Raw genomic sequence first — 72089 nt, 5'->3', positions numbered from 1 at the left:
CAATACGCTCAACCTCATCTTTACTAGATGCTGTTCCTCCACTAACCTCATTGCAACTCCCCTCCAAGTCTCCGACCACTACCTTGTATCCTTTTCCCTCTCGCTCTCATCCAACACTTCCCACACTGCCCCTACTCGGATGGTATCGCGCCGTCCCAACCTTCGCTCTCTCTCCCCGCTACTCTCTCCTCTTCCATCCTATCATCTCTTCCCTCTGCTCAAACCTTCTCCAACCTATCTCCTGATTCTGCCTCCTCAACCCTCCTCTCCTCCCTTTCTGCATCCTTTGACTCTCTATGTCCCCTATCCTCCAGGCCGGCTCGGTCCTCCCCTCCCGCTCCGTGGCTCGACGACTCATTGCGAGCTCACAGAACAGGGCTCCGGGCAGCCGAGCGGAAATGGAGGAAAACTCGCCTCCCTGCGGACCTGGCATCCTTTCACTCCCTCCTCTCTACATTTTCCTCCTCTGTCTCTGCTGCTAAAGCCACTTTCTACCACTCTAAATTCCAAGCATCTGCCTCTAACCCTAGGAAGCTCTTTGCCACCTTCTCCTCCCTCTTGAATCCTCCTCCCCCTCCTCCCTCTCTGCAGATGACTTCGTCAACCATTTTGAAAAGAAGGTCGACGACATCCGATCCTCGTTTGCTAAGTCAAACGACACCGCTGGTTCTGCTCACACTGCCCTACCCTGTGCTCTGACCTCTTTCTCCCTCTCTCTCCAGATGACATCTCGCGTCTTGTGACGGCCGGCCGCCCAACAACCTGCCCGCTTGACCCTATCCCCTCCTCTCTTCTCCAGACCATCTCCGGTGACCTTCTCCCTTACCTCACCTCGCTCATCAACTCATCCCTGACCGCTGGCTACGTCCCTCCCGTCTTCAAGAGAGCGAGAGTTGCACCCCTTCTGAAAAAACCTACACTCGATCCCTCCGATGTCAACAACTACAGACCAGTATCCCTTCTTTCTTTTCTCTCCAAAACTCTTGAACGTGCCGTCCTTGGCCAGCTCTCCCGCTATCTCTCTCAGAATGACCTTCTTGATCCAAATCAGTCAGGTTTCAAGACTAGTCATTCAACTGAGACTGCTCTTCTCTGTATCACGGAGGCGCTCCGCACTGCTAAAGCTAACTCTCTCTCCTCTGCTCTCATCCTTCTAGACCTATCGGCTGCCTTCGATACTGTGAACCATCAGATCCTCCTCTCCACCCTCTCCGAGTTGGGCATCTCCGGCGCGGCCCACGCTTGGATTGCGTCCTACCTGACAGGTCGCTCCTACCAGGTGGCGTGGCGAGAATCCATCTCCTCACCACGTGCTCTCACCACTGGTGTCCCCCAGGGCTCTGTTCTAGGCCCTCTCCTATTCTCGCTATACACCAAGTCACTTGGCTCTGTCATAACCTCACATGGTCTCTCCTATCATTGCTATGCAGACGACACACAATTAATCTTCTCCTTTCCCCCTTCTGACGACCAGGTGGCGAATCGCATCTCTGCATGTCTGGCAGACATATCAGTGTGGATGACGGATCATCACGTCAAGCTGAACCTCGGCAAGACGGAGCTGCTCTTCCTCCCGGGGAAGGACTGCCCGTTCCATGATCTCGCCATCACGGTTGACAACTCCATTGTGTCCTCGTCCCAGAGCGCTAAGAACCTTGGCGTGATCCTGGACAACACCCTGTCGTTCTCAAATAACATCAAGGCGGTGGCCCGTTCCTGTAGGTTCATGCTCTACAACATCCGCAGAGTACGACCCTGCCTCACACAGGAAGCGGCGCAGGTCCTAATCCAGGCACTTGTCATCTCCCGTCTGGATTACTGCAACTCGCTGTTGGCTGGGCTCCCTGCCTGTGCCATTAAACCCCTACAACTCATCCAGAACGCCGCAGCCCGTCTGGTGTTCAACCTTCCCAAGTTCTCTCACGTCACCCCGCTCCTCCGCTCTCTCCACTGGCTTCCAGTTGAAGCTCGCATCCGCTACAAGACCATGGTGCTTGCCTACGGAGCTGTGAGGGGAACGGCACCTCAGTACCTCCAGGCTCTGATCAGGCCCTACACCCAAACAAGGGCACTGCGTTCATCCACCTCTGGCCTGCTCGCCTCCCTACCACTGAGGAAGTACAGTTCCCGCTCAGCCCAGTCAAAACTGTTCGCTGCTCTGGCCCCCCAATGGTGGAACAAACTCCCTCACGACGCCAGGACAGCGGAGTCAATCACCACCTTCCGGAGACACCTGAAACCCCACCTCTTTAAGGAATACCTAGGATAGGATAAAGTAATCCTTCTCCCACCCCCCTTAAAAGACCTAGATGCACTATTGTAAAGTGGCTGTTCCACTGGATGTCATAAGGTGAAAGCACCAATTTGTAAGTCGCTCTGGATAAGAGCGTCTGCTAAATGACTTAAATGTAAATGTAATGCTCCCGCACATTGGCTAACCGGGCTATCTGCATTGTGTCCCGTCACCCACCAACCCCTCTTTATGCTGCTGCTACTCTCTGTTAATCATATATGCATAGTCACTTTAACCGTATCTACAAGTACAGACTACCTTAATCAGTCTGACTAAACAGTGTCTGTATGTAGCCTCACTACTTTTATAGCCTCGCTACTGTTATAGCCTCACTACTTTTATAGCCTCACTACTTTTATAGCCTCACTACTGTTATAGCCTCGCTACTGTTATAGCCTCGCTACTTTTATAGTCTCACTACTGTTATAGCCTCGCTACTGTTATAGCCTCGCTACTTTTATAGCCTCGCTACTTTTATAGCCTCGCTACTTTTATAGCCTCGCTACTGTTATAGCCTCGCTACTTTTATAGCCTCGCTACTGTTATAGCCTCACTACTTTTATAGCCTCGCTACTGTTATAGCCTCGCTACTGTTATAGCCTCGCTACTTTTATAGCCTAGCTACTTTTATAGCCTCGCTACTTTTATAGCCTCGCTACTGTTATAGCCTCACTACTTTTATAGCCTCACTGCTTTTATAGCCTCACTACTGTTATAGCCTCACTACTGTTATAGCCTCACTACTTTTATAGCCTCACTGCTTTTATAGCCTCGCTACTGTTATAGGGTCACTACTTTTATAGCCTCACTACTGTTATATCCTCGCTACTTTTATAGCCTCGCTACTTTTATAGCCTCGCTACTTTTATAGCCTCGCTACTTTTATAGGCTCGCTACTTTTATAGCCTCGCTACTTTTATAGCCTCGCTACTTTTATAGCCTCGCTACTTTTATAGCCTCGCTACTGTTATAGCCTCACTACTTTTATAGCCTCGCTACTGTTATAGGGTCACTACTTTTATAGCCTCGCTACTGTTATAGCCTCACTACTTTTATAGCCTCGCTACTTTTATAGCCTCACTACTTTTATAGCCTCGCTATTGTTATAGCCTCACTACTTTTATAGCCTCGCTACTGTTATAGGGTCACTACTTTTATAGCCTCGCTACTTTTATAGCCTCGCTACTGTTATAGCCTCGCTACTTTTATAGCCTCGCTACTTTTATAGCCTCGCTACTTTTATAGCCTCACTACTTTTAAAGCCTCACTACTGTTATAGCCTCACTACTTTTATAGCCTCGCTACTTTTATAGCCTCGCTACTGTTATAGCCTCGCTACTTTTATAGCCTCGCTACTTTTATAGCCTCGCTACTTTTATAGCCTCGCTACTGTTATAGCCTCGCTACTGTTATAGCCTCGCTACTTTTATAGCCTCACTACTTTTATAGCCTCACTACTTTTATAGCCTCGCTACTGTTATAGGGTCACTACTTTTATAGCCTCGCTACTGTTATAGCCTCACTACTTTTATAGCCTCGCTACTTTTATAGCCTCACTACTTTTATAGCCTCGCTATTGTTATAGCCTCACTACTTTTATAGCCTCGCTACTGTTATAGGGTCACTACTTTTATAGCCTCACTACTTTTATAGCCTCGCTACTGTTATACTCTGATGCACCAATTTGTAAGTCGCTCTGGATAAGAGCGTCTGCTAAATGACTTAAATGTTAAATGTTAAAATGTTATAGCCTCACTACTTTTATAGCCTCGCTACTTTTATAGCCTCGCTACTGTTATAGCCTCACTACTTTTATAGCCTCACTACTTTTAAAGCCTCACTACTGTTATAGCCTCGCTACTTTTATAGCCTCGCTACTTTTATAGCCTCGCTACTGTTATAGCCTCACTACTTTTATAGCCTCGCTACTTTTATAGCCTCGCTACTGTTATAGCCTCGCTACTGTTATAGCCTCACTACTTTTATAGCCTCGCTACTTTTATAGCCTCACTACTTTTATAGCCTCGCTACTGTTATAGCCTCGCTACTGTTATAGCCTCGCTACTTTTATAGCCTCGCTACTGTTATAGGGTCACTACTTTTATAGCCTCACTACTTTTATAGCCTCGCTACTACGTATGCATATGAGATGAATAATGTAGGGTAAGTAACATTATATAAGGTAGCATTGTTTAAAGTGCCTAGTGATATATTTACATAATTTCCCATCAATTCCCATTATTAAAGGGCTGGAGTTGGGTCAGTGTTAATGACAGTGCTCTCGATTGTGCATCTGTAGAAGTTTGTGAGTGCTTTTGGTGACAAGCCGAATTTCTTCAGCCTCCTGAGGTTGAAGAGGCGCTGCTGCTCCTTCTTCACGACGCTGTCAGTGTGAGTGGCCCAATTCAGTTTGTCTGTGATGTGTATGCCGAGGAACTTAAAACTTGCTACCCTCTCCACTACTGTTCCATCGATGTGGATAGGGGGGTGTTCCCTCTGCTGTTTCCTGAAGTCCACAATCATCTCCTTAGTTTTGTTGACGTTGAGTGTGAGGTTATTTTCCTGACACCACACTCCGGGGGCCCTCACCTCCTCCCTGTAGGCCGTCTCGTCGTTGTTGGTAATCAAGCCTACCACTGTTGTGTCGTCCGCAAACTTGATGATTGAGTTGGAGGCGTGCGTGGCCACGCAGTCGTGGGTGAACAGGGAGTACAGGAGAGGGCTCAGAACGCACCCTTGTGGGGCCCCCGTGTTGAGGATCAGCGGGGAGGAGATGTTGTTGCCTACCCTCACCACCTGGGGCGGCCCGTCAGGAAGTCCAGTACCCAGTTGCACAGGGCGGGGTCGAGACCCAGGGTCTCGAGCTTGATGACGAGCTTGGAGGGTACTATGGTGTTGAATGCCGAGCTGTAGTCGATGAACAGCATTCTCACATAGGTATTCCTCTTGTCCAGGTGGGTTAGGGCAGTGTGCAGTGTGGTTGAGATTGCATCGTCTGTGGACCTATTTGGGCGGTAAGCAAATTGGAGTGGGTCTAGGGTGTCAGGTAGGGTGGAGGTGATATGGTCCTTGACTAGTCTCTCAAAGCACTTCATGATGACGGAAGTGAGTGCTACGGGGCGGTAGTCGTTTAGCTCAGTTACCTTAGCTTTCTTGGGAACAGGAACAATGGTGGCCCTCTTGAAGCATGTGGGAACAGCAGACTGGTATAGGGATTGATTGAATATGTCCGTAAACACACCGGCCAGCTGGTCTGCGCATGCTCTGAGGGCGCGGCTGGGGATGCCGTCTGGGCCTGCAGCCTTGCGAGGGTTAACACGTTTAAATGTCTTACTCACCTCGGCTGCAGTGAAGGAGAGACCGCATGTTTTCGTTGCAGGCCGTGTCAGTGGCACTGTATTGTCCTCAAAGCGGGCAAAAAAGTTATTTAGTCTGCCTGGGAGCAAGACATCCTGGTCCGTGACTGGGCTGGGTTTCTTCTTGTAGTCCGTGATTGACTGTAGACCCTGCCACATGCCTCTTGTGTCTGAGCCGTTGAATTGAGATTCTACTTTGTCTCTGTACTGACGCTTAGCTTGTTTAATAGCCTTGCGGAGGGAATAGCTGCACTGTTTGTATTCGGTCATGTTGCCAGACACCTTGCCCTGATTAAAAGCAGTGGTTCGCGCTTTCAGTTTCACGCGAATGCTGCCATCAATCCACGGTTTCTGGTTAGGGAATGTTTTTATCGTTGCTATGGGAACGACATCTTCAACGCACGTTCTAATGAACTCGCACACCGAATCAGCGTATTCGTCAATATTTTTATCTGACGCAATACGAAACATGTCCCAGTCCACGTGATGGAAGCAGTCTTGGAGTGTGGAGTCAGCTTGGTCTGACCAGCGTTGGACAGACCTCAGCGTGGGAGCCTCTTGTTTCAGTTTCTGCCTGTAGGCAGGGATCAACAAAATGGAGTCGTGGTCAGCTTTTCCGAAAGGGGGCGGGGCAGGGCCTTATATGCGTCGCGGAAGTTAGAGTAACAGTGATCCAAGGTTTTACCACCCCTGGTTGCGCAATCGATATGCTGATAAAATTTAGGGAGTCTTGTTTTCAGATTAGCTTTGTTAAAATCCCCAGCTACAATGAATGCAGCCTCCGGATAAATGGTTTCCAGTTTGCAAAGAGTTAAATAAAGTTCGTTCAGAGCCATCGACGTGTCTGCTTGGGGGGGGGGATATATACGGCTGTGATTATAATCGAAGAGAATTCTCTTGGAAGATAATGCGGTCTACATTTGATTGTGAGGAATTCTAAATCAGGTGAACAGAAGGATTTGAGTTCCTGTATGTTTCCTTCATCACACCATGTCTCGTTAGTCATGAGGCATACGCCCCCGCCACTCTTCTTACCAGAAAGATGTTTGTTTCTGTCGGCGCAATGCGTGGAGAAACCCATTGGCTGCACCGCATCGGATAGCGTCTTCCCAGTAAGCCATGTTTCCCTACAGTGTGTACTGTAACTCTGATGGGGAGGGACTCTTATGTAACCCTATGTACTGTAACTCTGATGGGGAGGGACTCTTATGTAACCCTACAGTGTGTACTGTAACTCTGATGGGGAGGGACTCTTATGTAACCCTACAGTGTGTACTGTAACTCTGATAGGGAGGGACTCTTATGTAACCCTATGTTCTATAACTCTGATGGGGAGGGACTCTTATGTAACCCTACAGTGTGTACTGTAACTCTGATGGGGAGGGACTCTTATGTAACCCTACAGTGTGTACTGTAACTCTGATGGGGAGGGACTCTTATATAACCCTATGTTCTGTAACTCTGATAGGGAGGGACTCTTATGTAACCCTACAGTGTGTACTGTAACTCTGATGGGGAGGGACTCTTATGTAACCCTACAGTGTGTACTGTAACTCTGATGGGGAGGGACTCTTATATAACCCTATGTTCTGTAACTCTGATGGGGAGGGACTCTTATGTAACACTATGTTCTATAACTCTGATGGGGGAGTGATGCCAGAGAGAGAGGTGGAGAGACGCCCCAATCACTCGGCATGCAGGCAGGCAGGCAGGACAGACAGGCAGGACACACAGGCATACAGACAGGCAGGACAGACAGGCATGCAGGCAGGACAGACAGGCATGACAGACAGGCAGGACAGACAGGCAGGACAGACAGGCATGCAGACAGGACGGACAGACAGGCAGGACAGACAGGCATGCAGGCAGGACAGACAGGCATGCAGGCAGGACAGACAGGCATGCAGGCAGGCAGGACCTGCACAGACTCAGGTTGTACAACACACTTGACACAATGTTTGTAACAACAGTTAATTTTTGGACACAGACAACAGAAGGTTTGTCTGCACAAAATTATTGACACAACCATTGTTCTGTGTCGACTTTCCACTAAGCTTGTGTCATTGTTCACCAAAGTCGTTGTAGCTCAGTTGTACCACTTGAGTGTGTACGGCGCAGCAGTGATGGATGGTTTATGGGAAGTGGACGAGTCACGTGTCACCATTAGCAGTGTTTGTGGTGTAGCACTTAACAGAAAATACCCTTGAGATTAAAATAGCTTTTCCTCAAAAATACCCATGTACATTGTCTTCTGAAACTATTCTGACCCTTTGACTTTTTCAACATTTTGTTACGTTACAGCCTTATTCTAAAATGTATTGAATATAAAACTACACACAATACCCCATAATCACAAAGAAAAAAACAGGTTTTTAGAAATGTTGGTAAATATATCAAAAATAACAAAGAGACACTTTGCTATGAGACTCGAAATTGAGCTCAGTTGCATCCTGTTTCCTTTGATAATCATTGAGAGGTTTCTACTACTTGATTGGAGTCCACCTGTGGTAAATTCAATTGTTTTGACATGATTTGAAAAAGCACACACCTGTCTATATAAGGTCCCACAGTTGACAGTGCATGTCAGAGCTAAAAACAAGCCATGAGGTTAAAGGAATTGCTCGTAGAGTTCTGATATAGGATTGTGTAGAGAAACAGACCTGGGGAAGAGTACAAAAACATTTCTGCAGCATTGAAGGTCCCCAAGAACTCATTGGCCTCCATCATTCTTAAATGGAAGAGGTTTGGAACCACCAAGACTCTTTCTAGAGCTGGCCACCCTGTCAAACTGAGCAATCAGGGGAGATGGGTATTGGTCAGAGAGGTGACCAAGAACCCGGTAATCACTCTGATAGAGCTCCAGAGTTCCTCAGTGGAGATGGGAGAATATTCCAGAAGGACAACAATCTCTACAGCACTCCACCAATCAAGCCTTTATGGTAGAGTAGCCAGACGGAAGCCACTCCTCAGTAAAAGGCACATGACAGCCCACTTGGAGTTTGACAAATGGCACCTAAAGACTCTGACCATGGGAAACAAGATTGTCTGTTGTATTCGGTGCACCTGAAAATAAACTTTGATTTGTTTTGGACCCAAGGTGGAACTCTTTGGCCTGAATGCCAAGCGTCACACCTGGAGGAAACCTGGCATGGTGAAGCATGGTGGTGGCAGCATCAAGCTGTGGGGACTGGGAGACTAGTCAGGATCGAGGGAAAGATCAACAGGCAAAATTACAGTGAGATCCTTGACGATAACTTTCTCCGCTCAGGACCTCAGATTGTGGCGAAGGTTCACCTTCCAACAGAACAACGACCCTAAGCACACAGCCAAAACAACACCAGATTGGCTTGGAGACAAGTCTTTGGATGTCCTTGAGTGGCCCAGCCAGATCCTGGACTTGATTCTGATCGAATATGTCTGGAGAGACCTGAAAATAGCTCTGCGGCAACTCTCCCCATCCAACCTGGCAGAATTTGAGAGTATCTGCAGAGATGTCAACATCCGGCGCCGACAGAGATGGCCGCCTCGCTTCACGTTCCTAGGAAACTAGGCAGTATTTTTTTTTTTACGTGCTATTTCTTAAATTGTTACCCCAGGAAATATTAGGTTTTATAACATACAGTCTGGAAGTACTATTGGATATAAGAGCAATGCCAACATTACGAGCAGGAATACGACTTTCCCGAAGCGGATCCTCTGTTTGGTCCACCACCCAGGACAATGGATCGGATCCCAGCCGGCGACCCTAAACAACGACGCCGCAGAAGGGGCACACAGAGCGGTCTTCTGGTCAAGCTCCGTAGATGGGCACATCGCGCACCACTGCCTACCATACTACTCGCCAATGTCCAGTCTCTTGACAACAAGGTAGACAAAATCCGAAACTTGCCTTCCAGAGAGACACAAACATCTCTCTGGTAAGAAGAAGGGCGGGGGTGTATACCTTATGATTAACGAGAAGTGGTGTGATCATAACAACATACAGGAACTCAAGTCCTTTTGTTCACCTGACCTAGAATTCTTTACAATCAAATGCCACATTATCTACCAAGAGAATTATCTTCAGTCATACTCACAGTCGTGTATATCCCGCCCCAATCAGACACATCGATGGCCCTGAAAGAACTTCATTTGACTCTATGTAAACTGGAAACCACACATCCTGAGGCTGCATTTAACAAGGCTAATCTGAAAACAAGGCTCCAATAATTTTATCAGCATATAGAATGCACAACCCTGGCTGGCAAAACCCTAGATCATTGTTATTCTAACTTCCGCGATGCATATAAAGACCTCCCCACCCAACTTTCAGAAAATCTGACCACAACTCCATTTTGTTACTCCCAGCCTATAGACAGAAACTAAAACAGGAAGCGCCTGTGCTCAGGTCTGTTCAACGCTGGTCCGACCAATCGGACGCTTCAAGATTGCTTTGATAACGTGGACTGGGCAATGTCCCGAATAGCGTCGGACAATAACATTGATTTGGTGAGCGAGTTTATTAGCAAGTGCATCGTTGATGTTGTACCCACAGCGTCTATTAAAACATTCCCCAACCAGAAACCATGGATTGATGGCAGCATTCGCGCAAAACTGAAAGAGAGCGAACCACGGCTTTTAATCAGGGCAAAAGGACCGTAAACATGACCGAATACAAACAGTGTAGCTATTCCCTCCGCTTGGCAATTAAACAAGCTAAGTGTTAGTGTAGAGACGCAATTCAACGGCTCAGACACGAGAGGTATGTGGCAGGGTCTACAGTCAATCACGGACTACAAAAAGGAAAACCAGCCCCGGCGCGGACAACGATGTCTTGCCTCCAGACAAACTAAACAACTTCTTTGCTCGCTTTGAGGACAACACAGGGCCACTGACACGGCCCCCTACCAAAACCTGCAGGTTGTCCTTCACTACAGCCAACGTGATTAAAACATTTCAAAGTGTTAACCCTTGCAAGGCTGCCGGCCCAGAAGGCATCCCCAGCCGAGTCATCAGAGCATGCGCAGCCCCGCTGGCTGGTGTGTTTACGGACATATTCAATCAATCCCTATCCCAGTCAGCTGTTCCCACATGCTTCAAGAGGGCCACCATTGTTCGAGTTCCAAAGAAAGCCAAGGTATCTGAGCTAAATGACTATCGCCCGTAGCACTCACTTCCGTCATCATGAAGTGCTTTGAGAGAACAGTCAAGGACCATATCACCTCCACCCTACCTGACACCCTAGACCCATTCCAATTTGCTTACCGCCCCAATATGTCCACAGACAACGCAATCGCAATCACACTGCACACTGCCCTAACCCATTTGGACAAAAAGAATATCTATGTGAGAATGCTGTTCATCAACAACAGCTCAGCATTTAACACCATAGTACCCTCCAAACTCGTCATTAAGCTCGAGACCCTGGGTCACAACCCGCCCTGTGCAACTGGGTCCTGGACTTCCTGACGGGCCACCCCAGGTGGTGAGGGTAGGTAACAACATCTCGCTGATCCTCAATACTGGGGCCCCATAAGGGTGCGTTCTCAGCCCTCTCCTGTACTCCCTGTTCACCCATGACTGTGTGGCCATGCACGCCTCCAACTAGCTTACCCATTCCATAGCAAGCTACTTTATCCATGCTTATTGGTGGAGTAAATTAATGAGATAAATGTAAGAACTATGTTGATTTCAAGAGGTAAGGAATTAACGCAAAGGAACTATATGAACAGTTAAAAAATGTTGGTTCGAACCGGTTCAGAATTTTATCATGCTGGTCAGAACACTGGAACAAAAATGACAGGGGTTCTGCTCAGGACGGAACGATTGGAAATACTCAGTGTATATTATCATTACACTATAAATAATTAAGCATTAAAAACACAAGACAGTCTAACAAGGTATTTCCAATCTGGTCCTCGTTCGTATAACACAGGTGGTTCTCCACAAGCCCCAGCTGGTGGTTACCAGGAGTGATGGAACCATCATATGAAACACCAGCAACCTGGTCAGTAAAGGGGGCGTGTTAAAATATAACCATGGAAAGATTCCACATCTACTGAACAAGAGCCCCACCTGTTGGTCGTGGTCTCCAAGAGAGGTGCCGGTTTAGACTAGGAAGAATGGGACTGGGGCCTCCGGCTATAAGGCTGAATGACTGATACACTATCTAAGAAAAGAAGACAGATCACTACAAAGAGAGCCAGTGGGGACGTGTGTAAGTATGAGTGACGGAGGTTAGTGTGCTTTCTTAGCTTTGCCACTTCGTCCCGTACAAGCTCACACCGAGACTAGAACCCCGGGACCTCTGGCTGGCAAACCATGTGTGGCGGCCCTCGTTGATGAAACTGTGTTTGTAGGCTATACAATGCAGTACCTTACCTAGGGGGCTATGGTTTGAAGAAGGCTCTGCAAACCAACTTACCTCACACCATCAAGTATTCTCACGGCTTGCTAGAGCATTGTGTACTGCTTTACCAATACTGCTTTACCAATACTCACTTCATAAGAGTATTCTCAAGTATTCTCACGGCTTGCTAGAGCATTGTGTACTGCTTTACCAATACTGCTTTACCAATACTCACTTCATAAGAGTATTCTCAAGTATTCTCACGGCTTGCTAGAGCATTGTGTACTGCTGTAGCGCAGCACTTCATAAGAGTATTCTCAAGTATTCTCACGGCTTACTTCAGATCCGAGCATCACGAGTTCGCTCTCAGTGCTGGGCAATCGTTTTGACACTTTGTATGAATGGAAACATTTACATTACATTTAAGTCATTTAGCAGACGCTCTTATCCAGAGCGACTTACAAATTGGTGCATTCACCTTATGACCTCCAGTGGAACAGTAGTGCATCTAAATCTTTTCAGGGGGAGGGGGGGTGAGAGGGATTACTTTATCCTATCCTAGGTATTCCTTAAAGAGGTGGGGTTTCAGGTGTCTCCGGAAGGTGGTGATTGACTCCGCTGTCCTGGCGTCGTGAGGGAGTTTGTTCCACCATTGGGGGGCCAGAGCAGCGAACAGTTTTGACTGGGCTGAGCGGGAACTGTACTTCCTCAGTGGTAGGGAGGCGAGCAGGCCAGAGGTGGATGAACGCAGTGCCCTTGTTTGGGTGTAGGGCCTGATCAGAGCCTGGAGGTACTGAGGTGCCGTTCCCCTCACAGCTCCGTAGGCAAGCACCATGGTCTTGTAGCGGATGCGAGCTTCAACTGGAAGCCAGTGGAGGGAGCGGAGGAGCGGGGTGACGTGAGAGAACTTGGGAAGGTTGAACACCAGACGGGCTGCGGCGTTCTGGATGAGTTGTAGGGGTTTAATGGCACAGGCAGGGAGCCCAGCCAACAGCGAGTTGCAGTAATCCAGACGGGAGATGACAAGTGCCTGGATTAGGACCTGCGCCGCTTCCTGTGTGAGGCAGGGTCGTACTCTGCGGATGTTGTAGAGCATGAACCTACAGGAACGGGCCACCGCCTTGATGTTAGTTGAGAACGACAGGGTGTTGTCCAGGATCACGCCAAGGTTCTTAGCGCTCTGGGAGGAGGACACAATGGAGTTGTCAACCGTGATGGCGAGATCATGGAACGGGCAGTCCTTCCCGGGAGGAAGAGCAGCTCCGTCTTGCCGAGGTTCAGCTTGAGGTGGTGATCCGTCATCCACACGGATATGTCTGCCAGACATGCAGAGATGCGATTCGCCACCTGGTCATCAGAAGGGGGAAAGGAGAAGATTAATTGTGTGTCGTCTGCATAGCAATGATAGGAGAGACCATGTGAGGTTATGACAGAGCCAAGTGACTTGGTGTATAGCGAGAATAGGAGAGGGCCTAGAACAGAGCCCTGGGGGACACCAGTGGTGAGAGCACGTGGTGTGGAGACGGATTCTCGCCACGCCACCTGGTAGGAGCGACCTGTCAGGTAGGACGCAATCCAAGCGTGGGCCGCGCCGGAGATGCCCAACTCGGAGAGGGTGGAGAGGAGGATCTGATGGTTCACAGTATCGAAGGCAGCCGATAGGTCTAGAAGGATGAGAGCAGAGGAGAGAGAGTTAGCTTTAGCAGTGCGGAGCGCCTCCGTGATACAGAGAAGAGCAGTCTCAGTTGAATGACTAGTCTTGAAACCTGACTGATTTGGATCAAGAAGGTCATTCTGAGAGAGATAGCGGGAGAGCTGGCCAAGGACGGCACGTTCAGGAGTTTTGGAGAGAAAAGAAAGAAGGGATACTGGTCTGTAGTTGTTGACATCGGAGGGATCGAGTGTAGGTTTTTTCAGAAGGGGTGCAACTCTCGCTCTCTTGAAGACGGAAGGGACGTAGCCAGCGGTCAGGGATGAGTTGATGAGCGAGGTGAGGTAAGGGAGGAGGTCTCCGGAAATGGTCTGGAGAAGAGAGGAGGGGATAGGGTCAAGCGGGCAGGTTGTAGGGCGGCCGGCCGTCACAAGACGCGAGATTTCATCTGGAGAGAGAGGGGAGAAAGAGGTCAGAGCACAGGGTAGGGCAGTGTGAGCAGAACCAGCGGTGTCGTTTGACTTAGCAAACGAGGATCGGATGTCGTCGACCTTCTTTTCAAAATGGTTGACGAAGTCATCTGCAGAGAGGGAGGAGGGGGAGGGGGAGGAGGATTCAGGAGGGAGGAGAAGGTTGCAAAGAGCTTCCTAGGGTTAGAGGCAGATGCTTGGAATTTAGAGTGGTAGAAAGTGGCTTTAGCAGCAGAGAGAGAAGAGGAAAATGTAGAGAGGAGGGAGTGAAAGGATGTCAGGTCCGCAGGGAGGCGGTAGTTTTCCTCCATTTCCGCTCGGCTGCCCGGAGCCCTGTTCTGTGAGCTCGCAATGAGTCGTCGAGCCACGGAGCGGGAGGGGAGGACCGAGCCGGCCTGGAGGATAGGGGACATAGAGAGTCAAAGGATGCAGAAAGGGAGGAGAGGAGGGTTGAGGAGGCAGAATCAGGAGATAGGTTGGAGAAGGTTTGAGCAGAGGGAAGAGATGATAGGATGGAAGAGGAGAGAGTAGCGGGGAGAGAGAGCGAAGGTTGGGACGGCGCGATACCATCCGAGTAGGGGCAGTGTGGGAAGTGTTGGATGAGAGCGAGAGGGAAAAGGATACAAGGTAGTGGTCGGAGACTTGGAGGGGAGTTGCAACGAGGTTAGTGGAAGAACAGCATCTAGTAAAGATGAGGTCGAGCGTATTTCCTGCCTTGTGAGTAGGGGGAAGGTGAGAGGGTGAGGTCAAAAGAGGAGAGGAGTGGAAAGAAGGAGGCAGAGAGGAATGAGTCAAAGGTAGGCGTGGGGAGGTTAAAGTCGCCCAGAACTGTGAGAGGTGAGCCGTCCTCAGGAAAGGAGCTTATCAAGGCATCAAGCTCATTGATGAACTCTCCGAGGGAACCTGGAGGGCGATAAATGATAAGGATGTTAAGCTTGAAAGGGCTGGTAACTGTGACAGCATGGAATTCAAAGGAGGCGATAGACAGATGGGTAAGGGGAGAAAGAGAGAATGACCACTTGGGAGAGATGAGGATCCCGGTGCCACCACCCCGCTGACCAGAAGCTCTCGGGTGTGCGAGAACACGTGGGCAGACGAAGAGAGAGCAGTAGGAGTAGCAGTGTTGTCTGTGGTGATCCATGTTTCCGTCAGTGCCAAGAAGTCGAGGACTGGAGGGAGACATAGGCGGAGATGAACTCTGCCTTGTTGGCCGCAGATCGGCAGTTCCAGAGGCTACCGGAGACCTGGAACTCCACGTGGGTCGTGCGCGCTGGGACCACCAGATTAGGGTGGCCGCGGCCACGCGGTGTGGAGCGTTTGTATGGTCTGTGCAGAGAGGAGAGAACAGGGATAGACAGACACATAGTTGACAGGCTACACAAGAGGCTACGCTAATGCAAAGGAGATTGGAATGACAAGTGGACTACACGTCACGAGTGTTCAGAGAGTTAAGCTTACGTAGCAAGAATCTTATTGACTAAAATGATTAAAATGATACAGTACTGCTGAAGTAGGCTAGCTGGCAGAGGCTGCGTTGTTGACTAAGTAGGCTAGTTGGCATTGGCTGGGTTGTTGACACTACACTAATCAAGTCGTTCCGTTGAGTGTAATAGTTTCTACTGTGCTGCTATTCGGGGCTAGCTGGCTAGCTAGCAGTGTTGATTACGTTACGTTGCGTTAAAAGAACGACAATAGCTGGCTGGCTAACCTAGGAAATCGCTCTAGACTACACAATTATATTTGATACAAAGACGGCTATGTAGCTAGCTATGTAGCTAGCTACGATCAAACAAATCAAGCCGTTGTACTGTAATGAAATGAAATGAAAAATGTGATACTACCTGTGGAGCGAAGCGAAATGCGACCGGATTGTTGAGTGCAGAAGTTCTGTTCGGTAGACGTTGGCTAGCTGTTGGCTAGCTAGCAGAGTCTCCTATGTTAAGGACGACATAAAACTACACACTCTAAACTACACAATTATCTTGGGTACGAAGACAGCAAAGACAACTATGTAGCTAGCTAACACTACACTAATCAAGTCGTTCAGTTGAGTGAAATAGTTGTGCTGCTAATCGGTAGACGGTGGACTAGCTAACGGTGGACGTTAGCTAGCTGGCTAGCTGCAGGGCAGTGTAGACTGCGTTAGGACGACGAAATACGATAATTACGCAATTATCTATGATACAAAGACGGCTGTGTAGCTAGCTAAGAAGAAATTGCTAAGATTAGACAAATCAAACCGTTGTACTATAATGAAATGTAATGAAATGTAATACTACCTGCGGACCGAGTGCAGATGCGACCGCTCGCTCCAACCCGCGGTCATCTACGGGAAACTAATGTTGGTGTACTCTTTAACCAATCAAAAGGCAGCTAGCTGCCTGCTTACCTACCTACTTCCACAAGCACCTACCTTAGTATGTAACACTTTTCCAGTAGGTTGCATTGGAGAAATAGAGAGAGAGAACAAAGGTGAACGATGATGAAGGCCAGTGATGAAGATGTGTCTAGTGACTTGCTGACGCCAGCCTGGCATGTTGATTCAATATGGCATTGTCCGGGTGGATGGCTGTATATTTGCATCTCGGTGCCCTCTGTATATTGCCTCGTTATTGTTATTCTTATTGTCTTACTTTTTATCATTACTTTTTATTTTAGTCTACTTGGTAAATATTTTCTTCTTCTTGAACTGCATTGTTGGTTAAGGGCTTGTAAGCATTTCAAAGTAAAGTCTACACTTGTTGTATTTGGCGCATATGACAAATAATGTTTGATTTGAATTGAATGTGATCGTGTGAATTAATTTGTCATGTTAGGATTGTTTCACTAGTTCATAAAGAGCCTTGTATGTTGATTTATTTCATTATACTTTAAGTGCTATGGATTCATTGTTATAGAGACACTGTGTTATTCTGTTTGTCCGATTTTTTATTTTATTTTATTTATTTCACCTTTATTTAACCAGGTAGGTAAGTAGAGAACAAGTTCTCATTTACAATTGCGACCTGGTCAAGATAAAGCAAAACAGTTCGACACCTACAACAACACATGGAGTAAAACAAACTTACAGTCAATAATACAGTAGAAAAATGAGTCTATATACAATGTGAGCAAATGAGGTGAGATAAGGGAGGTAATGGTGGCGAAGTAAATACAATATAGCAAGTAAAAAAATATATAAAAATAAAAAATAAAAATAAACACTGGAATGGTAGATTTGCAGTGGAAGAATGTGCAAAGTAGAGATATAAATATTGGGGGTGCAAAGGAGCAAAATAAATAAATACAGTAGGGGGAGAGGTAGTTGTTTGGGCTAAATTATAGATGGGCTATGTACAGGTGCAGTAATCTGTGAGCTGCTCTGACAGCTGGTGCTTAAAGCTAGTGAGGAGGATAAGTGTTTCCAGTTTCCAACTGTCTGATGACGGATAGTTCAGAGAGTAACAACACAGTCATCATACAGTGGGTGCAGGGATTACATTAGAGAACGTGTGTGAAGTTTATGCCTTTTGTTTTAATGTTTTGGGCCATTCAAAGTCATGTTAATTAGACAATGGGAGATACTGGGATCGGGCGCTCTGGGAAGAATTAAAACTGGGTTTAAATGTTGATCATGGAGTTATTTGGTTAACCGATCTCCTGATGTACTTTTTTAGGTGGTACATTTTCTATGCTGTTAAGACTAATGTCACAACAAATATTTCTGGTATGTACCATTCGCTAACTGCATTCTTATTGTGTAACTGTAATAAATCAGATAATTTTTTAATTGATAAGAACCGTATTCCTCACATTTCTGAGTAATATTCCTTGAATTATTATTTAGTGAAATGTCTAACTGTAAATGTTCATCACAATCACCTTGTCCATTAGTAACCTCTTAATAATAGCAAAACAATAAACCTGGACACGTGCATCTTACAGTATTCTGAGTGATGAAGCAAGGCTTGCTACATTGGCTAAACCAACTGGGGATATGGGCCTGTAGCATTCACATGATAATTGAATCAGATGGTATATCACAGTAGAGTCATAGACCTCTACACTAATTCTCTGTCATCTTCAGACAAAGTGAATTTTCAACAAAAAAAATGTAAAAAAATGTAAAGTCAGTGTTTGGGGCAAAAAGCCTCCAGGGGAAATCAATGCAAGTCAATGGTACCCATATTAACATTTTTCAAATCATGTCCAAATCATCAATAAGTAACTTATTTGAGTTACACAATACATTTTGAGATACTTTCGGATGAATTGGACAGGAGGGGTGAAAATAAACAGAATGGACGAACGTCAAACCCTCATCCTAGTGAGGATATTAACAGTGAGATGTGTCATTCTGTTACGATATTTAAAGCTTACGATTTTTAAAGCTTATCGATATTTAAAGCTTACGATTTTTAAAGCTTGTCACGATTTCTATTTTTAGTATTGTATCTTTATATTTCACTGCATTGTTGAAAATGACCCGTCAGTAAAGATTTCACTGTTAGTCTACACCTGTTGTTTACCAAGCATGTGACAAAATCACATTTGATTTGATTTCATCATACTGGGTATTAAGAAGAAACAAATGGCCCATAAACATGTGATACTGTATGCTATGCTATGTCATGTGATACTGTATGCTATGCTATGTCATGTGATACTGTATGCTATGCTATGTCATGTGATACTGTATGCTATACTATGTCATGTTATGTTATATTACGTTTTGATAACTTATGTAGCAACTGACAAATGTAAAAAGTACTTTTATGACCTAATCTTACAGTGACTGTGCTGTGGTTACATATGATGGAACACCCTGCCACATAGACAGAGAGCAGGGGGACAGTGGAGGTCTCAGCCCCTCTACTCTCTCCTCCCACCTGAGAGCAGGTGCTGCTGTTACAGCTGGAGGTGACAGAGGTGTTCTGACCTCTGCAGGTCACAGTCACGTTACAGGTGACATTGATGGTAGAGTTAGAGTCCACTGTCAGGACTGGAGGCTCAACTCTCTCTGAAAACAAATAAAACCCCATTATTGTTTATATATTAGCTTGAGTACAGGAGCTAGAGTACTAATGAATATGCATTTAACCTGAACACCATGTTTAGCTCTATTGATTGATACTGTAACTGTGTCACGTTATAATGAATTATTGAAAAACTGTCAAACATACCTTGGAGAACTAACTGGTGTACAATAATAGTATTTTCTTGGTCATCACTCACTACTGCAGTATACGGTCCACTGTCTCCTTCCTGTATGTTCTTCAGTAGCAGAGAGAAGTTTCCCTTATAAAACTCAACCCTGTTGTTGTACTCAGGAGCCACTCTCACTGACAATGTGTCAGTGCATCTTAGGATATTGGCTGATCCGAAGCTCCACTTGAAAACCTCAAACTCTTTCAGTTGAACATTTTCCTGGACATCCAGATGAACATCCTGTCCCTTCAGCACAAACACAGAGATGGACTCTATGAAATAAACACACAGAATAAATAATGTGATGAGGATGATGAGGATGGCATAATGAGGATGGAATCCATAATTCCATAAGTATTGATTAGGGCCCTGTGTTTTGCACAATCATGTGACATTGCAAGATGATAAATACACCAAAAATGAAAGTAAATGTCTGAGGATGGTGCTAGATCTTAAAGCCTTATACAGAAATGATAAATACACCAAAAATGAAAGTAAATGTCTGAGGATGGTTCTAGATCTTAAAGCCTTATACAGAAATGATAAATACACCAAAAATGAAAGTAAATGTCTGAGGATGGTTCTAGATCTTAAAGCCTTATACAGAAATGATAAATACACCAAAAATGAAAGTAAATGTCTGAGGATGGTTCTAGATCTGACATAAAAATAAGAGGAGAGTTTGATGAAAAAGCTATAAATAAAGGTTCAAATCCACAAATGTCACAAACCACATGGCCTTGAATCACGTTATACTAGAAGAGAACAGGCTACTCTGGAGAATCATTCTTCTTTAAGAAAGTTTGATCAAAGCTGAATGGCTACTTTGAATCAACACTGTATAACTCAGGATGATCTAGATACATTTCTTACATTTTCCCTGACACCCAAAAGTACTCGTTACATTTCAAATGCTTAGCAGGACAGGAAAATGGTCCAATTCACACATTTATCAAGAGAACATGCTTGGTAATCCCTATTGCCTCTGATCTGGAGGACTCACTTAATTAACACAAGTGCAGCCCCTGGCTATCCTTAAATAATAACACACAAAAATAATGCCGTCTGGTTTGCTTAATACAATTTAGGTGAAATTAGTTATACTTGTACTTTTACTTTTGATACTTAAGTATATTTCAAACCAACCACTTTTAGACTTTTAGTCAAGTAGTATTTTACTGGGTGACTTTCACTTTTGCTTGATTCATTTTCTATTAAGGTATCTTTACTTTTACTCAAGTATGACAATTGGGTACTTTTTACACCAATGCTGTGTTTAGTTTCAATCAAAGCACATATTTTCCTAGTGACTCGCGCTGTTGAGTTTTGGCCACATAAGAGAGAAATGCAACCATTCACACAATCCTAAAATATCCTCAGAAATGAGGTGATGTTTCTGTCCTCCAGTAACGTTCTACTATGTTACTATATTGGGTTGTGTAGAAAACTATCATGATGTGATCTAGCAGACATTGATTCAGCTTTGATCTGACTTTATTAAACAAGCACCATTCTCCTGAGTAGCCTGTTCTGTACGAGTAGAGGAGAGACTGTGTACAAAGTAAAGAATCCTGAAGATGCACAGAAGCTTCAGAACTGTGACTGTAGTCTTTAAAGAAACAGTCCTAATTGTCAAATAATGGTGCCTTGGATTTAACTTCAGTTTTAGTTATATTCTAATATGGCATCCAGTATCTTTTTAACCAATACACTTAAATGTGTTCTTCATTTCATAAAAATGACAGAATTCCTCTCAGATAATAATAATTACAATATGGATGAATCAGAAGCAGTCCAATATTTTTACCATCAGTATGTCTTTATTTACCATTGTATTGCTGCTCTTTACGAGGCTCAGACAACAGAACCTGAGAGAAACACAAAAGCCTACCTGATGATGCTATGCAGGTCAGCAATCCAAACCCTAAAAGGAGAGACATGGTGTTGAGATGGTGCTCCAATGAATATAATAGATAGGTAGACGGACAGACAGATTAACATGTGAAATATTTTCTTGTGTCTGTGTTTCCTGTTGAGCATCTGCTATTTTCTGGCTCAACCCACACTGACAGCAGTAACACCAGCAGGATAGGTGTGATTCATGATAATTCATTGTGTGTCTTGCAAGTAAAGACAACTCTTTAACAAACATTTAGCCTGTATTTATGTGCATCTCCCAAACAGAGAAATCCAATTCCTTCTGTAATGCTCCGGGTGTCGTGGGTGTGGAGTCAAATGCAGGAGACAGAGTTCAATGCTGTGCGTCTTTTAATAGCACCAACGCACCACAGGTTGCTCACAAAAGTTACGTTCCCAACCACAGGGAATCAAAAAGTACAATGGAAAAAATCACGACCAGGCACTAACACGTACCTCTACAACAGAGCCGAAGGTTACATAGAAATAATCCCGCACAACAACCAGGCGGGCCGGCTGTCTAATAAAGACAAACTAATTAAACATGAACAGGTGCTACCACTAAACATACAAGGAGGGGGAGGAAAAACAATCCGTGGCCGGTGACGACGACCGCCGAGCGCCACCCGCCCGGGAAGGGGAAACACCCTCGGTCGGACTCGTGACACCTTCCCAAGACATTTCTGTATGAAATAAGATGAAACAATATATAGCTATAGATTCAGAGATCAACAACATTTGAGCCGTTTAGGCTTTTTCTGCAAGTGTTCATCTAAGTATTACTGAACAAAAAAACATAGTGACTAAAGAATAACAGTTGTTCTTTAGGATTATCGGGTCAAAGTGTCCACAGTATATTACAAGATGTGTGACACCCCTCCCTCCTCTCAAGGGGCCGGTAGGGGGAAGTTGCCTATACAGTAGATGCTGATCTTGGGTCAGTTTTTCCCTCACTAATAGTTAAGGTTATGATTGTGGGAGGGGAAGCTGATCCTAGATCTGTACCTAAGTGAAACTTCACCCTACACTCAGTGGGCTATACTCTGTACTGGTATTAGAAGCTGTGGTCTTTCACTCTGAATCCAGTAACCAGCTCCAGTACCCAGTTCAACAACTAACAGTATCAGGTGACTGAACACTTCCATCTTCAGAAAGGAAACATTTTCTTCTGCTGTTCTGTGATGCCTCACTGACTGTCATCCTGGAACCACGTACAATAACATTTAAATGATATTTTCTTACGGTAATGTCACAACATGAAACCTGTAGTTCACAACTTTAAAGATACATTGAATAGTAAACATGTATGTAACGTGAGCCAGAACATTTTTGATTGGTTTGACTACCTGTCAGGTGAGTCATTAGGGGACATTGGCTATTATAGTAAATAAAGAAACTGGTAAATATCAGCACATGATTATCAAAGTTTAGGTATTTATGGCACAGGCAACATCCTAGAGGAGAACCTGGTTCAATTCCCCTTTCAGCAGAACAATAACCTAGAACACAATGTTACATCTACACTGGAGTTGCTTACCAAGAAGACAATGAGTTTTCCTGAGTGGCCGAGTTACAGATTTGACTTAAGGCTTCCTGTTAATTAAGGCTGTTTTCAAGGTTTTACTGTTAACCTACAAAGCATTACAAGGGCTTGCTCCTACCTATCTCTCTGATTTGGTCCTGCCGTACATACCTATACATACGCTACGGTCACAAGACGCAGGCCTCCTAATTGTCCCTAGAATTTCTAAGCAAACAGCTGGAGGCAGGGCTTTCTCCTATAGAGCTCCATTTTTATGGAATGGTCTGCCTATTCATGTGAGAGATGCAGACTCTGTCTCAACCTTTAAGTCTTTACTGAAGACTCATCTCTTCAGTAGGTCCTATGAGTGTAGTCTGGCCCAGGGGTGAGAAGGTGAACAGCAAGGCACAGGAGAGAAGAACCACCTTTGCTGACTCTGCCTGGCTGGCTCCCCTCTCTCCACTGGGATTCTCTGCCGCTGACCCTATTACTGGGGCTCAGTTGGTAGAGCTGAATGGCATGTATTACATTGTCCTTATCAGGAGCCCATCCTCCTTAACCTCCTCCCACCAGCCACCTATGATGTGTGGGCCCTGATCAATAGTAGTGCACTGAAAAGGGAATAGGGTTCTATAGGGTCCTGGTCTAAAGTAGTGCACTATGTAGGGAATAGGGTTCTTTAGGGTCCTGGTCTATAGTAGTGCACTATGAAGAGAATAGGGTTCTTTAGGGTCCTGGTCAATAGTAGTGCACTATGTAGGGAATAGGGTTCTTTAGGGTCCTGGTCTATAGTAGTGCACTATGTAGGGAATAGGGTTCTATAGGGTCCTGGACTATAGTTGTGCACTATGTAGGGAATAGGGTTCTTTAGGGTCCTGGTCTAAAGTAGTGCACTATGTAGGGAATAGGGTTCTATATGGTCCTGGTCTATAGTAGTGCACTATGTAGGGAATAGGGTTCTATAGGGTCCTGGACTATAGTTGTGCACTATGTAGGGAATAGGGTTCTTTAGGGTCCTGGTCTATAGTAGTGCATTATATAGGGAATAGGATTCTTTAGGTTCCTGGTCTATAGTAGTGCACTATGTAGGTAATAGGGTTCTTTAGGGTCCTGGTCTATAGTAGTGCACTATGTAGGGAATAGAGGGCCATGTGGGACGTAGTCATGGTTCTCAGAACCCCTGCCTGGCCTGCACACTGTCCTGATCATAGTATGTTCATTTGGTTTGAGTTGCTTTACATAACATACCATTTGTCACCCTATGTACTGTAACTCTGATGGGCAGGGACTCTTATAATACCCTATGTACTGTAACTCTGATGGGGAGGGACTCTTATATTAACCCTATGTACTGTAACTCTGATGGGGAGGGACTCTTATATTAACCCTATGTACTGTAACTCTGATGGGGAGGGACTCTTATATTAACTCTATGTACTGTAACTCTGATGGGGAGGGACTCTTATATAACCCTATGTACTGTAACTCTGATGGGGAGGGACTCTTATATAACCCTATGTACTGTAACTCTGATGGGGAGGGACTCTTATATTAACCCTATGTACTGTAACTCTGATGGGGAGGGACTCTTATAATACCCTATGTACTGTAACTCTGATGGGGAGGGACTCTTATATTAACCCTATGTACTGTAACTCTGATGGGGAGGGACTCTTATATTAACCCTATGTTCACTGACAACGATGATACAGCCTATAGGGAGCAGGTCAGAGACCTGACCGTGTGGTGCAAGGACAACAGTGGTGCCAGAATAACAACCTCTCCCTCAACGTAACCAAGACTAAGGATATGATTGTGGACTACAGGAAAAGGACGACCGAGTACGCCCCCATTCTCATCGACAGGGCTGTAGGTGAGCAGGTTGAGAGCTTCAAGTTCCTTGGTGTCCACATCACCAACAAACTAGAATGGTCCAAACACACCAAGACAGCTGTGAAGAGGGCACGACAAAGCCTAATCCCCCTAAGGAGACTGAAAAGATTTGGCATGGGTCCTGAGATCCTCAAAATGTTCTACAGCTGCAACATCGAGAGCACTGGTTGCATCACTGCCTGGTACGGCAACTGCTCGGCCTCCAACCGCAAGGCATTACAGAGGGAAGTGCGTACGGCCCAGTACATCACTGGGGCCAAGCTTCCTGCCATCCAGGACATCTACACCAGGCGGTGTCAGAGGAAGGCCCTAAATATTGTCAAAGACCCCAGCCACCCCAGTCATAGACTGTTCTCTCTACTACCACATGGCAAGCGGTTGCCAAGTCTAGGACAAAAAGGCTTCTCAACAGTTTTTACCCCCAAGCCATGAGACTCCTGAACAAGTAATCAAGTGGCTACCCTGACTATTCGCATTGTGTGCCCACCCCAACCACTATTTTACGCTGCTGCTACTCTCTGTTTATCATATATGCACTGTCACTTTAACTATACATTCATGTACACATGTACATACTACCTCAAATGGCACGACCAACCAGTGCTCCTGCACATTGGCTAACCGGGCTATCTGCATTGTGTCCCGTCACCCACCAACCCCTCTTTTACACTACTGCTACTCTCTGTTTATCATATATGCACTGTCACTTTAACTATACATATGTACATACTACCTCAAATGGCACGACCAACCAGTGCTCCCGCACGTTGGCTAACCGGGCTATCTGCATTGTGTCCCGTCACCCACCAACCCCTCTTTATGCTGCTGCTACTCTCTGTTAATCATATATGCATAGTCACTTTAACCGTATCTACAAGTACAGACTACCTTAATCAGTCTGACTAAACAGTGTCTGTATGTAGCCTCACTACTTTTATAGCCTCACTACTTTTATAGCCTCACTACTTTTATAGCCTCACTACTGTATATAGCCTCTCTACTGTATATAGCCTCGCTACTTTTATAGTCTCACTACTGTTATAGCCTCGCTACTTTTATAGCCTCGCTACTGTATATAGCCTCTCTACTGTATATAGCCTGTCTTTTTACTGTTGTTTTTATTTCTTTACTTACCTATTGTTCACCTAATAACTTTTTTGCACTATTGGTTAGAGCCTGTAAGTAATCATTTCACTGTTGTTTTATTCTTTATTTTACCTTTATTTAACTCGGCAAGTCAGTTAAGAACACATTCTTATTTTCAATGATGGCCTAGGAACAGTGGGTTAACTGCCTGTTCAGGGGCAGAACAACAGATTTGTACCTTGTCAGTTCAGGGATTTGATCTTGCAACCCTTCGGTTACGAGTCCACCGCTCTAACCACTAGGCTACCTGTATTCGGCGCACGTGACAAATAAACTTTGATTTGATTTGATTAACCCTATGTTCTGTAACTCTGATGGGGAGGGACTCTTGTAAAACCCTACAGTGTGTACTGTAACTCTGATGGGGAGGGACCCTTATGTAACCCTATGTTCTGTAACTCTGATGGGGAGGGACTCTTATAAAACCCTACAGTGTGTACTGCAACTCTGATGGGGAGGGACTCTTATGTAACCCTATGTTCTGTAACTCTGATGGGGAGGGACTCTTATAAAACCCTACAGTGTGTACTGTAACTCTGATGGGGAGGGACTCTTATGTAACCCTATGTACTGTAACTCTGATGGGGAGGGACTCTTATGTAACCCTACAGTGTGTACTGTAACTCTGATGGGGAGGGACTCTTATGTAACCCTACAGTGTGTAATGTAACTCTGATGGGGAGGGAGTCTTATATAACCCTATGTACTGTAACTCTGATGGGGAGGGACTCTTATATAACCCTATGGTCTGTAACTCTGATGGGGAGGGACTCTTATGTAACCCTATGTTCTGTAACTCTAATGGGGAGGGACTCTTATGTAACCCTACAGTGTGTACTGTAACTCTGATGGGGAGGGACTCTTATGTAACCCTACAGTGTGTAATGTAACTCTGATGGGGAGGGAGTCTTATATAACCCTATGTACTGTAACTCTGATGGGGAGGGACTCTTATATAACCCTATGTACTGTAACTCTGATAGGGAGGGACTCTTATATAACCCTATGTACTGTAACTCTGATGGGGAGGGACTCTTATATAACCCTATGTACTGTAACTCTGATAGGGAGGGACTCTTATATAACCCTATGTACTGTAACTCTGATGGGGAGGGACTCTTATATAACCCTATGTTCTGTAACTCTGATAGGGGAGTGATTCCAGAGAGAGAGGTGGAGAGACGCCCCAATCACTCGGCAGGCAGGACAGACAGGCATGCAGGCAGGACAGACAGGCATGCAGGCAGGACAGACAGGCATGCAGACAGGACGGACAGACAGACAGGCAGGACAGACAGGCATACAGACAGGCATGACAGACAGGCATGCAGGCAGGACAGACAGGCATGCAGGCAGGCAGGCAGGACAGACAGGCATGCAGGCAGGACAGACAGGCATGACAGACAGGCAAGACAGACAGGCATGACAGACAGGCAGGACAGACAGGCATGACAGACAGGCAAGACAGACAGGCATACAGACAGGCAGGACAGACAGGCATGACAGACAGGCAAGACAGACAGGCATACAGACAGGCAGGACAGACAGGCATGACAGACAGGCATGCAGGCAGGACAGACAGGCATGCAGGCAGGCAGGCAGGACAGACAGGCATGACAGACAGACATGCAGACAGGACAGACAGGCATGACAGACAGGCATGACAGACAGGCAAGACAGACATGCATGCAGACAGGACAGACAGACAGGCATGCAGGCAGGACAGACAGACAGACAGGACAGACAGACAGGCATGCAGGCAGGACAGACAGGCATGCAGGCAGGACAGACAGGCTTGCAGACAGGACAGACAGACAGACAGACAGACAGGCATGCAGACAGGACAGACAGACAGGCATGCAGGCAGGACAGACAGGCATGCAGGCAGGACAGACAGGCATGCAGGCAGGCAGGACCTGCACAGACTCAGGTTGTACAACACACTTGACACAATGTTTGTAACAACAGTTCATTTTTGGACACAGACAACAGAAGGTTTTTCTGCACAGAATTATTGACACAACCATTGTTCTGTGTCGACTTTCCACTAAGCTTGTGTCATTGTTCACCAAAGTCGTTGTAGCTCAGTTGTACAACTTGAGTGTGTACGGCGCAGCAGTGATGGATGGTTTATGGGAAGTGGACGAGTCACGTGTCACCATTAGCAGTGTTTGTGGTGTAGCACTTAACAGAAAATACCCTTGACATTGAAATAGCATTTCCTCAAAAATACCCATGTACATTGCCTTCTGAAAGTATTCTGACCACTTGACTTTTTCAACATGTTGTTACGTTACAGCCTTATTCTAAAATGTATTGAATAAAAATCTACACACATTACCCCATAATCACAAAGAAAAAACAGGTTTTTAGAAATGTTAGCAAATATATAAAAAATAACAAAGAGACACTGCTTTGTGCCTCGAAATAGAGCTCAGGTGCATCCTGTTTCCTTTGATAATCATTGAGAGGTTTCTACTACTTGATTGGAGTCCACCTGTGGTAAATTCAATTGATTTGACATAATTTGAAAAAGCACACACCTGTCTATATAAGGTCCCACAGTTGACAGTGCATGTCAGAGCTAAAAACAAGCCGCGAGGTTAAAGCAATTGCTCGTAGAGCTCTGATATAGGATTGTGTAGAGAAACAGACCTGGGGAAGGGCACAAAAACATTTCTGCAGCTTTGAAGGTCCCCAAGAACTCATTGGCCTCCATCATTCTTAAATGGAAGAGGTTTGGAACCACCAAGAATCTTTCTAGAGCTGGCCGCCCTGTCAAACTGAGCAATCAGGGGAGATGTACATTGGTCAGAGATGTGACCAAGAACCCGATGATCACTCTGATAGAGCTCCAGAGTTCCTCAGTGGAGATGTGAGAATCTTCCAGAAGAACAACGATCTCTGCAGCACTCCACCAATCAGGCCATAATGGTAGGGTGGCCAGACGGAAACCACTCCTTAGTAAAAGGCACATGACAGCCCACTTGGAGTTTAACAAAAGGCACCTAAAGACTCTGACTATGGGAAACAAGATTCTCTGGTCTGATGAAACCAAGATTGAACACTTTGGCTTGAATGCCAAGCGTCACGCCTGGAGGAAACCTGGCATGGTGGTGGCAGCATCATGCTGTGGGGACTGGGAGACTAGTCATGATCGAGGGAAAGATGAACAGAGCAAATTACAGAGAGATCCTTGACGAACACCTGCTTTGGTCAAGACCTCAGACTGTGGCGAAGGTTCACCTTCCAACAGAAAAACGACCCTAAGCACACAGCCAAAACAACGCAGGAGTGGCTTGGAAACAAGTCTCTGAATGTCCTTGAGTGGCCCAGCCAGAGCCCGGACTTGATCCCGATCTAATATCTCTGGAGAGACCTGAAAATAGCACTGCGGCAACCTCCCCGTACATCCTGACAGAGTTTGAGAGTATTTGCAGAGATGATGGTAGAAACTCCTCAAATACAGATGTGTAGTGTCATACCCAAGAAGACTTGAGGCTGTAGTTGCTGCCAAAGGTGCTTCAACTAAGTACTGAGTAAAGGGTCTGAATACTTATGTAAATGTGATATTTACATTACTTTATTTTTTATATATTTCCAAACATTTCTAAAAACCTGTTTTTCTTTTTCATTATGGGGTATTGTGTATATATTGATAATTGTATCATTTCTAGAATAAACCTGCAACTCCTATTACTAGCCTGTAATCTTTTGTGTCGTCTGAGATCCACAAAGATTGGAATGCTGCCACAGTCATCCCCCTCTTCAAAGGGGGAGACACTCTAGACCTAAACTGTTATAGACCTATATCCATCCTGCCCTGCCTATCTAAAATATTTGAAAGCCAGGTTCTTATGGCTGCAATCCCGTTAACAGGATCAATATGACAACAGCCAGTGAAAGTGCACAGCGCCAAATTCAAAACAACAGAAATCTCATAATTAAATGTCCTCAAACATACCATTTTTTTATACAATTTTAAAGGTAATCTTGTTGTTAATCCCACCACAGTGTCCGATTTCAAATAGGCTTTACAGCGAAAGCACCACATATGATTATGTTAGGTCACCACCAACTCACAGAAAAACACAGCCCTTTTTCCAGCCAAAGAGAAGAGTCACAAAAAGCACAAATAGAGATAAAATGAATCACTAACATTTGATGATCTTCATCAGATGACACTCATAGGACTTCATGTTACACAGTACATATATGTTTTGTTTGATAAAGTTTATATTTATATAAAAGAATCTCAGAATACATTGGCGCGTTACGTAGTTCCAAAAACATCTGGTGATATTGCAGAGAGCCACATAATTTTTCAGAAATACTCATTGTAAATGTCAATGAAAATACTATTGTTAGACATGGAAATATAGGTATACCTCTCCTTAATGCAACCGCTGTGTCAGATTTCAAAAAAACTTTACGAAAAAAGCAAACCATGCAATAATCTGAGAACGGCTCTCTGCCAGACCACTGACTCAAAGAGCTCTCACCCGGTCCCACATCACAGTAGAAGCCTCATTCAAGTTTCTAAAGACGGTTGATATCTAGTGGAAGCCTTAGGAAGTGCAACATAACCAATATCCCACTGTGTATTCAATAGGGGCTGGGTTGAAAATCAACCAACCTCAGATTTCCCACTTCCTGTTTGGATTTCTTCTCAGGTTTCTGCCTGCCATATGAGTTCTGTTATACTCACAGACATCATTCAAACAGTTTAAGAAACTTCAGAGTGTTTTCTATCCAATACTAATAATAATATGCATATATTAGCAACTAGGACTGAGTAGCAGGCCGTTTACTCTGGGCACCTCTGGGCACCTTTCATCCAAGCTACTCAATACTGCCCCTGCAGCCATACAAAGTTAACAAACAGATCACAGACCATTTCGAATCCCACCGTACCTTCTCCACTATGCAATCTGGTTTCCGAGCTGGTCATGGGTGCACCTCAGCTACGCTCAAGGTCCTAAACGATATCATAACTGCCATCAATAAAAGACAGTACTCTGCAGCTGTCTTCATCGACCTGGCCAAGGCTTTCGACTCTGTCAATCACCACATTCTTATCGGCAGTCTCAATATTTTTGGCTTCTCAAATGACTGCCTCGCCTGGTTCACCAACTACTTCTCAGACAGAGTTCAGTGTGTCAAATCGGAGGGCCTGTTGTCCGGACCTCTGGCAGTCTCTATGGGGATGCCACAGGATTCTGTGATCCACCTCTACGCAGACGACACCATTTTGTATACATCTGGCCCTTCTTTGGACACTGTGCTAACAAACCTCCAAACGAGCATCAATGCCTTTACAACACTCCTTCCTTGGCATCCAACTGCTTTTGCCCCCCACAATTCTCAGCCTCCAGTATAGGCTAGGGTCAGTCTGTCCTATCTGGTGTAATTCTCTGGTCTTAATTTTCCCATCTCTCTCTCTCTCCTCCCGAGCCTGAACCCTAAGACCATGCCTCAGGACTACCTGGCCTGATGACTCCTGGCTGTCCCCGTCCCCAGTCCATCTGGATGGAAGAGCACATGGTTAACCAGCGTTAGACAATGGAGTGTTTTACTGTAATACAGATGTATGGAATTGATAGTTTTTGTTTTGTAGAGTTGTGCGCAAGACATAGGACTAGAACTACTATAACTGTTTTCCAAGATGGCGTAGCAGTCGGACGTGTGTTTTGTCTTGTCCCGTCCTGTCTGGTGTAAATATAGTGTAAATATAGTTTTCCTCGTTTTTTTTCTGTATATATTCCGTACATATTTTAATCTCACTTTCCAACTACAGGCTGAATATACTCTCCTGCAACCCGCATCACCCAATGTGGTACGGATCTGCTTTTTCTATACTTTAGAACCGGAACCCTCATCAGAAGCTAGCCAGCTAACTAGCTACTAGCTAGTAGCTAGCCACTGCTAGCGGTCTTCAAAGCTAACTAGGACACCAGCGCGACATCAACCCAGAGCATATCAGACTGCTTTTTCTCTACCACATCTCCGGATTCCTACCGCAAGCTCTGAACCTTTACACCGGATCATCGCAACTAGCTAGCTGCAATCCGAGTGGCTACTCCTGGCTAACGTCTCTGTCCCAGAGCAAGCACCAGTTAGCCTTGAGCTAGCCTCGAGCTAAGCCCATCTCCCGACTAGCCGAAGAGGTCCAACAATGCCTATTTTGCCAATTGGCCTGGACCCTCTACTGCCGACACGGAGCCCCGCCGATCCATCACGACTGGTCCGCCGACATAATCGTCCGAGGTGGTTTCAACAGGCTTTTCCGCTGCGACATCGCCAAAGATCCATCTGCTGGCCAAGGCCCGCGAGCTTTCTGAATCGCTGTGTCTCCAGCTCACCTAGCGTACTAGAGCACCTGTAGCATACTCCTGGGCTACAATTACCCGGGCCCACGACCGGTCTGTCGATGTCACCGCATGAAGAGGAATAAACAGACTCACCCCATCGCGACGTCCCCCAAAGGTTAACTCTCTAGCCCTCGCTATCTCGCTGCTTGCTAATTCGGCCTGCTAACGGCTAGCTTGTCAAGCTCCGGTCCGCTAACTGCTACCTTGTCTAGCCCGGGCCTACGAACTGTTAGCTTGTTAGCACAGGCCTGCTAACCGTCTGAACCACCGCGTCCCAATCACTCTCTGACCCCATTTACTTTCTATCTCTTTTTGATTTTTAATTTGTTTATACCTTCCGGAAACCTGCCTCACCCAATGTGATACGGAATCGCTACTACTTTTAATTTTAATTTTATTTTTATGACACACTCAAGAACCTCCAGACGCTAACCAGCTAACTAGCTACAAGCTATTTAGTCATTGTTAGTTTAAAAAAAAAACCTGGATAACACTCGCCAGCCCAGCTTCCCTGCCCATCCACCGCTGCCCCCTGGACACTGATCTCTTGGCTACATAGCTGACGCACGCTGGACTGTCCATTATTCGCGGTACTCCATTCTGCTTGTTTGTTTTACCTGTCGGCCCCGTTGCCTAGTCAACGCCATTTTACCTGCTGTTTGTTGTGCTAGCGGATTAGCCTCGCCTACTGTTTTTAGCTAGCTTTCCAAATTCAACACCTGTGATTACTGTATGCCTCGCTGTATGTCTCTCTCAGATGTCAATATGCCTTGTATACTGTTGTTCAGGTTAGTTATCATTGTTTTAGTTCACAATGGAGCCCCTAGATCCACTCTGCATACCCCTGGTACCTCCTTTGTCCCACCTCCCACACATGCGGTGACCTCACCCATTACAACCAGCATGTCCAGAGATACAACCTCTCTCATCATCACCCAGTGCCTGGGCTTACCTCCGCGGTACCCGCACCCCACCATACCCCTGTCTGCGCATTATGCCCTGAATATATTCTACCATGCCCAGAAACCTGCTCCTCTTATCCTCTGCCCCCAACGCTCTAGGCGACCAGTTTTGATAGCCTTTAGCCGCACCCTCATACTACTCCTTCTCTGTTCCGCGGGTGATGTGGAGGTAAACCCAGGCCCTGCATGTCCCCAGGTACCCTCATTTGTTGACTTCTGTGATCGAAAAAGCCTTGGTTTTATGCATGTCAACATCAGAAGCCTCCTCCCTAAGTTTGTTTTACTCACTGCTTTAGCACACTCTGCTAACCCTGATGTCCTTGCCGTGTCTGAATCCTAGCTCAGGAAGGCCACCAAAAATTCAGAGATTTCCATACCCAACTATAACATCTTCCGTCAAGATAGAACTGCCAAAGGGGCGGAGTTGCAGTCTACTGCAGAGATAGCCTGCAAAGTAATGTCATACTTTCCAGGTCCATACCCAAACAGTTCGAACTACTAATTTTGAAAATTACTCTCTCCAGAAATAAGTCTCTCACTGTTGCCGCCTGCTACCGACCACCCTCAGCTCCCAGCTGTGCCCTGGACACCATTTGTGAATTGATCGCCCCCATCTAGCTTCAGAGTTTGTTCTGTTAGGTGACCTAAACTGGGATATGCTTAACACCCGGCAGTCCTACAATGTAAGCTAGATGCCCTCAATCTCACTCAAATCATCAAGGAACCCACCAGGTACAACCCTAACTCTGTAAACAAGGGCACCCTCATAGACGTCATCCTGACCAACTGGCCCTCCAAATACACCTCCGCTGTCTTCAACCAGGATCTCAGCGATCACTGCCTCATTGCCTGTATCCGCCACGGAGCCGCAGTCAAACGACCACCCCTCATCACTGTCAAACGCTCCCTAAAACACTTCTGTGAGCAGGCCTTTCTAATCGACCTGGCCCGGGTATCCTGGAAGGACATTGACCTCATCCCGTCAGTTGAGGATGCCTGGTCATTCTTTAAAAGTAACTTCCTCACCATTTTAGATAAGCATGCTCCGTTCAAAAAATGCAGAACCAAGAACAGATACAGCCCTTGGTTCACTCCAGACCTGACTGCCCTCGACCAGCACAAAAACATCCTGTGGCGGACTGCAATAGCATCGAATAGCCCCCGTGATATGCAACTGTTCAGGGAAGTCAGGAACCAATACACGCAGTTAGTCAGGAAAGCTAAGGCCAGCTTCTTCAGGCAGAAGTTTGCATCCTGTAGCTCCAACTCCAAAAAGTTCTGGGACACTGTGAAGTCCATGGAGAACAAGAGCACCTCCTCCCAGCTGCCCACTGCACTGAGGCTAGGTAACACGGTCTCCACCGATAAATCCATGATTATCGAAAACTTCAATAAGCACTTCCGCCTGGCTACTCCAACCTCGGCCAACAGCTCCGCCCCCCCCGCAGCTCCTCGCCCAAGCCTCTCCAGGTTCTCCTTTACCCAAATCCAGATAGCAGATGTTCTGAAAGAGCTGCAAAACCTGGACCCGTACAAATCAGCTGGGCTTGACAATCTGGACCCTCTATTTCTGAAACTATCTGCCGCCATTGTCGCAACCCCTATTACCAGCCTGTTCAACCTCTCTTTCATATCGTCTGAGATCCCCAAGGATTGGAAAGCTGCCGCAGTCATCCCCCTCTTCAAAGGGGGAGACACCCTGGACCCAAACTGCTATAGACCTATATCCATCCTGCCCTGCCTATCTAAGGTCTTCGAAAGCCAAGTCAACAAACAGGTCACTGACCATCTCGAATCCCACCGTACCTTCTCCGCTGTGCAATCTGGTTTCCGAGCCGGTCACGGGTGCACCTCAGCCACACTCAAGGTACTAAACGATATCATAACCGCCATCGATAAAAGTCAGTACTGTGCAGCCGTCTTCATCGACCTTGCCAAGGCTTTCGACTCTGTCAATCACCATATTCTTATCGGCAGACTCAATAGCCTCGGTTTTTCGGATGACTGCCTTGCCTGGTTCACCAATTACTTTGCAGAGAGAGTTCAGTGTGTCAAATCGGAGGGCATGCTGTCCGGTCCTCTGGCAGTCTCTATGGGGGTGCCACAGGGTTCAATTCTTGGGCCGACTCTTTTCTCTGTATATATCAATGATGTTGCTCTTGCTGCGGGCGATTCCCTGATCCACCTCTACGCAGACGACACCATTCTATATACTTTCGGCCCGTCATTGGACACTGTGCTATCTAACCTCCAAACGAGCTTCAATGCCATACAGCACTCCTTCCGTGGCCTCCAACTGCTCTTAAACGCGAGTAAAACCAAATGCATGCTTTTCAACCGATCGCTGCCTGCACCCGCATACCCGACTAGCATCACCACCCTGGATGGTTCCGACCTTGAATATGTGGACATCTATAAGTACCTAGGTGTCTGGCTAGACTGCAAACTCTCCTTCCAGACTCACATCAAACATCTCCAATCGAAAATCAAATCAAGAGTCGGCTTTCTATTCCGCAACAAAGCCTCCTTCACTCACCCGCCAAGCTTACCCTAGTAAAACTGACTATCCTACCGATCCTCGACTTGGCGATGTCATCTACAAAATGGCTTCCAACACTCTACTCAGCAAACTGGATGCAGTCTATCACAGTGCCATCCGTTTTGTCACCAAAGCACCTTATACCACCCACCACTGCGACTTGTATGCTCTAGTCGGCTGGCCCTCGCTAGATATTCGTCGCCAGACCCACTGGCTCCAGGTCATCTACAAGTCCATGCTAGGTAAAGCTCTGCCTTATCTCAGTTCACTGGTCACGATGGCAACACCCATCCGTAGCACGCGCTCCAGCAGGTGTATCTCACTGATCATCCCTAAAGCCAACACCTCATTTGGCCGCCTTTCGTTCCTGTACTCTGCTGCCTGTGACTGGAACGAACTGCAAAAATCGCTGAAGTTGGAGACTTTTATCTCCCTCACCAACTTCAAACATCAGCTAACCGAGCAGCTAACCGATCGCTGCAGCTGTACATAGTCTATTGGTAAATAGCCCACCCATTTTCACCTACCTCATTCCCATACTGTTTTTATACTGTTTTTTATTTATTTACTTTTCTGCTCTTTTGCACACCAATATCTCTACCTGTACATGACCATCTGATCATTTATCACTCCCTCACCTCCTCATGCCTTTTGCACACATTGTATATAGACTGCCCATTTTTTCTACTGTGTTATTGACTTGTTAATTGTTTACTCCATGTGTAACTCTGTGTTGTCTATTCACACTGCTATGCTTTATCTTGGCCAGGTCGCAGTTGCAAATGAGAACCTGTTCTCAACTAGCCTACCTGGTTAAATAAAGGTGTTCTCAACTAGCCTACCTGGTTAAATAAAGGTGTTCTCAACTAGCCTACCTGGTTAAATAAAGGTGTTCTCAACTAGCCTACCTGGTTAAATAAAGGTGTTCTCAACTAGCCTACCTGGTTAAATAAAGGTGTTCTCAACTAGCCTACCTGGTTAAATAAAGGTGTTCTCAACTAGCCTACCTGGTTAAATAAAGGTGTTCTCAACTAGCCTACCTGGTTAAATAAAGGTGTTCTCAACTAGCCTACCTGGTTAAATAAAGGTGTTCTCAACTAGCCTACCTGGTTAAATAAAGGTGTTCTCAACTAGCCTACCTGGTTAAATAAAGGTGTTCTCAACTAGCCTACCTGGTTAAATAAAGGTGTTCTCAACTAGCCTACCTGGTTAAATAAAGGTGTTCTCAACTAGCCTACCTGGTTAAATAAAGGTGTTCTCAACTAGCCTACCTGGTTAAATAAAGGTGTTCTCAACTAGCCTACCTGGTTAAATAAAGGTGTTCTCAACTAGCCTACCTGGTTAAATAAAGGTGTTCTCAACTAGCCTACCTGGTTAAATAAAGGTGTTCTCTACTGGCCTACCTGGTTAAATAAAGGTGTTCTCTACTGGCCTACCTGGTTAAATAAAGGTGTTCTCAACCAACCTACCTGGTTAAATAAAGGTGTTCTCAACTAACCTACCTGGTTAAATAAAGGTGTTCTCAACTAGCCTACCTGGTTAAATAAAGGTGTTCTCAACTAGCCTACCTGGTTAAATAAAGGTGTTCTCAACTAGCCTACCTGGTTAAATAAAGGTGTTCTCAACTAGCCTACCTGGTTAAATAAAGGTGTTCTCAACTAGCCTACCTGGTTAAATAAAGGTGTTCTCAACTAGCCTACCTGGTTAAATAAAGGTGTTCTCAACTAGCCTACCTGGTTAAATAAAGGTGTTCTCAACTAGCCTACCTGGTTAAATAAAGGTGTTCTCAACTAGCCTACCTGGTTAAATAAAGGTGTTCTCAACTAGCCTACCTGGTTAAATAAAGGTGTTCTCAACTAGCCTACCTGGTTAAATAAAGGTGTTCTCAACTAGCCTACCTGGTTAAATAAAGGTGTTCTCAACTAGCCTACCTGGTTAAATAAAGGTGTTCTCAACTAGCCTACCTGGTTAAATAAAGGTGTTCTCAACTAGCCTACCTGGTTAAATAAAGGTGTTCTCAACTAGCCTACCTGGTTAAATAAAGGTGTTCTCAACTAGCCTACCTGGTTAAATAAAGGTGTTCTCAACTAGCCTACCTGGTTAAATAAAGGTGTTCTCAACTAGCCTACCTGGTTAAATAAAGGTGTTCTCAACTAGCCTACCTGGTTAAATAAAGGTGTTCTCAACTAGCCTACCTGGTTAAATAAAGGTGTTCTCTACTGGCCTACCTGGTTAAATAAAGGTGTTCTCAACTAGCCTACCTGGTTAAATAAAGGTGTTCTCAACTAGCCTACCTGGTTAAATAAAGGTGTTCTCAACTAGCCTACCTGGTTAAATAAAGGTGTTCTCAACTAGCCTACCTGGTTAAATAAAGGTGTTCTCTACTGGCCTACCTGGTTAAATAAAGGTGTTCTCAACTAGCCTACCTGGTTAAATAAAGGTGTTCTCAACTGGCCTACCTGGTTAAATAAAGGTGTTCTCAACTAGCCTACCTGGTTAAATAAAGGTGTTCTCAACTAGCCTACCTGGTTAAATAAAGGTGAAATCATTTTATTTATTTTTTAAATGTGTTTGTGCTGCTGTTCCTGTTTCTGCTGTTTTGCCTGTGGCTATGGAACCCTGACTTCTTCACCAGGCATGCTACCTAGTTGTAACCGGTTCAGGGAGCAGAACAGAAAAAAGAAAAAGAAAAAGAAAAACGAAAAAGAAAACATTTTCTGAGAAACAGAACTGAGAACGAAAGTAATCTCTTGGGTTCCGGAAACAGAACCATTATTTTCAAATCTTGAGAACTGGTAATAAAAAATTTAAAAAATGTTATTTTTCATTCCCCCAAAAAACTTCCTAATCTCTGGATGCACTCTGGATGCACTCTGGATGCACTCAGTGTACCAAACATGAAGGAAACCTTCCTAATATTGAGTTCCAACCCCGTTTTGCCCTCAGAATAGCCTCAATTTGTCGGCGCATGGATTGTACAAGGTGTCAAAAGAATTCCACAGTCCATGTTGACTCCAATGCTTCCCACAGTTGTGTCAAGTTAGCTAGATGTCCTTTGGGTGGTGGCCTGGATATCTCAAAATAAAAACTGAAAAACAAGGTAGCGTTGTAGTTCTTCACACAAAACAATGCGCCTAGCACCAGCTAACATAGCCATTCAACGACACTTAATTATTTTGTCTTGCCCATTCACCCTCTGAATCATACACATACACAATCTATGTATGTCTCAAGGCTTAAAAACCTTTTAACCTGTTTCCTCCCCTTCATCTACACTGATTAAAGTGGATTTAACAAGTGACATCAATAAGCAATCATAGCTTTCACCCGGATTCACCTACTCAGTCTGTCATGGAAAAAGCATGTTATTAAGTATGTCATGGAAAGAACATGTTATTAAGTCTGTCATGGAAAGAGCATGTTATTAAGTCTGTCATGGAAAAAGCATGTTATTAAGTCTGTCATGGAAAGAACATGTTATTAAGTCTGTCATGGAAAGAGCATGTTATTAAGTCTGTCATGGAAAGAACATGTTATTAAGTCTGTCATGGAAAGAGCATGTTATTAAGTCTGTCATGGAAAAAGCATGTTATTAAGTCTGTCATGGAAAGAGCATGTTATTAAGTCTGTCATGGAAAGAACATGTTATTAAGTCTGTCATGGAAAGAGCATGTTATTAAGTCTGTCATGGAAAGAGCATGTTATTAAGTCTGTCATGGAAAGAGCATGTTATTAAGTCTGTCATGGAAAGAGCATGTTATTAAGTCTGTCATGGAAAGAGCATGTTATTAAGTCTGTCATGGAAAGAGCATGTTATTAAGTCTGTCATGGAAAGAGCATGTTATTAAGTCTGTCATGGAAAGAGCATGTTATTAAGTCTGTCATGGAAAGAGCATGTTATTAAGTCTGTCATGGAAAGAGCATGTTATTAAGTCTGTCATGGAAAGAGCATGTTATTAAGTCTGTCATGGAAAAAGCATGTTGTTTTAATGTGTTGTACACTGTGTATAAATCTGAGAGGTGGCCAAAGAAAGAATTGGTTTTGGGGGTGACCAGAGAGATATACCTGCTGGAGCGCGTGCTACAGGTGGGTGATGCTATATATCATATATGTATATTATGTATATGTATATATTATGATATATGTATATTATCATTACACTATAAATATTTAAGGATTAAAACCTGTTACTCCTACCCCCTACTTTTTCGAACATTCTGTTAAAAATCGCGCAACATTTCAGCGCCCTGCTACTCATGCCAGGAATATAGTATATGCATATGATTAGTATGTGTGGATAGAAAACACTCAGATGTTTATAAAACTGGTTAAATCACGGCTGTGACTATAACAGAACGTGCGTTTCATCGAAAAGTGCAGGAAAATCTGATCACTGAAAATGGAAAAATATATCCATGCGCCACTTCAACCCATTGATAAAGGTGAACCACATTAAATGGGGCCGAGGTTGCAATACCTACAGCTTCCACACGATGTCAACAGTCTTGTCATTTGCCTAGTATTTTTTTCTTGGTCAAACTGACGCAAGGCAGAGCCTTTCTTCCGGTCTCTGACCGGGATATTTTGGTTGAGATTTACCCGGACATTATTTCCAGACGTACAGCTATAGAATATACATCGCCTCGTGATCAATTTGATCGCTTATTAACGTTTACTAATACCTAAAGTTGCATTACAAAAGTATTTTGAAGTGTTTTGTGAAAGTTTATCGTTGACTTTTTTAATTTTAAAAAATGACGTTACGTTATAAAACGCCATTTTTTTCCTTGATCACACAGTCTTCATAGATCGATATCTAGGCTATATATGGACCGATTTAATCGAAAAAAAGACCCAATAGTGATGTTTATGGGACATCTAGGAGTGCCAACAAAGAAGATGGTCAAAGGTAATGAATGTTTTATATTTTATTTGTGCGTTTTGTGTAGCGCCGACTATGCTAATTATTTTGTTTACGTCCCCTGCGGGACTTTTGGGGTGTTACATGCTATCAGATAATAGCTTCTCATGCTTTCGCCGAAAAGCATTTTAAAAATCTGACTTGTTGCCTGGATTCACAACGAGTGTAGCTTTAATTCACTACCCTGCATGTGTATTTTAATGAACGTTTGAGTTTTAACTAGTACTATTAGCATTTAGCGTAGTGCATTTGCATTTCCAGATGTCTAGATGGGACGCCTGCGTGTCAGGTAGGAGCAAGAGGTTAAAAACACAATACAGTCTAACAAGCTATTTCCATTCTGGTCCTCGTTCTTATCACACAGGTGGTTCTCCACAAGCCCCAGCTGGTCATGGTGGTTACCAGGAGTGATGGAACCATCATGTGAAACACCAGTAACCTGGTCAGCAAGACAAGCCAGAGGGGGCGTGTTAAAGTATAACCATTGGTCGATTCCATGTCTACTGAACAAGAGCCCCACCTGTTGGTCGTGGTCTCCAAGAGAGGTGCCGGTTTAGACTAGGAAGAATGGGACTGGGGCCTCCGGCTATAAGGTTGAATGACTGATACACTATCTAAGAAAAGTAGACAGATCACTACAAAGAGAGCCAGCGGAGACGTGTGTAAGTATGAGTGACGGAGGTCAGTGTGCTTTCTTAGCTTTGCCACTTCGTCCCGTACAAGCTCATACCGAGACTAGAACCCCGGGACCTCTGGCTGGCAAACCATGTGTGGCCGCCCTCGTTGATGACGTCTTAGCCAACTACAAACCATGTGTGGCCTCATTGTTGATGACGTCTTAGCCAACTACAAACCATGTGTGGCCTCATTGTTGATGACGTCTTAGCCAACTACAAACCATGTGTGGCCGCCCTCGTTGATGACATCTTAGCTAACTACAAACCATCTGTGGCCGCCCTCGATGATGACGTCTTAGCCAACTACAAACCATGTGTGGCCGCCCTCGTTGATGACGTCTTAGCCAACTACAAACCATGTGTGGCCGCCCTCGTTGATGACATCTTAGCCAACTACAAACCATGTGTGGCCGCCCTCGTTGATGACGTCTTAGCCAACTACAAACCATGTGTGGCCTCATTGTTGATGACATCTTAGCCAACTACAAACCATGTGTGGCCTCATTGTCGATGACATCTTAGCCAACTACAAACCATGTGTGGCCGCCCTCGTTGATGACGTCTTAGCCAACTACAAACCATGTGTGGCCGCCCTCGTTGATGACGTCTTAGCCAACTACAAACCATGTGTGGCCGCCCTTGTTGATGACATCTTAGCCAACTACAAACCATGTGTGGCCTCATTGTTGATGACATCTTAGCCAACTACAAACCATGTGTGGCCGCCCTCGTTGATGACGTCTTAGCCAACTACAAACCATGTGTGTCCTCATTGTTGATGACATCTTAGCCAACTACAAACCATGTGTGGCCGCCCTCGTTGATGACGTCTTAGCCAACTACAAACCATGTGTGGCCTCATTGTTGATGACATCTTAGCCAACTACAAACCATGTGTGGCCTCATTGTCGATGACATCTTAGCCAACTACAAACGATGTGTGGCCGCCCTCGTTGATGACGTCTTAGCCAACTACAAACCATGTGTGGCCGCCCTCGTTGATGACATCTTAGCCAACTACAAACCATGTGTGGCCGCCCTCGTTGATGACGTCTTAGCCAACTACAAACCATGTGTGGCCTCATTGTTGATGACATCTTAGCCAACTACAAACCATGTGTGGCCGCCCTCGTTGATGACTTCTTAGCCAACTACAAACCATGTGTGGCCTCATTGTTGATGACATCTTAGCCAACTACAAACCATGTGTGGCCGCCCTCGTTGATGACATCTTAGCCAACTACAAACCATGTGTGGCCGCCCTCGTTGATGACGTCTTAGCCAACTACAAACCATGTGTGGCCGCCCTCGTTGATGACGTCTTAGCCAACTACAAACCATGTGTGGCCGCCCTCGTTGATGACATCTTAGCCAACTACAAACCATGTGTGGCTGCCCTCGTTGATGACGTCTTAGCCAACTACAAACCATGTGTGGCCGCCCTTGTTGATGACATCTTAGCCAACTACAAACCATGTGTGGCCTCATTGTTGATGACATCTTAGCCAACTACAAACCATGTGTGGCCGCCCTCGTTGATGACGTCTTAGCCAACTACAAACCATGTGTGTCCTCATTGTTGATGACATCTTAGCCAACTACAAACCATGTGTGGCCGCCCTCGTTGATGACGTCTTAGCCAACTACAAACCATGTGTGGCCTCATTGTTGATGACATCTTAGCCAACTACAAACCATGTGTGGCCTCATTGTCGATGACATCTTAGCCAACTACAAACGATGTGTGGCCGCCCTCGTTGATGACGTCTTAGCCAACTACAAACCATGTGTGGCCGCCCTCGTTGATGACATCTTAGCCAACTACAAACCATGTGTGGCCGCCCTCGTTGATGACGTCTTAGCCAACTACAAACCATGTGTGGCCTCATTGTTGATGACATCTTAGCCAACTACAAACCATGTGTGGCCGCCCTCGTTGATGACTTCTTAGCCAACTACAAACCATGTGTGGCCTCATTGTTGATGACATCTTAGCCAACTACAAACCATGTGTGGCCGCCCTCGTTGATGACATCTTAGCCAACTACAAACCATGTGTGGCCGCCCTCGTTGATGACGTCTTAGCCAACTACAAACCATGTGTGGCCGCCCTCGTTGATGACGTCTTAGCCAACTACAAACCATGTGTGGCCGCCCTCGTTGATGACGTCTTAGCCAACTACAAACCATGTGTGGCCTCCCTCGTTGATGACGTCTTAGCCAACTACAAACCATGTGTGGCCTCATTGTTGATGACATCTTAGCCAACTACAAACCATGTGTGGCCGCCCTCGTTGATGACGTCTTAGCCAACTACAAACCATGTGTGGCCTCATTGTTGATGACGTCTTAGCCAACTACAAACCATGTGTGGCCGCCCTCGTTGATGACGTCTTAGCCAACTACAAACCATGTGTGGCCGCCCTCGTTGATGACGTCTTAGCCAACTACAAACCATGTGTGGCCTCATTGTTGATGACGTCTTAGCCAACTACAAACCATGTGTGGCCGCCCTCGTTGATGACATCTTAGCCAACTACAAACCATGTGTGGCCTCATCGTTGATGACATCTTAGCCAACTACAAACCATGTGTGGCCGCCCTCGTTGATGACATCTTAGCCAACTACAAACCATGTGTGGCCGCCCTCGTTGATGACGTCTTAGCCAACTACAAACCATGTGTGGCCGCCCTCGTTGATGACGTCTTAGCCAACTACAAACCATGTGTGGCCTCATTGTTGATGACGTCTTAGCCAACTACAAACCATGTGTGGTCTCATTGTTGATGACATCTTAGCCAACTACAAACCATGTGTGGCCGCCCTCGTTGATGACGTCTTAGCCAACTACAAACCATGTGTGGCCTCATTGTTGATGACGTCTTAGCCAACTACAAACCATGTGTGGCCTCATTGTTGATGACGTCTTAGCCAACTACAAACCATGTGTGGCCGCCCTCGTTGATGACATCTTAGCCAACTACAAACCATGTGTGGCCGCCCTCGTTGATGACGTCTTAGCCAACTACAAACCATGTGTGGCCTCATTGTTGATGACGTCTTAGCCAACTACAAACCATGTGTGGCCGCCCTCGTTGATGACGTCTTAGCCAACTACAAACCATGTGTGGCCGCCCTCGTTGATGATGTCTTAGCCAACTACAAACCATGTGTGGCCGCCCTCGTTGATGACGTCTTAGCCAACTACAAACCATGTGTGGCCTCATTGTTGATGACGTCTTAGCCAACTACAAACCATGTGTGGCCGCCCTCGTTGATGACATCTTAGCCAACTACAAACCATGTGTGGCCTCATTGTTGATGACATCTTAGCCAACTACAAACCATGTGTGGCCGGCCCTCGTTGATGACATCTTATCCAACTACAAACCATGTGTGGCCTCATCGTTGATGACATCTTCGCCAACTACAAACCATGTGTGGCCTCATTGTTGATGACGTCTTAGCCAACTACAAACCATGTGTGGCCTCATCGTTGATGACGTCTTAGCCAACTACAAACCATGTGTGGCCTCATCGTTGATGACATGTTGGCCAACTACACTACGAAAAAGATAGCCGTTTGATATCTCCCGTTGCACATCAATCGATTAGACATGTCTACAATCTCATAGAAGAAAAAAACCTCACTGAAAAGAAATCCCACTTTCATGTTTTTCTGTGGATCAGTCCAGAATATGATAATACCCCTGTAGCTACATTGATGTCTCTCCTTTTAAATGGATGGCATGGGTAAGGGTGTCCAGGCACCCATAGATAGATCATCCAGACATGCATAGGTTGTGTTTCTGTGAACAAAGGCAAAGGTGTGTTACCATGTTTTACATTTAAAATTACAATAAACTCTTGGAGTATTTCTTTTGTCTTTATTAACCCAGATAAATAATTTAGAACACAATCTATTTTACAATAAAGACTTTGTGTGTTTTCTGTCCTCTCTGGGCTATACTGGCCACTGTTGGGACCGACCCTGATTGTGTTGGACCCCCCCCCCCCTCTTCATCTTTGCTATCATCGCTAAGGAAGTAGTTTGATATGGCCTGTTTAACTGAGACAGTGCACCTATTTCTCAATGACCTAAATAGCTGCCATTCAGGTTACGAGACAGTTAATCTGCCAGCCTTGATCCAGGCTTGATTTCTTAGTAAAGTAAAGTAGAGTCAAATGTATTATATCTTTTTTTGACGCTGAGTTGCTTGAAAGGTGCATGTTAATCAGCCAGAGGGGTAAAAATTGAATTATTCAAGTGCCAGAACAGGGTCTGGTATGAAAGTAGTAAAAATAAGATCTACAAAATGTAGATCATGAAGGAAAGCCTGGGGTGAGATTTTTTTTTTTTTACATTTCTCTTCACATTTATGCAAGGGACAGTTTTTCAATTTTAATTCTAATGCAAGCAATAGCGTAGTGTTCGCTGATATCATTTGCAAAAACACCACTGGCCAAAATATTTATGGGACGGGTAGTCATGGTAACATCAATCAATAATATATACTCGGCCTTGTCTCAGGATGGTAAGTTGGTGGTTGAAGATATCCCTCTAGTGGTGTGGGGGCTGTGCTTTGGCAAAGTGCGTGGGGTTATATCCTTCCTGTTTGGCCCTGTCCGGGGGTGTCCTCGGATGGGGCCACAGTGTCTCCTGACCCCTCCTGTCTCAGCCTCCAGTATTTATGCTGCAGTAGTTTATGTCGAGGGGCTAAGGTCAGTTTGTTATATCTGGAGTACTTCTCCTGTCTTATCAGGTGTCCTGTGTGAATTTAAGTATGCTCTCTCTAATTCTCTCTTTCTCTCTTTCTTTCTCTCTCTCAGAGGACCTGAGCCCTAGGACCATGCCTCAGGACTACCTGGCATGATGACTCCTTGCTGTCCCCAGTCCACCTGGCCGTGCTGCTGCTCCAGTTTCAACTGTTCTGCCTGAGGCTATGGAATCTTGACCTGTTCACCAGACGTGCTACCTGTCCCAGACCTGCTGTTTTCAACTCTCTTAGAGACAGCAGGAGCGGTAGAGATACTCTTAAATGATCAGCTATGAAAAGCCAACTGACATTTACTCCTGAGGTGCTGACTTGCTGCACCCTCGACAACTACTATGATTATTATTATTTGACCATGCTGGTAATTTATGAACATTTGAACATCTTGGCCATGTTCTGTTATAATCTCCACCCGGCACAGCCAGAAGAGGACTGGCCACCCCTCATAGCATGTTTCCTCTCTAGGTTTCTTCCTAGGTTTTGGCCTTTCTAGGGAGTTTTGCCTAGCCACCGTGCTTCTACACCTGCATTGCTTGCTGTTTGGGGTTTTAGGCTGGGTTTCTGTACAGCACTTTGAGATATCTGCTGATGTACGAAGGGCTATATAAATAAATTTGATTTGATTTGATTTAAAGAGGTTTTTTTTTTGTACATTAATCCAAGTGGCTTTCGTTATAAACTGAACTCAAGACAGATATTCTTAACCTTTTACTGCAGTGGGTTAAATCAGGGTCACAGAGTGTTTCTTGGTAGTCTTAAACAAATCTAATTTGAAACAAAAGTATACACCTCACACACATGATTATGGGCTTAAATAAGAGAAGACACCTGTACCATGTCAGATGTAAAGTTGAAATGTATTACATTGAGTTTGCATCTCAATATTACACTTATATAAAAACATAATCAAATTGTATTTGTCACGTACACATGGTTAGCAGATGTCATAATTATCCCCTTTTTTCAATTTTCACCTATAATGACATATCCAAATCTAACTGCCTGTTGCTCGGGACCTGAAGCAAGGATATGCATTTTCTTGATACCATTTGAAAGGAAACACTTTGATGTTTGTGGAAATGTGAAATCACTGTCGTTGAATAGATCTAGTAAAAGATAATACAAAGAAAAAAAGATGAATAGTTTTTTTCCTTTTTTTCTCCATCTTTGAAATGCAAGAGAAAGGCCATAATGAATTATTCTAGCCCATGTGCAGTTTAGACTTTGGCCACTAGATGGCATCAGTGAATGTGCAACATTTTAGACTAATCCAATGAACTATTGCATATCTACTCAAAATTCTGTATCAAGACTGCCCAAATGTGCCTAATTGGTTTATTCATACATTTTTAAGTTCATAATTGTGAACTCTCCTCAAACAATAGCATGGTATTATTTCACTGTAATAGCTACTGTAAATTGGACAGTGCAGTTAGATTAACAAGAATTTAAGCTTTCTGCCCATATCAGATATGTATATGTCCTGGGACTTTTTGGTTTGTTTCTTACAACCTCATGTTAATCACATTAGTTCAACACTCCCGAGGTCGGGACACGGATTCTGTAGAGGGTAATGCGAGTGTAGCGAAATGCTTGTGCTTCTAGTTCCAACAGTGCAGTATAAGGACCAATGGAATGGTCTAAAATGTGCAAACTCTGTCCACCCGGGGCACCCGGCCATGCGAAACGAACTTTCCCAATCTCTGTGTGTCTGTGATCCTTCTCCTTCCACGTTGCTGCACGTGTATGAGTTCCAGGAAGTGTAAGGGGGAGTGGTTTACAGTTTGTCAGGGAGCAGGGAAGAGTAAACCCCCGTCCTTCTGCTGGAATATGTCTTAGTTTTAAATAACCACTGGAGACAAACATACAGCAAGTCAGCGAACCTTTAACATGTCGAAGTTACAGCCTTTAGATTGATGTGATCTGAAAGACATGATGTTATCCATTAACTTTAGCTGTGAATGTGAACGGTGAGTATAAGTCCACTTGAACACAGCAAACAGAAACTTGCTGTTTTTTTTTTATCAACACAAAGACAAAGAGGAAGTCAAATATGTTTCGGTGTGCCTTCCGTAGAAACCAAAATAAAAAGGATTTGTGGGCCCCAGTGAGTCCAAGAAAAATGATACTACAGACATTTCAAACTATAGAAAGGGAAGTGGTCTCAATATCTGTTGCATATGTAACGGATGTGAAACGGCTAGCTTAGTTAGCGGTGCGCGCTAAATAGCGTTTCAATCGGTGACGTCACTTGCTCTGAGACCTTGAAGTAGTAGTTCCCCTTGCTCTGCAAGGGCCGCGGCTTTTGTGGAGCGATGGGTAACGATGGTTCGAGGGTGACTGTTGTTGATGTGTGCAGAGGGTCCCTGGTTCGCGCCCGGGTATGGGCGAGGGGACGGTCTAAAGATATACTGTTACACATAGAGAATACTCCATATTCTGTATGCTATTGCATATGAGCACATAATTGTGGAGCATAACTGACTGTTTCCCTAGTAGACAACCAGTGAAGAGAGACGATTTAATGCTGCAGTGTGACCTTTCCTGATGAACAAAATGGAGTCATCTGAAGACAGTAAGTTAGCCCTGGATATGGTCTGAGATACAGTGCATTCAGAAAGTATTCAGACCCCTTGACTTTTCCACAACTACACACAATACCCCATAATGACAAAGCAAAAAACAGGTTTAGACATTTCTGAAAATGTTTTACAAATCAAAAAAATACAGTACCAGTCAAACGTTTGGACACACCTACTCATTCAAGGTTCTATTTATTTGTACTATTTTCTACATTCTAAATAAAATAAAATAGTGAAGACATCAACTATGAAAAAACAGATATGGAATCATGTAGTAATCAAAAAGTGTTAAACAAATAAAAATACATTTTAGATTCTTCAAAGTAGCCACCCTTTGCCTTGATGACAGCTTTGCACGCTCGAGGCTGTAACCATGGGGTTCTTGGTCACCTCCCTGACTAATGCCCTTCTCCCCCGATTGCGCAGTTTGGCCGGATGGTCAGCTATAGGAAGAGTCTTGGTGGTTCTAAATTTATTCCATTTAAGAGTGATGGAGGCCACTGAGTTCTTGGGGACCTTCGATGCTGTAGAAATGTTTTTCCCAGATCTGTGCCTTGACACGATCCTATCTCAGAGCTCTACAGATAATTCATTCGACCCTAATGGCTTGCTCTGAGATGCACTGCCATCTGTGGGACCTTATATAGACAGGTTTGTGCCTTTCCAAATCATGTCCAATCAATTTAACTTACCACAGGTGGACTCCAATCAAGTTGTAGAAACATCTCCAGGATGATCAATGGAAACAGGATGCACCTGAGCTCAATTTCGAGTCTCATAGCAAAGAGTCTGAACACTTATGTAAATAAAGTATTTCTGTTTTTTTATTTGTAATACATTTGCAAACATTTCTAAAAAAACTGTCATTATGGGGTATTGTGTGTAGATTGATGAGGAAAAACATGTTCATCAATTTTAGAATAAGGCTGTAATGTAACAAAATGTGGAAAGTCAAGGGGTCTGAATACTTTCCAAATGTACTGAACTATACTAATGTACTACAGTAATGCAGTTAGTTAGATCTAACCTGATTTTTATTTTTTAATTAAACAACTCATAGACCGACATCGGTTCAATTACTTGAATTCCATTTATTTCGTTTTTGTTTTGTTACATCAACACCCTGCTTCTCTACAAAGAAATCCTATCAAGCACTACAGACATCAAATCAAGAACGACCGGTGGGACGCTGTAGGGAGTTGTGGTTTTCAAAAGTATATTACAAAAAATAGAAATATTCACGCTAGTTCAATGCTGAAAACGTGGTAATTAACTACAATGACCAGAGTCCATTGCGCCTATTCTTCCCGGCACACCGACCACATGATAGAGGAATGGACAGAGGAATAGTTATAGTACCTGACTGAAAGTTGTAGCAGTCTTGAAAGTATGCTTTATCTACTGTCAGACAGCTCTGCATTATGGGCAATGTGGCAACCAAATGATCATGGGCTACCTTTTTTCACTCGACAGGGGAGCTTGGCTCATTGTGGACCAAAGAAACATTGTTAAATGGTTGTCTGGCTGTTACTGCCAGCAGAGATCAGATGAGGACTTTAAAGACATGCTGTGGAACTTTGCAGACAAGCTTTGAGCTGTACGTGTCAAGGTGTAGTTCATACATGCATAATCTATGAGCAGAATTACTGTTTAATCTTAATTATCTGCGAAATCCCTAGGTTGAAAGTGAATGCTGCGCTGCGTAATTTTCCCCCACGTGGGCCAGCCCCCTAGGACTTCGAAATCCAATCAGCCCCTCACCATTTGAGTGACAGCTAGCAAGATGCGCGCGCACACAGCAAATCAAAAAGAGAAAGCAATGTGGTTTTCGGGGACCACTTTTAGCTCGTGAGGCTACTTTCAGAACTACTGGCTAAAAAGTATACCAAAGTACTGGACAATAAATAATGTCATAAAAAAACAAATTTTAGCAGACAATGTAATTAATTTAAGTAAAGTTAATAAATGATAAGCAGTAATGGGCAGTCACTACCATCATGGGGCTCTTATCAATTTATTATTTGTTGTTAGAGACAATGGAATGGTTTCAATGATTTGTCAATTGAATGTTCTCAATATTTGTCTTTTGAAATTTCAATTACAAAGCTCTAAAATTATTTCAAGGTCGTATTTCATATTGCATTTAATGTATGAAACCGAAATTGAAAAAAAACCGAACCAAAACAGACCTCAAATAGCGCTAATCGTTCAGCTGTTTAATATACCACTCCATGCTTCTACTATGTAATGACATTTAAATCAGTGTGGTTTATGTTTTTCAAACAAGTCTCCTATCTGTGACATTTAAATACAAGCAGTAGCTACAGTACCTACATTACAAGGGGAAACACAGATGTGTCACATGGGGTAAAAAAAAACTGAGTCATCCAGTGGAGGCTTCCGCTCACTACCAGTAATGGAGATGAGAGCAAGTCCAGTGGCAGCCAGAGGGGGGCGATAGAGCATAGCGAAACTACAGTTGGCCGACATTCTGCTTGTTTTCTCATAGACGTCGTCATTCGATCTCAATACACTTTTCTGTTCCCAAAACGAGAATTTGTTGCGACATGACGTTGAGTAGACTTGACTCATTGACACACTTTTTTGTTCTTGTTCGTTGTTTAAGAAGATGTGCAAATTCAAGTTCTTGCACACGGATACTTGAGAGGGTAGGCGTTCCCTAACGGAAATATGCGTGCAGAAAAGCTCCAATAAGATCTCGCTAGCTTGTGCTTGGCTCTGCCCACCTCCTTGCTTGTTCTGCCCACTCTGTAACAGTGGTTCCCATTGTGAAAGGCCCGTCTGCCCCATCTTGACTTTGATAGACAAATGTTTGGTTCCATCTTGTGGTCAGCTCTTGAACTGAGCATAATTCTGATGCAGAGCCTTCCCCACTCTGTTTTCGCAATTCCCAGAACAGCACTGTAGCCACTCATTTAACGAAGATAGCAAGATGGTCAACCAAGATGGCACTTTCAATGAATCTGAATAATATAAAACTTGATATTATATCATTTATATCATAATTAAGTTTATATAGAATGTATATTTATTGAGGTGGTTAGTTTAGGGGAGAGACTGTCATCCAATATGTCCCCTCCACAGGTGCTCAGTTCGTGGACAAGTACAGGCCCCAGCTCATTCAGAGGGTCACCATGGTGATGCCTATAGCTGATGAGCTGCTCGCTGAAGGCATGATTCATAAAGAGATGTACTCCAACATCAGTGCTGCCAGAACTGATGAGGACAAAATGAGGGAGCTCTTTAAAGCCCTCCAGTCTGGAGGAAACAAAGTGAAATCTGCCTTTCTCTCCATACTGAGGGAGAATGAACCTAATCTGGTCCAGGACTTGGGTAAGTGAAGATGTTTGGCAATTTAGATACATGGGCTGGGATTAGGTCAGGCATTCTTGAAAGCCAACATTTAAAAATATATATATATATTAATATTAAGCAAATTTGAAAGATCTATATATTATAGACCAAATAATCAACTATCTGCTACAGTATCACACAAGGAGAAAGCGTGCCACCATCTGGTGTTTCCCCTGAAAGAGGTCGGTTTAGATATAGGTACAACTCAGTGGAGGCTGCTGAGGGGAGAACGGAGCATACTAATGGCTGGAATGGAGTCAATGGATTGGTATCAACATGGTTTTCATGTGTTTGATACCATTCGCTCCATTCCATCCATTGTACTCCATTCCTGACATTATTATGAGCCGTCCTCCCCTCAGCAGCCTCCACTGGTACAACTGTCCCAGGGTCCCAGTTAGAGGACGGAAATTACCAGTAGGAGACATGGATTCAATCCACACTTTATTACTACACAACTAACACACACACACACACACACACACACACACACACATCAAACAAGAGGAAGGGACTAGTGGAAGTGAGTGTTTTCTGTAGAACAGAAGAAACAGGCAATTACTCCAGAGTACTAGCCATGTAAGGCTATACAAACAGAATGACAATGATGTAAAATATGCATAGCAGCAATGGGATAGCAATGAGCTAGCATCATAGAGATAGCTAGAGGACTCATCTTTGTATCTGTGCGTTATAACGTCTGTGACAGCACGGGTAGTACCATTCTCCATTTTGAAGTAGTATAAATATTTTTTAAATGTTGGAAGCACTCAATGTCGCTGCCAATGCTAATAAAGCCCTTTGGCCACTAGAGGCCTCTATCATTCTCTATGGCTAGCACACAATAGGAAGCTAGTGTGCTAACAGTATTATCTCGTAATAGGCATACAGCACTCTATAGCTAGTAGGCTAACACACTACATAGCAGTAATGATTATACCATATTGTATAAAGGGGCTAGGATAGCATATGAGGTATAAACATGATACAATTAGCAGCTAGCATGCTAGGCTAGTTGGCCACAGGCTGTGGGTTGGCATACAGTATAAACAGGCAATAGCTGGAGGCTAGCACCCTAAGCTAGGTTACAGGCTAGTAGCCCTCAAGCTATTGGCTGGCATAGGGAGCTGAATAACCCCTATGCACAGTACAGTTAGCAGCTAGTGGGGCTAATGGTTAGAAGTAGCATGCTAGGATGTAAACAATGACGTCAATGGTCGGCCATATTGGTTGTCTAATATACAACTATTGGCTTGTAGCCATCTTGGCCCATAGTAAGTTATGGGGACAGAGTGTACCACATGTAGCCACAAATAAACTATGCCAAAAGGGCCAGATAACCAGGGTATGCTGCATGATATTACAACATGTAAACACCTGAGTAAGCATGTATAAGCACAGTTACATTATGTGGTACTGTGGAATATGCTATTCAAGGCTGTTAGGGCGGCAGGTAGCCTAGTGGTTAGAGCGTTGGACTTGCAACCAGAAGGTTGCAAGATTGAATCCCCAAGCTGTCAAGGTAAAAAAAAAATATATATAAAAAAAATGCCACTCTGCCCTGAACAAGGCGGTTAACTCACTGTTCCTCGGCTTTCATTGAAAATAAGAAGTTGTTCTCAACTGACAAACCTAAATAAAGGTAAAATTACATAGTAACAATGAGGCTATTACATAGAAATACACAGATGAACCCTAACAAAGTCTACTTACATAGTTAGCCAGATTTTCTACACACCACATAAAGGAGCAACCTCCTAATTAAAACACAGTTGACCTTGGGACACATCTTTTAGGAGTCATTGTTTTAAGAAAAATGTTCCTTAAAGTCACAGAGGGATATATGACAAAAACAAGTCATTGCTCTTACAAAATTCCCCTATATGTAATTGTATTCATTAATTACAGATTTATTTTCTCCCAACTATAAAATAATGTTTCATTACATGACAAGGATTGTCCGAACTGTCAACAATACCTGACGTACTGATGTTTCTTTGTGGCACACTGAAATGTGTAAAGTGAAACAATGCCCAACCTAACTTTTGCGTGATAACGTTTTCACTAAATTATGAAGATGCAAAGATTAGCGATATCTTGTGAGAAGGTTAACGTGATATGTATTTGTTAATCATTTATATAGAATGCAGTGGCAAACAAAGAGGTGAACCAGGTAGGCCATGTTTTTATCACCTTTTTCTTATAATGTTATATGATTTCAAGAATTATACAACAGAAACACTTTTGTAAAATTATGAATTGACTTTCTGTTATTGTGTCAATGTGTAGAGAACAAAAGCACAATAAGCCTAAAGTACAAGGAATTCATCAGAGGTGAATATGCCACAGTGCAGGAGTACAACTCTCTCCCTGGAGAACATGTGAAGCTAGATGATCGCTACACTGAGCCCCTAATCATCCAGAAACACCGTCCGCAGAGAGAGAGAGAGGAGGAGATCCGCTCCAGAGGACAGAACTTTTATCAAGTCATGGACCAGAGGGACAGCGAGACCTACAAGAGTACCAAAGTGGAGCGGCTGTTTGATCCAGACGAGCACGGAGACATTCAGAGAACAGTGATACTGCAGGGCCACTCTGGAACTGGCAAGTCATTTACCAGTCAGAAGATCATGTCTGACTGGGCCTTTGGAAGACTTTACGAAGACCGATTTGACTTTGTTTTTCACCTGAGGTGCAAAGAACTAAACCAGGCCACTGGGAGAAAAAGTCTGATGGATCTGCTTAACTACGATCAGAGTTCATCATCAATGATAAAGCAGGTCCTTCATCAGTCTCCTGAGAGGGTTCTCTTCCTGGTAGACGGCTTTGATGAACTCAAATTCTCACTTGATGTACTTAAAGACTCCCTTCCCAGGGACCCGTGGACACAATGCTCCCCCGAAGTGACACTGAGTGGCCTGATACGGAAACAGATCTTACCCGAGTCCTTCCTGCTTGTCACCACCAGGTCCACAGCGTTGGACAAACTAAAAGAAGTGGTCAAACATCCAGTGAGATACGCTGAGATATTGGGCTTTTCTAAAGAGGGGGTGGAGGAATACTTCAATAGATTCTTCAAGAAGAAGCAACACTCACATCAAGCCTATGACTCTGTGAGGGAAAATGAAACCCTTTTCACCGCATGTTTCATTCCAGTCATCTGCTGGATCATTTGCACAGTTTATAGGGAGCAGTTTGATGAAGGCACAGAGATGATACAATCGCTGGAGACCACCACCTCCATCTTTGTTGAATTTGTTGCCACGCTGTTGAAGCACCACTGTCAGGATTTGGGTCAGTCAGCTCTTACTATCCTCCAAGGACTAGGCAAGCTGGCAGAACAGGGAATGGAAGAGCAGCAAGTCTTATTTGACCATGATAGTGTGTCACAGACAGTGTCAGATCCTTCCAAAGTCCCCTTCTTGTGTAAGTTTCTCCAAAAGAAGAGAGTAAGTCAGACCACTATGTACAGCTTCATGCACCTCAGCTTCCAGGAGTTTTTCACAGCCCTCTCATACATGTTACTGGGTGATGAGGAAGCTCAGGAGAAAGTTAGAGAGCTACTTTCCAAGGTTCGACGTGGAAAAGAAAACAGTCACCTGCTACCCATAGTTCAATTTCTCTTCGGCATCGCAAACAAGGAAGTGGGAAAACGGCTCGAGGATAAAAAATACATCTCTTGTTCTCAAGGAATTTGGACCCAGCTCAAACATTTTATTCTGGAAGTCATTGAAAAAGAAAAGGAGGATCGAAACGCCATTGATTATCACATTTCATCAATGTGGCTTTTTGCGTTTCACTGTCTATATGAACTACATGTAGATGATTTTGTAAAGAAAGCCATGAATACATACACAGAATTTAATCTGACTCACATTCCCCTGACAAAAACAGACTGTTGGGTGATGAAGTACTGCTTTCAGCATTGCACGTGCATCCAAACACTCATTCTCAACTGGTGCAAGTTATCTGCAGAGAAGATAAAAATCCTTCTGCCAGCATTGGAAAAATGTCAACATCTCGAGTGAGTATATTTGCATTTCCCTTTCTCACCCTAGAACAAGGCTGATTTTCATACATAAAATAATATATAGAGTATATATTTCCCCAAATGTTATTTGAATTAATTATAGTAATAATAACTGGTTGATGCTCAATATAAGGTTTATTTCATAAAAAGGTTATTTGGACAAAGATATTTGTTTTAATTTAAACTCTTGAATTAATTATTTATGTCATTTTTGTCACTTAATTGTTTTTGGTATTTGTTTTTGTAGGTTGCAGGTGGATGACCTAGCCAATAATGATTTAGATGGTCTGTTGACAGCGCTGGGAGAAGGAAAGAGTTTGGAGTTGGAGTAAGAATCACATGATCTTTACTGTAACATCAAACCTTATTTGTCATCTATCAAATTCTTGCTGTATCTCTACCTCAGTTACAGTGCATTCGGAAAGTATTCAGACCCCTTTACGTTTTCCACATTTTGTTTACGTTACAGCCTTATTCTAACATAAAAAAAAAAAAATCCCTCATCAATCTACACACAAGTCGAGGGGTTCTGAATACTTTCAGAGTGCACTTACATTATATTAATGAGAGTTACTTTAGCCTACCACATATATATATTTTTTTAAATAGTGTTTTCACGCCAAATTGTACTGTATTTTTCAGTCTGACAGAGAACAACTTCTCTGATGAGAAAGTGCAGGACTTGCTTGTTGCTCTCACTAAACACAAACCCAGAAACATTGACATTGGAGTGAAGTCCATCACCAGCAATACAGCTGACAAATTCATGTTCCTCATCAATAAGGCACATGCAGACTTGGAAAGCATCGGGTAAGTAACTTTTCATTTAGCTTCCAACCAACCTGTAATATATAACACAATGTTTCCTCGAATAACAATTAGGAAACTAAGATGGAACATACATGGTAAATACATAATGTCTGTTACAAAAAGGGTTAATTAATTAACATGTACAGTGGGGCAAAAAAGTATTTAGTCAGCCACCAATTGTGCAAGTTCTCCCACTTAAAAAGATGAGAGAGGCCTGTAATTTTCATCATAGGTACACTTCAACTATGACAGACAAAACGAGGGAAAAAAATCTGAAAATCACATTGTATTGATTTTTAATGAATTTATTTGCCAAGTATGGTGGAAAATAAGTATTTGGTCACCTACAAACAAGCAAGATTTCTGGCTCTCACAGACCTTTAACTTCTTCTTTAAGAGGCTCCTCTGTCCTCCACTCGTTACCTGTATTAATGGCACCTGTTTGAACTTGTTATCAGTATAAAAGACACCTGTCCACAACCTCAAACAGTCACACTCCAAACTCCACTATGGCCAAGACCAAAGAGCTGTCAAAGGACACCAGAAACAAAATTGTAGACCTGCACCAGGCTGGGAAGACTGAATCTGCAATAGGTAAGCAGCTTGGTTTGAAGAAATCAACTGTGTGAGCAATTATTAGGAAATGGAAGACATACAAAACCACTGATAATCTCCCTCGATCTGGGGCTCCACGCAAGATTTCACCCCGTGGGGTCAAAATGATCACAAGAACGGTGAGCAAAAATCCCAGAACCACATGGGGGGACCTAGTGAATGACCTGCAGAGAGCTGGGACCAAAGTAACAAAGCCTACCATCAGTAACACACTACGCCGCCAGGGACTCAAATCCTGCAGTGCCAGACGTGTCCAGGCCCGTCGGAAGTTTGCTAGAGAGCATTTGGATGATCCAGAAGAAGATTGGGAGAATGTCATATGGTCAGATGAAACCAAAATAGAACTTTTTGGTAAAAACTCAACTCGGCGTGTTTTGGAGGACTTTAAACCTTGTGAAGACTTACAGAAAACGTTTGACCTCTGTCATTGCCAACAAAGGGTATATAACAAAGTATTGAGATACACTTTAGTTATTGACCAAATACTTATTTTCCACCATAATTAGATGATGAAAATTACAGGCCTCTCATCTTTTTAAGTGGGAGAACTTGCACAATTGGTGGATGACTAAATAGTTTTTTGCCCCACTGTAGGTAATGCAGAAGTGAACATAAATACATAATGTCTGTTACAAAAAGGGTTAATTAATTAACATGTAGGTAATGCAGAAGTGAACATAAATACATAATTGATTAATAACAAAGGCATTTTATATAGTTTGTGATAAAAAAAAGGGTTTAGTCCAACAGGTTATACTGACACTATATTGGAATTGTAAAATACCCACGACAGTGTTTAAATCTTAACTTTTCTGTTCACAACACCAAAAGAGAAGGTTCCTAATTCTGCACAAAATTGTGTGCAAACAGCAGTTGCTACATCGACATTTGGACTTCTAGATGAATGACATGTACCCATTGATTCTTGAAGAATATACAGTGGGGCAAAAATGTATTTAGTCAGCCACCAATTGTGCAAGTTCTCCCACTTAAAAAGTTTAGAGAGGCCTGTAATTTTGATCATAGGTACACTTCAACTAAATCCAGAAAATCACATTGTACGATTTTTAATGAATTTATTTGCAAATTATGGTGGAAAATAAGTATTTCTGTGAATTTGAGAGTTGTTAAATTTCTCCAGCTCCATCCCTCAGCTTTTTACCAAACCAGGATGCAGAGTCCGCTTTGTTAATTGTTATCAACGGCTGATTGCCACCTTAACGGTAGTGCTCCCAGTCCCCTGCAAGGTGTTGCACTACACTTGATTAAGTGGTTTACAACACACCATGTCATGTTTCAAAACAACCCAAGATGATGTGTTTCAATACTCCAGCAAAGGTAAGGTTTTGTCTCCTTTGTGTTGGTGGCAGCTTAGCTACCACTCGTTTTGGTGTTAGTTACAAAGCGCTTCATTTCAACAGTGTACCACATCTTGTAAATATTTAGACTAGACTTGGAAAGTCAGAAACCCAAGATTTGAGTTAGCAGTAGTTACTTAGGACTAGTAATCTTAACATTAGTACACTAGTAAGTAATCTTAACACCCAATTGACAAAAAAAAAGGGAATTGTGGGAATCCTGTTATTCATTGTCACACTGGACCATTTCTGTCTGTGCGGAGTCACACTGGCACTGGTCTGCAGAAGTTTGACATTTTGGGGGTTGAATTCAACCCGTGATTGGACACAATATAAAACATGGCCATAATAATGTTAATTAAGTAGCCTCTTAACAGTATGATATGTTACTGTTTCAGGCTTCATTGTTGTGAGAATGTTACATTGGAAGCCAATCTACAGAAAAATGGAGTCAATGGGTGAGCTTCTTCTCCATTGTCTCAGTAGAAAGGTGCACTTGATTGATATTGCATGCTGTACAGTTGTAAAAATGTTGTTGTTTTTTGAGTGTAGATGTCTTGTCGATCAAAATATTCATGTAATAATTCAACCATCTCTTGCCTGTGAAGGACTCTCCAAACTTCTCTTTGGTTAAAAGTGTCTGACATGAAAATGATCTGTGACTGTATCAGGGCATCTGGCTACAGTTTGAGTGAAATAGAGTAAGTACAATTTATCATATATAATACTACATTTTACAGTGGATATCTTTAATTTATTGTCCATGTTAAGGAAGTGGTTTGGTGAAGCACACTCAAGAGACGAGTAACCTTGTCTAAGACCTGAAGAGTTGCAATGGCTCCCAATGCTTAGTGCTTACTGTAGACTTAAGCTCAGCAGGCTAACACAGTCTTGTGATGCCCAGGAGACCTAGCTTCGATCCCAAATGGCTATATACACACGGTTGTAGTTTAGCAATATTCTTTTATTGTTGCACTCCAGTTCATCTATGACATCGCTATAGGTAAACACTCTATTTGACACCTAGCATCATAATACGTTATGACATGGTCATAACAGCTGACATAACTTGACATAACGTGTCATGATATGGTCATAACACTGTCGTAAACCCATATATTTAGACCTGTTGTGACATACAGTATATTGCGTTATTTTATGGCTGGTTATGACACCTACATAAGAGTGTCAAAACCCACAAAATCTATCACACAAGGCAAACCATTCTATTACACCACACTATGTTTACGTAACATAACATTTTCTGAAATTTACCATATTAAATGATCATTGTAATTGAGCACACATTGATGTCAGACATGTATCTACGCGAATACTTTGTTGCTGATGCAAGAGCAGATTTCAGGAGCAGGACAAGACACTGTCTTTGGCTGTGTCTAGACCTAACAGTTAATGCAGTTCCTGTATTCTGATCATGGAATTCAGAACACATCATGCGTCTACATTTAAATGTGTCCACCATGTCCACATTGTGTTCCCTTTGGCCGCGCTGTATTCAAATGCCAGTATGCATTCTGCAAATGGTGGAATAGGCTAAATATTATAATAACACAACAACAACTTGATGGCAGTAGCTAACTAGTGTAGCTAACTAGCCAGCTAGCCTCTGTAGCTAGTCAGCAAGCTAGCAACCAAAGCTGAAGGGATTGCAAATGGATTAGCATAACTTGTTTTCAAAATGTCTTTGAGGCCAGAAAACACATTCCCCACACACTAGGAAAGCATTTCCTCCAAAGTTATAATGAAGGTGATTCTCCGTCCCAAAACACAAGTTTTCTGGAGACTTGTGGGCAGAGTGCTGATGACATTGCCCATTGTATGCGCTTTCAATAGCCTGATTGCTTCCAGACTGAGGAGAATTCCACACACAATGCGTTCCTGACTACCTCCTGTCGTTTCAATGTGATCTTCGTAAGTCTCATGTAAGAGTCAGGTGTAAACACTGATGACTGACATAATGGGCATGTACGTGATAGGTCTTTCTGGTTTATATCCTTGTGATGGTAATCATTCTTATTGACAGTGTAATAAAGTGTATTTTCATAATCCAAGTAATTTGACAGAGGATAGTCCAAAAATTGACTCCAGTCACCCAGGTCATAGACTGTTTTCTCTGCTAGTGGTACCGGAGCGCCAAGTCTAGGACCAAAAGGCTCCTTAACAGCTTCTACCCCCAAGCCATAAGACTGCTGAACAATTAATCAAATGTCCACATGACTATTTACATTGACCCACCCCCCGCCCCTCCTCCATTTGTTTTGTACACTGCTGCTACTCTCTGTTTATTATCTATGCATAGTCACTTCACCCCTACCTACATGCACAAATTACCTCGACTAACCTGTACCTCCGCACATTGACTAGGTACCGGTACCCCCTGTATATAGCCTCATATTTTATTGTGATTTAAAAAAAAAATTTTTTATTTGAGTTAATTTGGTAAATATTTTCTTAACTCTTGCTGGAGCTGCACTGTTGGTTAAAAGGCTTGTAAGTAAGCATTCACGGTAAGGTCTACACATGTTGTATTGGGCGCATGTGACAAATAATGCTTTGTGACAATGTATTTTCTACAAGTTATTCAAAATACAATGAAAAAAATAAAACCTGTAAAGAATTCATTAAAACAACAACAAAGGATTTAACTCTAAAATCATATTATTTATTATTTATTGTCTTTTCCCTGCCAAGAAGTTTCCTTTAGTTTAAAATTTTTGTTTCTGCAGCCTCTATCAAGGTCTTCACCTTCCCCCTGGATACAGCAGATGCGTTACTTTCTCTAAAAACATCTAAGTAAAGAAACAGACATCAGAATAGAGTATGCTACAATGCAACACCGCTAAAGAAAGCTGAAAACTTCATCCCAAATACACTGAGTATACAGCACATTAAGAACACAAGCTCTTTCCATGACATAGATATGATCACTTGTTAAATTCACTTCAATCAGTGTAGATGAAGGGGAGGAGACAGACCTCTCTGGGATGTCCCACCTCGACAACAGCCAGTGAAATTGCAGGGCGCCAAATTCAAACAGAAATCTCATAATTAAAATTCCTCAAACATACAATTATTATACACCATTTTAAAGACAAACTTCTTGTTAATCCAATCACAGTGTCCGATTTCAAAAAGGGTTTACGGTGAAAGCACACCATGCGATTATGTTAGGACAGCGCCTTGCCACAAAAACCATACAGACATTTTCCAGCCAAGGAGAAGACTCACAAAAGTCAGAAATAGCGATTAAATTAATCACTTACCTTTGATGATCTTCATCTGGTGGCACTCCCAGGACTCCATGTTACACAATAAATGTTTGTTTTGTTCAATAAATTCCCTCTATGTCCAAATACCTCCGTTTTGTTCGCCCGCTTAGTTCAGTAATCCAAAGGCACAAAGCGCGCTCACAACATCCAGACGAAAAGTCAAAAAAGTTCCATCAAAGGTCGTAGAAACATGTCAAACAATGTTTATAATCAATCCTTAGGATCTTTTTATCATAAATATTCAATAATATTTCAACCGGACAATACTGTTTTCATTGGAAAGGAAAGAGAACGAACAGCGAGCTCAGGGCCACGCGCGATAAACAACTCATAGCTTTCAGCTGAGCCACTTACTCAGAGTGGTCTTATACTCTCCCCTTTCACAATAGAAGCCAGATACAACTTCTAAAGACTGTTGACATCTACTGGAAGACTTAGGAAGTGAAATCTGACCCCACAGACACTGGATACTGGATAGGCATTCACTTAAAAAACTACAAACTTTAGAATTTCCACTTCCTGGTTGGATTTTTCTCAGGTTTTCGCCTGCCATATGAGTTCTGTTATACTCACAGACATTATTTTAACAGTTTTGGAAACTTTAGAGTGTTTTCTATCAAAATCTACCAATATATGCATATCCTAGCTTCTATGCCTGAGCAACAGGCAGTTTACTCTGGGCATGCTTTTCATCCAAACTTCCCAATGCTGCCCCCTTTCCTTAAAGAAGGATCTTTAAGCCTTGAGACAATTGAGATATGCCTTGTGTATGTGTGCCATTCAGAGGGTGAATGAGCAAGACAAAACATTTAAGTGGCTTTTGAACGGGTTATGGCAGTAGGTGCCAGGCGCACCGGTTTGTGTAAAGAACTGCAGCGCTGCTGGGTTTTTCACGCTTAACAGTTTCACATATGTATCAAGAATGGTTCACCACCCAAAGGACATCCAGCCAACTTGACACAACTGTGGGAAGCGTTGGAGTCAACATGCGCTTTTGACACCTTGTAGAGTCCATGCCCCGACGAATTGAGGCTGTCCTTGGGCGAAGGGAGGGGGGGGGGGTTTAATTCAATATTGGGAAGGTGTTCCTAATGTTTGGTATATTATGTCAGTAGCAAACAACACTTTCGCACATTTTCAAATACATTACAATCACGTTTTCTCAACGTTTTCATGACATACTGTAGCTAAAGCTAGCTCTCAACTATGCATGTCGCTAGCTAGCTAATAGTTAGCTACCATGTAGTTAGTGTTTGTTTAGCTAACGTTAGCTACGTAACCCTGTCACTAACCCTGTCGATCAGACCAACAGCGTCATTGCTTTTTGGTATAACAGAAGCACATTAATTTCCAAAGAAACTTGCAGCATTGCGTTGCAGAGGCAGTTGCAGTACTTTCTAAATAGTAGAAGAAAGTGAATGTTGAACTGTTGTTACACACTTATCAAGTACAACTGTTGGATTACAAGCTGAAATAAGTTTGACTGCAGAATGTATTACGCAGCATTGATGCGATGACGCTGCCAGTCTGATCGCGGAGCAAAGATGGTGGTGTGCAAAACAACTATGATTTATTGGGGTAACAGTACATCTGATTCACTACATACTGTATACAGTGCTAATTATCCAAACAAATTATAGAACAGGCCTGTGTATTAATAAATTAAAACCCAGCTCTGCAAGCATTAGAACTTCAAAATACGATCGTTGATCAGTGAAACTCTATATTTGGTGATCAACTAATGTATTTTGACATTATAACGCTTGCGGAGCTGGTGAATGGGAGTTTGAACTGAGCTTGTTGGGCGTTAGAGAGGTCTCTAATGCACAGTTACTGGTTCAGTGCTGAATTAGCTAGCTAATGTTAGCGGTTAGCATGCAACTGTTAGATACACATTTCATGAAAAGTAACCTTCTAAAATAGATATCATTCTTTTGGTTCATACAGTGGGGCAAAAAAGTATTTAATCAGCCACCAATTGTGCAAGTTCTCCCACTTAAAAAGATGAGAGAGGCCTGTAATTTTCATCATAGGTACACTTCAACTATGACAGACAAAATGAGAAAACAAATCCAGTAAATCACATTGTAGGATTTTTAATGAATTTATTTGCAAATTATGGTGGAAAATACGCATTCTCACGTAGGTATTCCTCTTGTCCAGATGGGTTAGGGCAGTGTGCGGTGTGGTTGCGGTTGCGTCGTCTGTGGACCTATTTGGGCGGTAAACAAATTGGAGTGGGTCTAGGGTGTCAGGTAGGGTGAAGGTGATATGGTCCTTGACTAGTCTCTCAAAGCACTTCATGATGACGGAAGTGAGTGCTACTGGGCGGTAGTCGTTTAGCTCAGTTACCTTAGCTGTCTTGGGAACAGGAACAATGGTGGCCCTCTTGAAGCATGTGGGAACAGCAGACTGGGATAAGGGTGATTGAATATGTCCGTAAACACACCAGCCAGCTGGTCTGCGCATGCTCTGAGGACGTGGCAGGGGATGCCATCTGGGCCTGCAGCCTTGCGAGGGTTAACACGTTTAAATGTTTTACTCACGTCAGGCTGCAGTGAAGGAGAGTCCGCAGGTTTTGGTAGCGGACCGTGTCAGTGGCACTGTATTGTCCTCAAAGCGAGCAAAGAAGTGATTTAGTCTGTCCGGGAGCAAGACATCAATGTCCTCGACGGGGCTGGTTTTCTTTTTGTAATCCGTGATTGACTGTAGACCCTGCCACATACCTCTTGTGTCTGAGCCATTGAATTGCAACTCTACTTTGTCTCTATACTGATGCTTAGCTTGTTTGATTGCCTTGCGGAGAGAATAGCTACACTGTTTGTATTCGGTCAGGTTTCAGGTCACCTTGCCCTTGTTAAAAGCAGTGGTTCGCGCTTTTCAGTTTTGCGCGAATGCTGCCATCAATCCACGGTTTCTGGTTTGGGAATGTTTTAATAGTTGCTGTGGGTACGACATTGCCGATGCACGTTCTAATGAACTCGCTCACCGAATCGGCGTATTCGTCAATGTTGTTGTTGGACGCAATGCAGAACATATCCCAATCCACGTGATCGAAGCAGTCTTGAAGCGTGGAATCAGATTGGTCGGACCAGAGTTGAACAGACCTGAGCGCAGGAGCTTCTTGTTTTAGTTTCTGTCTGTAGGCTGGAAGCAACAAAATGGAGTCGTGGTCAGCTTTTCCGAAAGGAGGGCGGGGGAGGGTCTTATATGCATCACGGAGGTTAGAATAACAATGATCCAGGGTTTTACCAGCCCTGGTTGCACAATCGATATGCTGATAGAATTTAGGGAGTCTTGTTTTCAGATTAGCCTTGTTAAAATCCCCTTCTACAATCGTTGCAGCCTCAGGATATGTGGTTTCCAGTTTACAAAGAGTCAAATAAAGTTCGTTCAGGGCCATCGATTTGTCTGCTTGCGGGGGAATAAATACGGCTGTGATTATAATCGAAGAGAATTCCCTTGGTAGATAATGCGGTCGACATTTGATTGTGAGGAATTCTAAGTCAGGTGAACAGAAGGACTTGAGTTCCTGTATGTTGTAATGATCACACCACGTCTCGTTAATCATAGGGCATACCAGAAAGATGCTTGTTTCTGTCGGCGCAATGCGTGAAGAAACCAGCTGGCTGCAACGAGTCCGATAGCGTCTCTCGAGTGAGCCATGTTTCTGTGAAGCAAAGAACGTTACAATCTCTGATGTCTCTCTGGAAGGCAACCCTTGCTCGGATTTCATCAACCTTCTTGTCAAGAGACTGGACATTGGCGAGTAGTATGGTAGGGAGTGGTGCGCGATGTGCACGTCTACGGAGCCTGACCAGAAGACCGCTTCGTTTGCCCCTTTTACGGCAACGGTATTTAGGTTCGCCGGCTGGGATCCGATCCATTGTCCTGGGTGGAAGGCAAAACACAGGATCCGCTTCGGGACAGTCATATTCCTGGTCGTAATGATGGTGAATTGACGTTGCTCTTATATTCAGTAGTTCCTCCCGTAATGAAACCTAAGATTACCTGGGGTACCAATATAAGAAATAACACGAACATTAAAAAAAAAATACTGCATAGTTTCCTAGGAACGCGAAGCGAGGCGGCCATCTCTGTCGGCGCCGGAAGTTAACTTTGTTTGAGGCATTGTGCCCTGTTTGTTTTCTCGTTTGTTGTTTTGTTGGTGTCATTTTATAATAAAAGGAAAATGTACGCTCGCTGTACCACGCTGCATCTTGGTCCGCTTCTTTTGACAGCTGTGACAGCCATCTTGGCTTACATGCAAAGTTAGTTAGCTTAGCTGGGTTACACTCACTTGAAGTTAGTTAGCTTAGCTGGGTTACACTCACTTGAAGTTAGTTAGCTTAGCTGGGTAACACTCACTTGAAGTTAGTTAGCTTAGCTGGGTTACACTCACTTGAAGGAGAAAATATCACAAGTTTTTCCACTCGATCAAAACACTTATACATCAAAATTACAAGAAAACTCACAATAAAAAAATCACAAGAATGGCTTCAGATCAAAGTCTACATTGAGACCAAAGAGAGCAAGGGTCTTTAAATGAAAGATCCAGGCAGTCTCTCATTTTAAATTGTCGAGGTATAACTTGTCCTTGTGTTAAAAATTATGTGGGTAAAACAAAGCGCGAATTAAAAGTATGAATCTCGAAGCATCGTAGCACTATTAGGTGCAAAAACTTGAGTTACCCAGTTGCGGGAGCTTAGTGGTTAGAGGCGGGTAGCCTAGTGGTTAGAGGCGGGTAGCCTAGTGGTTAGAGGCGGGTAGCCTAGTGGTTAGAGGCGGGTAGCCTAGTGGTTAGAGGCAGGTAGCTTAGTGGCGAGAGGCTGGTAGCTTAGTGGCGGGTAGCTTAGTGGCTAGAGGCGGGTAGCCTAGTGGTTAGAGCGTTGGGTCACTAACCGAAAGGTTGCTGGATCGAATCCCCAAGCTGACAAGGTAAAAATCTGTCATTCTGCCCCTGAGCAAGGTAGTTAACCCACCGTTCCCCAGGTGCCGAAAACGTGGATGTCAATTAAGGCAGCCCCCTGCACCTGTCTGATTCTGAGGTTTTGGGTTAAATGCGGAAGACACATGTCAATTGAAGGCATTCAGTTGTACAACTGACTAGGTATCCCCCTTCCCCTAAATAAAGATGTTTCTCTTCTCCTGATGATAGCTTGTCTGTGAGCTATGTGGCTGACCTATCAGACACTGACGTGGATGACCTGAGTGCAATCATCCACCCTGTAGACAAGTTAAGGTGAGGGAGTTGAGATTATACTTCATAAATATTAGCAAATATCAAATACCTAACATCTATCATGAACCTTTACATTTGACTTGTGAGTTGCATTACATGTCATTTACAAAGCCTTTATATTTGTCATGCTGAACTATGCTCAACATACTGTATGTTGCCAGACAGTGAATCATCATGCATTGGTACACATTCATGTGTACAAGATTTAATGAAAATGTATCTTGGATTTCAGGCTCAGGTTTCAACACAAAGATTTATATGGACAGGACGCAGTGAGTGAAGGTTTACACTCCCAGATATCACTCAGAGGGATTGAAATAACCCTCTGTGGCGATCCCGTATTCGACTGGAGAAAATTATTTCAGCTAGTTCACACTCTGGAGCAACAGTAAGAACTTCTGTCCTCAATAAAATCTCTCACACACACACACACACACACACACACACACACACACACACACACACACACACACACACACACACACACACACACACACACACGGACCCGTTTCAATCCAAGGTTCTCTATAGGGTACCTCACTAGACAGCTGACAATGCACCTTTCATATGAAGGTAATTTGCTTTTGAGTGTTTATCATGAAAAAATGGCTGTAAAATGACCTATAGAAGGACACTGCTCTCTAACGCAATTCGGATTGATTCCGGGCCGTAGTGTATAGGGCTCCCGAGTAGCGCAGCGGTTTAAGGCACTGCATCTCAGTGCTACAGGTGTCACTACAGACCCTGGTTCGATGCCAGGCTGTATCACAACCGGCCGTGATTGGGAGTCCCATAGGGCGATGCACAATTGCCCCAGCGTCATCCAGGTTAGGGTTTGGCCGGGGTGGGCTGTCATTGTAAAATAAGAATTTGTTCTTAACTGACTGGCCTAGTTAAATAAATAAAGGACAAATAAATCAATCATTTTACATATCTGCACAACAAACATACACATATGACAATATTTGCTTTACCATGATGAGAGTCTGTGTCTGTCTGTTTGTGTCATATGAATGACCTCTACCAGTCCAGATTGGGATGAGCATGTTGAAGCACTGATCTCGCTGCTACACTCTCAAACCTCTCTGGAGGACATCGGTCTGTTTGTGAGCCGCTTGACAGAGAGGTGTGCTACCAGTGTAATCAGTCTCAGCCAGGCCTGCCCAAACCTGCGGATGATATCGTGAGTACAACATACTCTTTGTGTCGTCTGTGTCATCTTTGTTCAAATTTGTTTCAGTGTAACTGGTCAACTAATGACTCCTCTATTCTCTTTCTCTCTTAGCCTTCATGTAGTTGAACACGGTTTGTTATTGGAGGAGGTATTACAACTCTTACGTGCATCAAAGAGGCACCCAGATTGCCGGGTACTTGTCGCCGGGTATGGATGTACTGTTTTGTATCGTGTCAGTCAGCTGACACAAACCAAATCATCAGCGGATCTCTTCAGATGCTAATAATCATCGGTGTGATCCTCTGCAGGTGGAGATGCAGGAAACCTGCTGACCAGTGCACAGGCCGGAAGGACTGGAGTCTCTGTTGTGATGACTCTGTTAGGCTCAATCTACATGGAGAAACATTCACAGAGAATGTGATAAGGCATGGGAAGAAAAGTGACAGGCCTAGTGATCACCCTAAGAGTAATAGATGGTGTGTTGTTGCCTAGTGACCACGACGAAGACAACAGAGATGGTGTGTTGTTGCATAGTGACCACGACGAAGACAACAGAGAGGGTGTGTTGTTGCCTAGTGACCACGATGAAGACAACAGAGATGGTGTGTTGTTGCATAGTGACCACGATGAAGACAACAGAGATGGTGTGTTGTTGCATAGTTACCACGATGAAGACAACAGAGAGGGTGTGTTGTTGCCTAGTGACCACGATGAAGACAACAGAGATGGTGTGTTGTTGCATAGTGACCACGATGAAGACAACAGAGATGGTGTGTTGTTGCATAGTTACCACGATGAAGACAACAGAGAGGGTGTGTTGTTGCCTAGTGACCACGATGAAGACAACAGAGAGGGTGTGTTGTTGCCTAGTGACCACGATGAAGACAACAGAGGTGGTGTGTTGTTGCCTAGTGACCACGATGAAGACAACAGAGATGGTGTGTTGTTGCATAGTGACCACGATGAAGACAACAGAGATGGTGTGTTGTTGCATAGTTACCACGATGAAGACAACAGAGAGGGTGTGTTGTTGCCTAGTGACCACGATGAAGACAACAGAGGTGGTGTGTTGTTGCCTAGTGACCACGATGAAGACAACAGAGATGGTGTGTTGTTGCCTAGTGACCACGATGAAGACAACAGAGATGGTGTGTTGTTTCCTAGTGACCACGATGAAGACAACAGAGATGGTGTGTTGTTGCCTAGTGACCACGATGAAGACAACAGAGAGGGTGTGTTGTTGCCTAGTGTCCACGATGAAGACAACAGAGAGGGTGTGTTGTTGCATAGTGACAAGACTTTAGCATATAGACTGCTATACCGCCCAAGGTGAATCAATCCCCCATCATCTCCTCCTCTAGCTCTCTGTCTCCCTTCCCTCTCTCTCTGTCACACCCTTACACACATTTGAATCTGACCTGTGCCAATCATGGTCCATAGGGTTCTGTTAAAAAAATAATAGGGTGCCATTTGGGACCCGTGTCTGTACTGGTTAGCATTTCATATATTTAATCTTACTCTGTTTCCAAAAATGAAATAAGGAGGTTTTATCCTTGTTCTTATGAAAGCTGTGTCTTTTTATTTTTTGTAATACTGTGGAAAAATAATGACATACAATTTGAAAAAATATTGAATAAAAATAAAAATGAAAACACATTTCAGTAATATATTTGTGTTTTTTTCTTAAAGAAGAACCGTTATACAGGAGGAGCATTACTGAATGAGAAGCCCATTGTGACAACAATACAGGAAACAGTCCTATTGGAACAATGACAGAATAGAAAATAACAGGATTGAGAATGAATTATATGGAGGAAATACACTCACTCATACATGCACATGCTCAGCCACACCCACTACAGGTGGGAGGAGCTATCGAAGAACAGACTCATTCTAATGTCTGGAATGGATTTAATGGAACGGAGTCAAACATGGTCTCCGTAAATTTGATTTGTTTGATACCGTTGCATTAATTCTATTCCAGACATTACAATGAGCCTGTCCTCCTATACCTCCTCCCACCCACCTCCACTGGTGTACACACATACAGTGCCCCAGGTCCCATAGTACTATAGTCAAGCACTACTTTTGACTAGGGCTCTGGTCAACACTATATTGGGAATACAGATGTAGTTTGTAATTTGATCACTCTTTTATTGCTGGGAATTTTCCTGCACAGCAGAAAATGCAAACTTGTAGTGTGTTTGAGGTTAAAAAGACTACTATAAAGTTTGTAATTTCCACTTTAAAATGTCTGACTTGATTTGCCCCAACGAAAACATTATCAACCCCTACAACAAAAATGTCCATTAATTATAATTCACATTTCCTGTTGCTGCAGGATTATTTTCCTGCTCTAGCAAACTGGCTCAAATTAAGATCCTACATCTATAGGGTTCCATTTGTGTCAATCATGGACGTATTTGGAGCCCTCTGTTAACCCAACAGTGGCATGAAGAATGATTGGACTCAGTCGGCTCATTCTTCATGTCCTATGGCCACATGATGGCTCCATGATTACATCCCAAATGGCATCCTATTCCTTATATAGGGCAATGGTTTTGACCAGGGCCCATAGGATTCTAGACAGAATTATTGCACTTGGTAAGGAATAGGGTACAATTTAGGACATAACCAATCACTCTCTCTCTCTGTCTCTCCATCTTTCGCTTTCCCCATGTTTTCAACGCCCAATGTCCCCTTTCTACACACACACACACACTGATCAAAACACCAAGGTCAGAGGTCACGCATACACACAGTTGTACTGTAAACACAAATGGCTGCTGCATTGGTTTGTCTGCTTTGTTCATTTCTGTTGTTTTGTCTTTTGACTCCCATTAGATTAGAGATTCATAACACAACATAACCGGGATTCAATCCAAGGTGTGTTGTGAAGCAAAGCATACTTTAAAAAATGTATTAATACGCTCAAACTATACACTCATTTATCGTGAATCCAATCGCTGCGAGCATCTGGGAAAATGCCTTTACACTAGTGCGTTGCTCTCTAAGGCTCCTGGGATTGAATCCCGGCCTGAGACTGCTACCAAACAACATCTGTAAATCAATCCTGGTCAGAGATAGCAGAGAACAGTTCAGAGCACCTTAGTACTGTCCACTGAGACCTGGGTTAGGCCTGGGTAGGTTAGACATCTGTCCCATCTGGTGTGGCCTAATTGTGCATTAATTTTGGTCATGTAAGTGTATCACCACTCCCTTTGTCTGAGGCTAGTCCCAAATGGCACCATATTCCATAAATAGTGCACTACTATTCACCAGATTCCTATGTGCCCTGGTGGAAAGCAGTGCACTATATAGGGAATAGGTTGGCCGTGACCCCCGTTACATAGAAACAGAGGCCTACACAGACAACAAGTAAACGATACAGGACGTGTATAAAAGTTTAAACACCCTAGTGTCACCTTCATTGGTGACATAATAACACCATGAATATAATATGACGACTATAATACTGACTTCATATGTGGAAGGCATTTGATGAAATGATAAAATGGTGGATGAGGAACGAACAAAATTGAAATGAGTTTATGAAGGTAGTTATATCTTTTGAACAGAGGGCCAACCTGTCAAAAATACGTT

The 72089-nt window shown here is 43.8% G+C and overlaps 2 protein-coding genes across 2 annotated transcripts; one reads left to right on the top strand and one right to left on the bottom strand.

Moving 5' to 3' along the window:
* Positions 1 to 17011: 17011 nt before the first annotated feature.
* LOC135559508 (uncharacterized) lies at positions 17012 to 21310 on the bottom strand. Its single transcript, XM_029643242.2, has 3 exons — positions 21177 to 21310; positions 19261 to 19557; positions 17012 to 19097 (listed from the first exon to the last, which is right to left on the bottom strand). The coding sequence occupies exons 1-3, from the start codon at positions 21223 to 21225 to the stop codon at positions 18793 to 18795; spliced, it is 651 nt and encodes a 216-aa protein (XP_029499102.1). The 5' UTR covers positions 21226 to 21310; the 3' UTR covers positions 17012 to 18792.
* Positions 21311 to 47794: 26484 nt separating this feature from the next.
* On the top strand, positions 47795 to 70142 carry LOC115114753 (NACHT, LRR and PYD domains-containing protein 1 homolog). Its single transcript, XM_065013715.1, has 14 exons — positions 47795 to 47980; positions 48510 to 48585; positions 51698 to 51946; positions 54111 to 54140; positions 54257 to 55991; positions 56245 to 56325; positions 56640 to 56807; positions 59179 to 59238; positions 59389 to 59481; positions 67229 to 67312; positions 67545 to 67700; positions 68340 to 68495; positions 68598 to 68693; positions 68795 to 70142. The coding sequence occupies exons 2-14, from the start codon at positions 48558 to 48560 to the stop codon at positions 68976 to 68978; spliced, it is 3120 nt and encodes a 1039-aa protein (XP_064869787.1). The 5' UTR covers positions 47795 to 47980; positions 48510 to 48557; the 3' UTR covers positions 68979 to 70142.
* Positions 70143 to 72089: the final 1947 nt, after the last annotated feature.

Source organism: Oncorhynchus nerka, linkage group LG9b (genome assembly GCF_034236695.1).
Source record: "Oncorhynchus nerka isolate Pitt River linkage group LG9b, Oner_Uvic_2.0, whole genome shotgun sequence".
Lineage (NCBI taxonomy): Eukaryota > Metazoa > Chordata > Actinopteri > Salmoniformes > Salmonidae > Oncorhynchus > Oncorhynchus nerka.
The sequence above is the reverse complement of the archived record's forward strand: the minus strand, read 5'-3'. Positions and strand labels throughout refer to the sequence as shown.

Coding starts and splice junctions, on each gene's coding strand:
- LOC115114753 (XM_065013715.1), top strand. CDS start 48,558: ATGAACAAAATGGAGTCATCTGAAGACA. Junction 55,992..56,244: donor GAAAAATGTCAACATCTCGA/GTGAGTATATTT, acceptor TTGTTTTTGTAG/GTTGCAGGTGGATGACCTAG. Junction 68,694..68,794: donor TGCCGGGTACTTGTCGCCGG/GTATGGATGTAC, acceptor GATCCTCTGCAG/GTGGAGATGCAGGAAACCTG.
- LOC135559508 (XM_029643242.2), bottom strand. CDS start 21,225: ATGTCTCTCCTTTTAGGGTTTGGATTGCTGACCTGCATAGCATCATCA. Junction 19,558..21,176: donor GACCTGCATAGCATCATCAG/GTAGGCTTTTGT, acceptor TTTATTTCATAG/AGTCCATCTCTGTGTTTGTG. Junction 19,098..19,260: donor ACACCAGTTAGTTCTCCAAG/GTATGTTTGACA, acceptor ATTTGTTTTCAG/AGAGAGTTGAGCCTCCAGTC.